At 35.9% G+C, this 60,948-nt stretch overlaps 6 protein-coding genes and 1 pseudogene across 9 annotated transcripts; 5 read left to right on the top strand and 2 right to left on the bottom strand.

The window, feature by feature from the left end:
* Nucleotides 1-400: 400 nt before the first annotated feature.
* Nucleotides 401-1,080, top strand: LOC148566447 (serine/arginine-rich splicing factor SC35-like). Its single transcript, XM_088483656.1, has 2 exons — nucleotides 401-421; nucleotides 568-1,080. The coding sequence occupies exons 1-2, from the start codon at nucleotides 401-403 to the stop codon at nucleotides 1,078-1,080; spliced, it is 534 nt and encodes a 177-aa protein (XP_088339782.1).
* Nucleotides 1,081-5,712: 4,632 nt separating this feature from the next.
* Nucleotides 5,713-6,666, top strand: LOC107635806 (uncharacterized). Its single transcript, XM_016339370.1, has 3 exons — nucleotides 5,713-6,065; nucleotides 6,154-6,295; nucleotides 6,400-6,666. The coding sequence occupies exons 1-3, from the start codon at nucleotides 5,713-5,715 to the stop codon at nucleotides 6,664-6,666; spliced, it is 762 nt and encodes a 253-aa protein (XP_016194856.1).
* A 1,004-nt stretch (nucleotides 6,667-7,670) lies between these two features.
* LOC110270819 (uncharacterized) lies at nucleotides 7,671-14,550 on the top strand (annotated as a pseudogene).
* LOC148566446 (uncharacterized) lies at nucleotides 13,680-15,735 on the top strand. The gene is made up of 2 exons (XM_088483026.1): nucleotides 13,680-15,052; nucleotides 15,144-15,735. The coding sequence occupies exons 1-2, from the start codon at nucleotides 14,697-14,699 to the stop codon at nucleotides 15,733-15,735; spliced, it is 948 nt and encodes a 315-aa protein (XP_088339152.1). The 5' UTR covers nucleotides 13,680-14,696.
* Nucleotides 15,736-25,737: 10,002 nt separating this feature from the next.
* On the bottom strand, nucleotides 25,738-25,976 carry LOC107637495 (uncharacterized). Its single transcript, XM_016340903.3, has one exon. It carries the CDS (start codon nucleotides 25,945-25,947, stop codon nucleotides 25,738-25,740), a length of 210 nt encoding a protein of 69 aa, XP_016196389.1. The 5' UTR covers nucleotides 25,948-25,976.
* An 11,197-nt stretch (nucleotides 25,977-37,173) lies between these two features.
* On the bottom strand, nucleotides 37,174-38,506 carry LOC148566445 (ATP-dependent DNA helicase pfh1-like). Its single transcript, XM_088483649.1, has 3 exons — nucleotides 38,189-38,506; nucleotides 37,901-38,080; nucleotides 37,174-37,842 (listed from the first exon to the last, which is right to left on the bottom strand). The coding sequence occupies exons 1-3, from the start codon at nucleotides 38,504-38,506 to the stop codon at nucleotides 37,174-37,176; spliced, it is 1,167 nt and encodes a 388-aa protein (XP_088339775.1).
* Nucleotides 38,507-40,414: 1,908 nt separating this feature from the next.
* LOC107638276 (calmodulin-binding transcription activator 4) lies at nucleotides 40,415-49,040 on the top strand. Of its 4 annotated transcripts, none has more exons than XM_016341470.3 (13): nucleotides 40,415-40,738; nucleotides 41,329-41,460; nucleotides 41,530-41,645; nucleotides 42,469-42,557; nucleotides 42,788-42,833; nucleotides 43,566-43,983; nucleotides 44,690-44,841; nucleotides 44,965-45,055; nucleotides 45,154-45,368; nucleotides 45,561-46,240; nucleotides 47,019-47,610; nucleotides 47,983-48,270; nucleotides 48,481-49,040. In XM_016341470.3, exons 1-13 carry the CDS (start codon nucleotides 40,729-40,731, stop codon nucleotides 48,595-48,597), a joined length of 2,946 nt encoding a protein of 981 aa, XP_016196956.1. In that variant the 5' UTR covers nucleotides 40,415-40,728; the 3' UTR covers nucleotides 48,598-49,040. The 4 variants fall into 4 exon arrangements, with proteins under 4 accessions (XP_016196956.1, XP_088339492.1, XP_088339494.1 ...); XM_088483366.1 differs by having other exon boundaries at nucleotides 41,317-41,460; XM_088483368.1 differs by having other exon boundaries at nucleotides 40,418-40,738; nucleotides 44,738-44,841.
* The last annotated feature ends 11,908 nt before the right edge of the window (nucleotides 49,041-60,948 follow it).

Here is a 60,948-nt window from a genome sequence, read left to right as displayed (position 1 = left end):
TCAAAAGGGTAAATAGAAAAAACTAATAAAATCATAATAAGTGTCTAAGAATAATATAGTCTTTTGCCTCATAAAGAGCAAAATAGGCATTAGTTAAAAATTTTAGAAATAAATTAGTAAATAAAGAGCAATAAGACTAACTTGGTAATTTTGGCACGAAATAGGGCTAAGAGCATTACTTAAACACTCAGGAGTATAATAGAAATTCTTGATAGAAAATAAGACGTAAAACGATTAATTAACTCACTAGCTAATGGATAAAATAGTCTTTTGGCAAAAATATGAGGATAGATTAGTAAAATAGTAATTTTAGAAATAAAAGCATCATTATAAAACCTAAGGAAGATAATTAAAGAAAAGTGGGTATATAAGGGGCAAAACGAAAATTTCATAAAGTACTATGGTCATAAACTTAATCTCAGTAAAATCTCAGCTTTCATGAGAGGGAGAGAGAGCGAGAGAGAGGGGGGGTGGAGAAACACCGGGCAGGGTAGGACTAGACCCCTACAACAGTAGGGTAAGGATCCAAGGGTTTGGAATCGAGAAGAGTATCTACGATTGGAACAGGATTCTTTCACCGTATTTGTGGATAGGTTACCAGGTGATATCTCGAAGAAAGAATTGTTTGAGTTGTTCTCGTGGACAGGGCGGATCGATGACATATACCTCTCACGGAAGTCGAGAAATGGTGTTGTTTATCTGTTTGCGTTCATTCGCTATACGACAAAAGGAGGGGCCTTGAAAGCAATCTCAGAGATGGATCACATGCGCTTAAGAGGGAAGGAGATCTATGTGGGGGAAGCCAATTATAGAAGGGATAGCCTCAAGCGACAAAAGGCGATGGAAGTCATTGTTCCATGGGGAATTACAGGTGTAGGGGAGGCTGAACGTAAGGAGGACAACGTTAACTTGCCAGAAAAGAGACATGTAGGGAAAGATGTGTGGGTTAATGTGAATGGTCCTGCTCAAACCAGAGATACGATTGAAGGTATGAGTTGTGTGGAACCTGCAAAGGATGACTACAGGATCAGTCGGATAAAGGAAGTCGCAGTTATAGTGGCACAGGATAATGTGGCCTAGTTAGAGAGAAGTATTATTGGAAGTTCTAATGCACCTATTGATTTCCACCTGTTAACTGAGACATCTCGCAGGGATTGGCCTCAGGTTGTTAAAGTCTGTGACATGGGCTTGTACAAAGCAGTGCTGACCTTTGACAGCGTGTGCAGTTTGGACGAATCGCTGGGTTCTATTATGAATGGTCTCTTGCGGTTCTTCTCTAGCGTTTGCCGATGGGAGGAACGCGTGCGATGTGATAAGCGACGAGTGTGGCTTGAGTGCTTTGGAATTTCACTGCAGGTATGGTCAGAAGATACGTTTAGTAAGCTTGGTAGCATGTGGGGTGACGTGGTTAGTTGTGACGATGTTGCAAAGTCTTGTATGTCGTTTCGCAGTGGACGTGTGCAGATCGATACGTATAGGTTTGAGCCTATTCATGAATACGTTCATGTCCTGGTAGGGAAGACAAGATTTGACGTCTTCGTCACTGAGGTGGCAGGGAGTGAATATAGCATAGGGGACTGTGTGAAAAAAAAGGCTTCGGAAGGAAATCGGGGCCTCCTGTCAAGTGCTTGTGCAACTGGGAATAATGCATGTAACCTAGGCGGTGGGCGAAGCCAGGAAAAGTGGCCGGGATTGGAGGCTGAGGCGGTTTATTTGGTACCGGCGAGTGGAGAGGAAGTTCAGCAAAAGGATAGAATTGTAATTCTTCCTGAAGAATTGAATGAATTGAGTAACGGCTTTTTGAATTCGAAATTGGAAAGGTTGGTTACTGAGGGAGTTAATGCCGGAAGGAATAATGCTGATATCCCGGGATCCCCTGCTAACTATTTGGAGACTAATTCTGAGAGAACAATATCCTGCGACTACATTAGGAAAGATATGGGAGTGGAGGAAGACGTCACTAGTGCAGCTAGAAGGGATTTGGGCCCTGAGAAGCCCAATAAGCTTCTCACTTGTTCTGGAGCCCCTATTCTACTACCGGTTGACAAGGATGTTCGGTTGGGCCTGCATTCACAAGGCCCACACGGTCTAACGCTCTCTGGGCCAGCGGTCATACGAGTCACAGGGAACCAGGCGCATACGGAGTGTAGGGTTCGGAATGGGACTTCTGTGGCTGAGGGTGCGAGTGACGGCGCAGGAGGGCAGGACCAGGGCGGCGCTGATGATGCGATCGTGGACCGGGCCAAGTTATGTGAAGGTAGCTGTAATGTGGGTACTGCAGCGAGTTTGCCTGCGATGGGGGGTGGCATCAGAGAGTCCGTGGCGGTGGTGACGGCTGAAGGTGGGAGAGCGAGCCAGGAAGCGGGGAACGAGGGCGGTCGGTTTCAAAGGCTGCTGCTTGCCGACAGAAGGATGGAGTCACTGGCGAAGCATGTCCTCGTTACTGACGGGGTGTTTGGGGCAATAGAGGTGGCCCGAGAATTAATCCATGGAGAGGCGGGAGAAACGCCGTTTCGCCTGAGGAGGTCAACTCGCGGCCGGGGGATGTGCAGGTGGCTGAACGGCGTGATGGAAACCATGGGATTGATCGGGTGGTCATGGGGAGGTGGTCTCGAGGGATGCTGCTTGTAATGCCATAAGCCTAGGTGAACCAAGTGCTGGTAATAAGAAGGGCAAGGTGAACAGGGTGGTGACAAGGGGTTTGAGAAATGGCGAACCAGTTTTACGAGCAGGGGTGGTTCAATCAGTTGAGACAGCATTTGAGAATGGCACCAAGGACACAGGGAAGGATACAGAGGCTGATGGCTGGGATGCTGGAAGTGTGGCGGGTTCTGAATCCTCGGAAAGTAAATGGGCGAAGGAAATGCAAGAAAATAAGGAAGCTTGGGAGCTTGCCGTGGAGTTTGGGGCAGTGCAGTATAATGAGGAGGACGACATTATGGCAATCCTTCAAGCGCAGAATGAGGCGATAGCTCGGAAGAAAAAGTTGGCTAAACAGAAGGAGAAGGCAAGAAGGAGTCGGCCGAAAAATCGAAAAAAGGTGTGTATTAATGCGTTAAAATGATTTTTAGTTCTTGGAATGTTAGGGGAGTGGCAGGAGTTGGTAAGGTGAGTATGGTGAAGAACTTTAGGAGAAAATTTAATCTGAATATGCTAGGCTTGTTAGAGACTAAGAAAACAGCTATGACTAAATTTGATGTAGTAGAAATGTGGGGACATGATGCAGTTAAATAGGAGGTTGTTGGTGCAGCAGGTGCGTTAGGAGGTCTACTGTTGATGTGGGATGAATTGGTATTTATGATGAACAACTGTTATAAAGGAGATAGGTTCCTGTGTGTGGAGGGTGTACTGGTAAAAAATGGCTTCCGTTGTGCTTTTTGTTTAGTGTATGCTGCACACACAAGGGAAGACAAGCTTGCTGTGTGGGAGGAGTTAAGCTTCTTATCTGGGTTATACCAAGTACCTTTTTGTTATATGGGAGACTTCAATGAGATCACTCAAGTGGAAGAATGGAGAGGAGCTTCTACCTTACCAGTGTCTGCAGTAGAATTTAAAGCATGGATGCAGGAGATGGAGCTAGTAGACCTTGCACTATCTGATCGTATGCTCACATGGTTCAGAGGCCAGTCGTGCAGTCGCATTGACAGGGTGCTGGTTAGCCTGGAGTGGGTAGAAGAGTTTCTTGATATAAGGCATAAAGGAGGACCTAGAGGTTTGTCAGACCATTGCCCACTGATTGTGGATGTCACGCGGGTGAAGGTGGGCCCGAGACCTTTTCGGAGCTTGGACTCCTGGTTTACTCATGAGGGGTTCCTGCGGATGGTAAGGGAGGAATGGAGGAGAATCGGTGATGTACAGTTCATAGACAAGCTGAAGGCTTTCACGGTTCCGCTTGGCAAATGGCATAGAGATAACTTTGGAAACATGGAAAGAAGGATTAGACGTTTTGAGGAGGAGATTAAGAACGTGGACGACTTGGTGAGCAATGGAGTGTATGACGGGACCATGGAAGCAAGGAGGAAGGCGCTTGTAAGCTCTTGTAAAATATGGTATATGCGGAAGGAATTACATTGGACGCAGTTGTCACGGTCCAGGCATGCAAAGGAGATGGACAGTAACACTAGGTACTTCCACAATCTAGCTTCAGCACGGAGGCGGAACAATCGGATTGATGCCTTAATGATTAATGGAAGGATAGTATGGAATCAAGCCAGGATCAAAGTTGCTATTCGCGGGTTCTACAAGAGCTTGTACCATCAGGAGACGTCGCCTATTATAGGATTCCGTGATGGGCTGGTAAAACAGCTAAGTGAGGCAGAGGCAACAGAGCTAGAGTCGTTGCCCTCGGTTGAAGAAATAAAGGATGCAGTATGGGACAGTGGGTCAACGAAGGCACCGGACAGTGATGGGTACAATATGAATTTCATCAAGAAGTGTTGGGGAGAAGTAGGAAGAGTTTACTGAAGCTGTGATGGGATTTTTTCAATCAGCTGCTCTACCGAGGGATTCAAATGTTACTTGGGTGACGTCGGCACCGAAGTTTGTGGGCGCGAAAGAAATAAAAGATCTCCGGCCGATTGGTATGGTCGGTTGTGTATACAGGGTCATCTCTAAGGTGTTGGTTCGAAGGATGCGAAAGGTGATGCCTGGCTTAGTAGAGGAGACTCAGAGTGCCTTTGTGAAGGGCAGAAAAATTCATGATGGGGCACTAATTGCTTGCGAAACTGTACATTGGCTGAAGGCAAGAAAAAAGAGCTCAGCAATTATTAAACTGGATTTTCAGAAGGCTTATGATAGAGTGAAGTGGAGTTTTGTGGATATTGTGTTGCATAAGATGGGGTTTGGACTCAGGTGGAGAGAATGGATCAAGGAATGTGTATGTTCTGCATCAATGTCGGTTCTTATAAACGGGTCCCCCTCTAAACCGTTCAAAATGGAAAGGGGTCTTCGACAAGACGACCCTCTGTCTCCCTTTCTGTTTGTACTGGTTGTTGACGTTCTTCATAGAATGATTGGTGAGGTGGTGAGGAATGGTCGTATAGCGCCTCTTTTGGTCGGCCGGGATGACATTAAGCTGTTCCACTTGCAGTTTGTCGATGATACTATCATGTTCTGTCCTCCTGAGGAGGCCACTATCAGAAACTACAAACGATTATTGCGTTGCTTCGAGGTGATGTCTGGGTTGAGTATTAACTTTAAAAAATCGAGCTTTATTCCAGTCATGAGCAAGGTTGGACAAGGAGGATGTGTAGTTTGCTGGACTGTAAGGAGACGTTGCTACCAGTCAGGTACCTGGGCATCTCTCTGGGAGCAAACCCGAGGCTTGTGAAGACATGGAAACCAGTTATTGATAAGGTGGAAGAAAAGCTTAGTCTGTGGAAAGCAAAGACACTCAATAAAGCGGGTAAGCTGGTTCTCATTAAGTCTGTTCTCAATAGTCTACCAATCTACTATCTCAGCTTATACAAGATGCCTAAGACAGTGGCAGAGAAGTTGATTTCACTACAAAGATGGTTCTTGTGGAGTAAAGAGGATGGGAGGCATGGGATGCCGCTTGTGAAATGAGATTTAGTGATGGCTCCAAAAAAGGAAGGTGGGCTGGGGGTCGGGAATGTGGTGGCTCGCAATGCAGCATTATTGTTCAAGTGGTGGTGGAGATTTTCAAAGGAGGACTGTCCCTTATAGAAGGAAGTAGTGTGCTCGTGTAATCACATGAATCCATCTGAGATGCTTAGTGTTCAGAGTGTGCCTACACGAGGGGGTCCATGGAAGGACATTTGCAGTTTACAAATCTCGGAGCCACAGGTGAGGGAGAAGATGATTACCGGCTTGTCTATGGAGCTGGAAAATGGCAGAACAATCCGGTTCTGGGAGGATAGATGGTTACCTAGTGGAGCGTTGAAGGATGAGTTCCCAAGACTGTTCTCAGTTTCAAACCTTACTGGATCTGTTATAGGGGATTGTGGGTTCTGGGATGGGATGGAGTGGGTTTGGACTTTTCAATGGAGGAGAGAGTTATTACAATGGGAGTTGGAGCTTGTAAACCAACTTCATGAGAGGATACGGTCAGTGAGGCCTATACATGAGAGAGAGGATAGTGTGGTGTGGAAGTTTGATAGGTCAGGTATTTTTTCGACTAACTCCTTTGTGCAGGTGCTGCAAGCGGAAACTCTTCCGGAGGAAATCCAGAGCTATAGCTTCACTAGCACTATTTGGAGAGGGTTCGTCCCACCAAGGATTGAGTTATTTGCTTGGTTTATGTTGGTTGGCAGGGCGACGACTAAGGACCGCCTGTGTAGATTAGGGGTCCTTGACCGGAATAATGATATGTGTGTTTTATGTTACAAATCTGTAGAGTCTGCATTTCATTTATTTCTTGGTTGTGAGTTCACTTGGCAGGTGTGGTGTGCTTGGCTATTTGTTCTTGGAAGGGTTTGGACAGTGCCAGGTTCTCTAAAGCAACACTTTGAAAGTTGGACAAACGCTTCAGGGAGAAAGATGGATCGAAAGCGGTGGTTTATTGGGTTCTTTGCAGTTATTTGGGCAATTTGGCAAGAAAGGAATGCCAGAATCTTCAAAGATCAGGCATCAGATGTAGTGGACATTATAAGCAGGTCTTTTAGCCTCTCTGATGAATGGATTGGGGATGCACCTTGTAGTTGTTGATGGTAATGTCGAAGATGACTCGGGGTCACTAGGTTCTTTGAGGTCTTTGACGTGTTGTGTATCTGGTTTTTATTTTCCAATGCTCCACCTGACGGTGTTGAGCTCTTTGTACTTCAAAAAAACTATGGATAAAGTGATAATTTGTGACAAAAAATTTAAGAGACTCAGAGAAAATAGATCGGGCACAAGAGTCATTAAAGGCTAAGGGTAGAGAAGTTTCTTAGAAAAAATTTCATAAGATGTGTTTCGAAGAGAAAATATAGATCCTAAGGTGCTAGTGGCTGTCTAGTAGAGCAAATTTTCATTCCGCTTAGCCAGTGACTATATGAACATTGTGACATCCACCATATGGATCATTACTTGCTATGAGCACATCTTTGAGTCATTTCTTTTAGTGTCGCGATTCTATACGGTTTATTGAAATTCATGAGGCACCTGTCCATGACTGTACACAGTGGACTAACCATATTCGAACTTAGGGTTGGGTAACATCGGGTTGCGAGTAGTCAACCGACGCATGAGCTTATGGCATACATAAGACCAGTCATGCATCATACTTGGCTGATACATTTCTCTGTATTTGTGACTACATACTTGTACTTGTGATTGTTATTTTGCTATATAATTGTGCTTGTACTTGTTTGCGCGACTTATTGACGTAACTACGGGAATTCCTAAACTTAGGCTGCAAAACTCCTTAGTTTTCCTGCTTAGTATCCTGTTGGAAACTTTAGGTTCTCACCTCCTAATTTTTCACGTTTTGTAGATGGGAACAGGCGTAATCTTCTTTGAGTACCCAGCGTTCGGACAGTATGTGGATCTAGTGACGGGAGACACAATAATCTAGGGTGGTCCACATACCCTTACCTACTACCTCTCGAACCGACCCTTCGCAAATTGTATTCTTAGCTTAGAGTTTGGCCCGAACATACATTACGATTTTCCGCTATCCGAGCTTCATCCAAGCGGAAACCCATTATCATTTTCCTTTGTATCCTCCGCACATGGCAGAACACAAGCCAAAGTCTCTGATGCTTCATCAGCCAGAGTACTGGCAAGCAATTCCTGATGTACCGATGCCTGCAGCCCCACCAACCTCTTCTGTAGCAGAGCTGTTCAAAAACCCTTGGGGGGATGCCTCCGAGATAACAGTCCCCAATTATCACAGGTGTGTCTGATTGACTTCTTGCACCACTGGACGAGTTCTTCCAATTATCATCTATCAATAGTTTAGTAGTCTTTTGTCTTCACCTTGTATAGATTTTTAACGGACTAATATCTTTCGTACATACACAGTTATCATATATATATAAGTCTGTATATAAGTCTGGTATACATAAACAAGCAGTCAACGTATTATGTCAAACTCTATTATGATGCTTGAAATTTGAGCCTACGGGCAGTACATGATATTTCTTGCATTTAGATATGTATGCTGTGTATTTTTAATTACTTAAACTTATCTCTTATATCTGGCTAACACACGATCTCAATAAGTGATACAGGCTTATATGTATATACTTAACATATGTAGTCTAGATATTATAAGATAAGTTGAATAATAGCGCCTAGCATTGGTTACGACGTGCCAGGAGTTGGGTCGTTACAATTATAAATATGTTGAGTTTTTTTAGTACCTTATGGTTATGTTTATCAACGAGTTAGTTAATGTTACTTCTAGGTATATTAAACTTGTCATATATTCAATGGACAAGTATTGGATGCAAACTAAGAATAGAGCTATTTTGTAATATAGGATACGTGTTAAAGAGCTATTTTGTTCATGTTTTAAATGAAATAATTGCCTTAGAAAATCTCATGAGTAAGTAGAATTTGATTTTCTAAGTCATGGTATAGTGAGAAATTATACAATTTGATACTAGTATGGAGATCGCTTCAATATGAGTCTCCTTGTTCAAGTTCATTTGATAGTGAGAATGATTATATGGATAAAAAAAGGATTTTGTTATGGTGTAAATTGATGAAAATTTCTACACATATAGAAACTTATTGATAAGGGGCAAAAAAAATGACCCGTGATCAGATACAAAAGACAACTTCTACACATACACAGAAAACACTTGTTTTAAGGGAGACAACTTTTGCAGGTTCTCCAGTTGCTTAATTATGGTTAGAATCTCGCTAGGGAGCCAATAGGGTATCTATACAACGTGTACAATGGGCTATTTATTTGGCTCAATATGAATTAAAAATCAAAATTATCCATATTTATCCTAATTCCAAAAGTGCTGTTTATTTTTGTGATAACCACCACCACTTAATCCCTAATCATAATTTTTTCCAATCCCCATTTTTTCACTTACCGTAATCTTACCCACAAAACCCTTCACATTCAAAGCTGAACATTGAACCGTCTCCCGCCGCGTGGTCTGGAACCTGGCATCAGCGCCGAGCCTCTCTCGCGCCTAGCCTCCCTCGCGTGTCTCCCGCAGCTCGCCCTCCGTCACCGGACACCCGTGGCTCACCCTGCAACAAGACCGTACCGGAACACCCCGGGTCACCCACCCTCAGTGCCGTACCAGAACACCGCGGCTCACCCTTCCTCAGCGTCGTTCCAAACCACCGAGTCTCACCCACCTTCGGCGCGACTAGACCCCCCGTTTCACCCTCCAGCGCGCACCTCTTCCGACGCCGGCAGCACTCAGTGTGGTTGCCCCCGTGTTTTCCGTCGCAGGTGTCGTTGTTAAACAACCGGAGGTGAGTGAGAAGAATTTTTTTTTTGTTATTATAATTGTTTCTATTATTACTGGAATTACATGCGATGAATCTTGTTTTGTTGTTTGATTTTTCAAAGTGAAGAAATCAATTGTTACAATTTCAATTTGCCGGAACGTGCATAACAAGCTATTGTTCTAGATGTCTGATATTAAAATAATTTTAGCGCAGAAAGGTTTGCAAAAGTTTGGTTTAAATAGCGTAGTAGTTTTCGCTCGCTGTGTGGACCTTTGCATGTAATGACACGTAGATTAGTTGACTGTTGTTGTCCTTTAGTTAAAACTATTTAAATGGTTATTTTAGCATGTTTCCAGATAGTTGTTTTTCATTTTGTGGGCTGTGATTTGGTTTTAAAAAGATTTTAACTAGTTTGAATCTGGGGCTCTTTTGACGCGTCGTTTTTTTTTAACCAACTAAGGTCGGTATTATTCATATATTCTTGTAATGTACTATTTTGTTTATTCTTTACTGTTATGTTATGTATTCTGTGTTCTGTTATGCTGTGTTTCTGTGTTCAATTAAAATTTTTTTGAGAACTTAGTTTTGTTATGATTGATAAATTTTGTCAATTATTCATTTCTTGAAATTGGTATACCATTGTAGATTTTAAATAGTGTTCTTTATGTTTATGTACATAAGGAGTATATAAAGCCTACACCTTAGTTATAAGTTATGTATTCTTTATGTACTCTTGAAACAAAATTATTTTTAGTTGAGCCTACATCATTATTAATAAAAAATCATCTAAATAACAAACACATCTGTATAAGATAATGCTCTCAGGCATGACCCTTCTTGATTTTCAAATCTGCGAAGCAATGACACTGCTCTTCCTCCTCTCTTGCACGTACATATATTGTTGTACAATCATAAAATAGCTGGACTTGAACGTGGCCTTCTACACCTACACCTCCAGACCAATAACAGCTACTGCACCGCAACAGCTCCTACACCTCCTCTGCTAGCTCTTGCGCCAACTCCTCTAGCATCCACAAGACTACAATAACTTCCATTATATGCTTATAAGTAGTGAGTGACGCTAGAGAGGATTTAGGATATGAATGGCAGTAAATTTTACAGCATAACGAACATGAGACAAAAAAAAATTGAGTGTATGAATAGTAAATTAACAAACAAACTTTATACTTTACAGTACAAACATTTGAATATAATGTATGTTCACTTATAATTAATTTTATAATAAGAGTACATAAGAAGTACATAAAGTAATTAATCTAAAAAATATTTATTAGGTGATTATATTTTATATGTACTCCAACTACAAAATTAATTATAATTGAATCTATATTATTACTAATAAAAAATGATTTAAATAACAAGAAAATTTAGTGACCGAGAGAAAAAGAAAGAGAATTTTTGAAATGCATCAACCCATTTTCTTGACTTATATATATAGAATGCGAAAGTGCGGACCAATTTTTTTAAATTTTTTATTCATAGGTAAATAAAATGAAAAAGATGACCCTCTATATATATATATATATATAGTGATTTCTAACTAATTCTCTTATAAATAAAGGTAAGTTAACACCTATGATATATTTGTTGATTATTGACAAAAATCTATTGTATTATCATGGTTAACACTAGTTGAATTGCTATTCAAAATTAATTAAGTAGTTGTTTAATGTGTGACTTATTAGTTTATTCCATGTCAAATGGGTATAAATCTAAGATTCGTCAATGGTAGTGGGGTTGGTTCCAGCAATAACTAAACAAAAATAAACATGAATGCATGCAAAGGAACGAGAAAAACAAATTGAGCCTACCATAGATTTATTTAAAATAGATTTGAGAAATTATTGTGTAGTGTTGTGATATATGACAAAAAAAAAAAACGATTAAATGTTATTGGAATTTGGTAAAAGAGTTGCTTGGTTTTTACTTCAATAGAACATATAATAAGTTGCAATTAGATTTTAGATAAATTATCTATACTCTAATCTTCTCGTTCTGTTTTTTATTTTTTTTATACGTTCTTTTTAGTTTTTGAACTTTTTTTTGCCTTGGAATCAATTAATACATTAAGTGGTTTGGAAAAAAAATTAAGACTTTTTAAAAATCTCTTGTAATTTATAAAAATAGTTTTATTAGGATGGAATGATTTGATTTTTAAAATTAAAGTGAATAGATGGTTAGTATTTATTATGGTAACAGTTAAATTCCTCTAATAACCGTTAAACAAATTATAAAGAATAACTTATCTTTTATTTATAAAAGAATTAATTAAAAATTATATATATATATATATATATATATATATATATATACGTGGAAGCTTCGTGCAACTTGGGTCTATTTTTAATAAGTATATTCATTTTAAATTTTGTTATGTACACAAATTAATAATTCTAAATATGATCCTATATGGATTTAACAGTAATTATGAAATTTTTAAATATGGCTAGAATGTTTTTAAAATTTATTTGATATAATCTAATTTTTCTTCCTTGTAATTCTAATCTGAAACATATCAAGAGTGTGTCCCTAATCCCTCGTACCAACAGAGTGTGTCCTCCTATGAAGTACGGACACTTTGTTTAATTGTCGTGTCGGCGTATCGGACACATTTCAGACACGACGCACGGAGACACTCGTCCGACATGCGTGTCTCCCGTGTCCTGTCCAAAAAAACAAAAAAATCAGCCGGACACGGCCCGACACGGTCCAATGACATTTTGAAAAGCTCTTCTCATCAGTTTCACTTCACCCTTCACTTTAACAAAAGTTAAAAACCTTTCACCTCCACCCCCAAATCCGTCTCTGGCTCCGTGGCTCCACACCCACTCACCATCTCCTCACCTCAGTCTACCGCCACCTCCAGCCATCGCCGCCACCTCCGGTCGTCACCGCCGTGGATGTTCATCATCTCTCTCCATACCCACTCACTCTTAATCTCAGCATCTCCTCTTCACTGTCGCCACTTCTTCTGCGGTGCATGTCATCGCTGTTCGCTGCTGATCACTGCTTCTCCAGCCACCACTTGTTGTCGTCATTGCTCCAGTTCTCTCTGCTGTGTTCACCACCTCCCCGGTCGCCACTTCTACCGTGACCGTTGCCCTGCTCTCGTGCTCTTCCGCTGTGCTCTTCTGCATCCTCCATTTCAAGTAAGGGAGAATATTTATTTTTCTATCAATCAATTTTCTGGTTCTGTATTTCTATTTTTTTTCTGGCCTCAGTGCTTCTCTTTGGTTCTGATTTGTTTTGTTAGTTTTGTGTTTTCATTTGATTTTGGATTTCTATTTTGTTCTGTGCATCTTCTTGGTTTGGTTTTATTTTATTTTGTTTTGTGCTTCTGGAATTAGGTATTATTAGATACTTCTTTCATAATTTTTTACTGCTGCTATGAGAAGATTAGAAACTAGAAAATAGAAAGACACAGAACTGATAGAAGAAAGACAAGAGAAAAAAAACTGGATTGATGGTAAGGTTACTCTTGAGTCTTGATGGTTTAGAACTTAGAAGTGGAGCTAGTCTCACTTCCTGATGGGTTAGGAGTTAGGATCTGAAGATCATAGAAGTGACGTGGCTGGTTTAATTTCTTCAATAGTGAGAAGTGGAGCAAGAGTTACGGTGGTGGTGGCTCTAGTTCAGAGGCTAAGGGACCGATGGGGCCAGTATTCAGCACTTATGTATATGAAGAGGAATAAGGCAGTGACTTGTTAGATTCCTAGAAATAAATTTATTTTATTTTGAGTTTTAGTGTAAAAATGTCTAGACTCTAGATAGCAATTTGTCTATAATTTGTTCTATATGCATTTATGTATATGCTGTTATTATATATATCATGGTTCTAATGCTAATCCTGATTCATAACTTTAGGTTATCTTTCTCTTCTTAGTAATCATGTTCATATTGAAGGATTATTTGTTAAGGTTTTGTTGTGGTCCTTGGCAATTCGCACCTCTTATAATATGTTTTTATCTGTTTCTTTTTTAGTAAACATTAAACAATATAGCTGGGAATGAACTCAGCTTACTTACACAAATGTTTAGTATTATATAATAATTTTTCTTGGTTTTGTTTTCTCTTTATGCTTTTTTTGGTTCTGTTTTGCTCAAGAAATTGAATTGTAAAAAAATAATTTTGGTTCTTAAATTATTGTAGGATTGTGAGAGATGAGTTCAGAGAGTGTTCAAAATAATTTTGAAGAAAGTGTTGATAAGCCTTTATGAAAATTTGTAACAAAGAAAGATAAAATTGAAGGGGGCGAAAATCTTGAATTTCAATGTAAATTTTGCAAGGTTTTATTCAGTGGTTCTTATACTAGAGTAAGAGCACATTTATTGAAGATTTCAGGAAAAGGAATTAGATTTTGTGCAAAAGTTACATCAACAAAGCTTGAAGAACTTAAAAAACTTGATAGTGAAAGTACATTGTTGCATGAAAGTAAAAAGGCTAAGTCAATTCCTCTTCCACCCTTATCTAATGCAAGTGAACTTGATTCAAGAAAAAGAAGAGCGACTGGACCTTTAGAGAAAGCTTTTAATGTGAATGCAAGGGAAACTCTAGATTTATATATTGCTAGAATATTTTTTTCATCTGGATTACCTTTTCATCTAGCAAAAAATCCGTATTTTGTCAAAGTTTTTTCTTATGCTGCCAATAATTATATTGATGGTTATATTCCTCCTGGATATAATAAATTGAGGACAACTTTGCTTGAGAAAGAGAAGCAACATGTGGAGAGAATGTTAGAACCTACTAAGAATTCATGGAGTGGAAAGGGAGTGAGCATTGTAAGTGATGGATGGAGTGATCCCCAAAGGAGGCCTATTCTTAATTTTATGGCTGTAACTAAAAGTGGGCCTATGTTTCTGAAAGCTGTAGATTGTTCAGATGAGATCAAAGACAAGGATTATGTTGCAAAGCAAATAAGAGACGTGATAAGAGAAGTCGGTCTCTCAAATGTAGTGCAGATTGTGACTAATAATGCGCCGGTTTGTAAAGCGGCTAGTTTATTGATTGAAGCTGAATTTCCATCTGTTTTTTGGACTCCTTGTGTTGTTCATACTCTCAACCTTGCTTTAAAGGACATTTGTGCAGCTAAGAATACAGAGAAGAATAATTTTGTCTATCAAGAATGCTCATGGATTACTCAAATTGCTGACGATGCTTCTTTTATAAAAAATTTTATTGTTAATCATCATATGAGGTTATCTATTTTCAATGAATTTAATACATTGAAGTTGCTTAATGTTGCTCCTACTCGATTTGCTTCTACTATTGTGATGCTCAAAAGATTTAGGTTGTTAAAGCAAGGCCTCAAATAGATGGTTATAAGTGAGAAGTGGTCTTCATACAAGGAAGATAATATTGGCAGAGCTGAGGTTGTTACAGAAAAGATTTTGAGTAAAAATTGGTGGCAAAAAATTGATTATATTCTTGCTTTCACAAATCCTATTTATGATGTTTTAAGAAGTACAGACACAGATGCACCTACTCTTCATTTGGTCCATGAGATGTGGGATTCAATGATCAAGAAAGTAAAAAGTGCTATATATCTCTATGAAAGAAAAGATGAACAAGAGTCATCGTCCTTCTACGATGTTGTGCACTCAATATTAGTTCAAAGATGGACAAAAAGTAGCACACCTCTTCATTGTTTAGCACATTCATTGAATCCAAGGTAACTTTTTACATTTATTGTTTATAACTTTTATTTATAAGTAAAGATAATTGAATCATTATTAATTTATGATTAAACACTAATTATATAGGTATTATAGCCACCAATGGTTGAGAGAAGATCTTACACGAGTTTCTCCTCATCAAGATATTGAGATCACTAATGAGAGAGTTAAATGCTTGAAGAGGTATTTTCCTAATGAAGAAGAGAGGAGAAAGGTAAACATTGAATTTGCAAGCTTTTCTGATGGTAGAGGTGTCTTTGATGATTATGACTCTTTGAATGATAGAGGCATAGTTGATGCAAAGTCTTGGTGGCTAATTCATGGTAGTAAAGCAAAATTTCTTCAACCAATTGCTCTTAGGCTACTAGGGCAACCATCTTCATCTTCTTGTTGTGAAAGGAATTGGAGCACATATTCTTTTATCCATTCCCTAAAAAGAAACAAGTTGAAGCCTAAACGTGCAGAAAATTTAGTATTTGTCCACACTAATCTTCGTCTTCTTTCAAGAAAAACTCCACAATATAATAAAGGAGAAACTATGATGTGGGATATTGCTGGAGATGCTTTTTCACCAATTGATGAAGAAAATGGTGTTCCTGAAGTTGCTCACCTTTCTCTTGATGAACCGGAGTTGGAAAGAGTGACTTTTTCTAATGATGAAGATATCAACCATATATGATGGAGAAATAATGACTTTAGATAACTTTTTTTTTTGTGTACATGTGATGTACAAAATTCTTACTATCTCTATTAAGACATAGGAGTTTAGAATTTTATCTTTTGAATACCTATACACTTTAGGAAAAATGCATATCATATGATTGTTTTTAAAAATATCTCTATTAAGACATATCTCTATTTAAATATATTATATTATTAGTATATGCGTGTCCCCGTGTCCGACAACTTTTTAAAATTCGCGTGTCGCCGTGTCGCGTGTCGTGTCGTGTCCCGTGTCCGTGTCCGTGTCTGTGCTTCATAGGTGTCCCCTAATTTCTCATACCAAACATAGCAGCCATGAGCCACCACCGTAGAGAAAGGTGGGTTGTTGCCGTCTGAAGGAGTGCCTTCTCCCTCCAGCAACTAGCAGAGGAAGGACGTTGTCTTCACTCTACGACTAAGAGATAACCCAAAATCTATTTGAGTACCTTAGCAATTCTTCAGGCAAAGTGTCTTTCCCCTATTGTCGTACTCTACCTCAAGGAGTTGTACCTACTTTTCTATCGGTCTAAAATTCTTCTTAATTATTGTGCTCAATCTTATAAGTTGTGACTTTTGCTTTAGAACTATTTGATTTCTAACCATTTTCATTATTTAAATAAAAAAATTTCAACTCTTTTGGATGTTTTCCCAAATAGGGATATTGGATTGAGTAAGGATGTTAGAAAATAGATTGAGTTCTTACAGAAGTAATTAAAGAAGGCTAGGTTGTTTATAGACAAAAATCATGATGTGCTTAGGATAAGACTCTTTGCTTTTTTTATTCTATGAATTTGAGAGTGAGAAGATTTGTAATTTGTTGAATTGAGGAATTTGTATGTTAATAAGCTTAGGATTTTGGATGCTACGAGTTGTAGAAGTGAAATTGAGGATTTGAAAGAACAGATTGTTAATTATGAAGTAAAAAAAATTAGGGTTCTACAGAGAATGAAGTAGAAATGGGAAGCGAGGGGAGAAGGACGACGCGGAACAAGATAGGATTCCAGGGATCAAATACGGTCCAAAATCAAATGTTGTCATGCACTTAATTATTAGAGCGTCTAACGTGACAAGATTTTTCCACTTTAACACTCTGCTTGTTGATTCATCACCGAAAGGGTCGAGAGGCCAAATTGGTGCCCGAACCTGAATATAAGGGACTACTATGAAAAATTTTAAATTTTAAAGACCAAAATAAATAATTACGTGAATCTGAGAGACTAAAATAATAATTTATTCATTGGTTATCAAATCAATTTTACTTAAATAAAAAGAAAAATTCATTTAAATTATCAATTATCACAATTGAAAAAAAATTAAAACTAATTAAAATGCGAGTGAATATATAATATTTTATAGCCAATAAATTAGATTCTTTCAATAGGCTAGATTATTTATTGAACAAAGAGTAAAACTTCACTACTTGTAGCAATTTTCATAGTAAAAAAAAAAAAAGAACAAATATGAGCTTAGGACAAATAAAAATTTTGGGCTTAAATTTGTTTTCTCTCTATAAAAAAAGTAAACATCTAATTCAGTTTCTGTTTATTTTTATTAATAACAACACAATTTTTGTAAAAAAAAAAACACTTGAATCCTAATCTTACTATTTTGAGATAATATGATTCTTTTTATTTAAAAATTTATTAAATATTAATGAAAATTAGTGTATATAAAAAGTTTTATTTATTATTTGTAGTGTTTTAAACTCTTCAAAAAATATTTCAATAGTAAAATCAACTATCGCTACTATTACTATCACATTCTTCATCCCTATTATTATAACTTCTATCTCTACTATTTTTATTGTGTTGTGATACATCATTATCATCATTATCTCTTCTATCATCATTAACGCCAATACAAATACTATCAACATCACCATTCTCTTTTATTTTTTATTCGATGTTATTTTTTTTTTTTAAAGTCTTTGTACTGTAATTACTTTTTTTTATGTGACATCACTTTTTGTCATGATCTTTCTCCACTTAATCATCAGTGATATTTTTTTAAAAATAAATTTATTAATAGTTTGTGAAAATTTAAAACTCTATATATTACAAATACAATTTTTATAAAATTAATTTTTATTATTATTTGACAAATTTTTTTTAAAAAAAATGGTATTATTTTTAAATAAAAAAAAATTAAAATTAAAGTTTTTTTTAGTGAAAATGGTCTTATTTTCCAAAAAAAAATAGACAAAAATCGAATCGAATTTTTACCCTATAAATATTAAATAACCCTTTTTATTAATGACAAAATCTTTCAAGTACAGTTTCCATTATTGTTCCCACTAAAATCTCCAAAGTGAGAACTTCCAATGGTTTGGTCAACATATTTTAGGAGGCAGTCAACCATGGTGTTTGGTCCAGCCTATTGAATACTGATCACTAAAGCTGTACAATCATAAATGCAATCTTGAATGAACTTAAATATGTTTGGAAGTTGGAACAAAAAATAATGCTTCACCCTTTTGTCGTATGTAACCATAAACAATTTATAAAATCAGCATAGTTAGGGTTTGTGTAAAGGCTATTTCTCTTTTTTTTATTTATAAAATATATATTTTTCTTCTTCGTAATATTATAATAATATTAAAAAATATTTTAATTGAATAGACTAAAATATATGGTATATTAATTTTGTAGTAGAGTAGAGTATACATTTTGAAAATAGAAGGAGAAAAGTATCATTTTGTCAATAAATCTTAATCTCTTAATCATCTAATATCATAATAAATTAAATGAAATAATTAATGAAATAATTATTCTCTTAAATAATAAATTAAATGAAATAATCTATTTCTCTTAATCTCTCAAAAGAAAAATAAAAACTAAACTACTAAAAAAAAATATTTTATAGTTAAAGGTCAATTCTAAGCGTTCTTCTTTATTATTGATTGTATGTAGACATATTATTGTTTTAAAAAGATAACAAATGAAAACAATGCAAGTATACATACACATATATATATATAAAATAAGGAGTATAAGAAATAAACATAACGAAAGAGCTAAAAACGTAGAATTATACACCAACAAAACATATTTATATAGCTCTTCAAAAATTAAGAGCAAACCATTCTTCATAACCAAATTATTTTAAACATTTAAACTTCCTCCAAATTATTTTAATCAAATCAAGGAGTTCATTCATTTTATTTTTATATGTTTTAATGGCAATGGTTATCAATGCCTAGATAATCGCAATAATTTTTCATCTTACCACTACATTTATCAAAATAATTAATAAGATTTTCAAATAAATAAAATTTTTTTCACATGATATTTTCAAATAAAATATGATATTTTCATACAAGCAATTAGACATAGAAACCACAATTATTTAAGTGATATAAAGTTGGCAACAAACTTGTGCTGGCAGATCTAGAAAATAAAGAATGAATTAATCTTCAATAAAGAATGGAAGACATCTGGAATATGTGTTGAAGTGGTTCACCGATTCATGCAGAAAAGATGAAGAAGATGAACTGAGCATGAAATTCTTCGCCAGAGAGAGAACGGAACTTCTACTGAGAAATTAGGAAAATTACTTATTCAATTACATCGTAGTTCTTGTTGAATCTTTTTTAAATTTGCTCTTGTGTGTAATCCCTAGTGGACCGTTCATATCATTTCATTACATTAATGAAATATTTTCTCTAAAAACAAAATATTTTGACCTTGGAGGATATGATTCACTGTATTCGATATAATTCGGTTGTAACTACCGATATATATATATATATATATATATTCATGTTTGATCATGATAACGTTAAATTTTTATTTTTATATCATTAATACAATTGTAACTAATTAAAAAATAACCGATGAGAAGACAAAAAAAGTACGTGTAAATTTTCAATTATATTTTAATCTTCATGAGAGTACATACTAATTTGAGCTAATTTGAGTGTTGGAGTGTTTTTGTCAAATATCTCTTTTATTGTGTTCTTTAAAGTATCCAAACAATACATAAAATTTGACAAATAAAAAGTTTACTTTATAGTTTATAGAACAAGCTATACCTCGAAACCCATTGCACAAAAACAATATTCATTCCTTATAATAGAAATCCTATTTATTACAAAATTCATGTTATAGTCTTAAGAAGAGATAACATCCACCATAGCTATGATTTAATTTTCTCGTCTTTAAGTCTCTTGTTATAACTATTTATTTTCACTTCTTTGAGCTTTATTTCGTTGACTAACATGTTTGGTCAGTTTAGAAGTCACACATGATGATCATCAAGGAACTTCACAAATCAAAAGAGTGAAAAAAAAAAAAAACACACACACACACACAAGAATAAGAACAATTCTAAATGAAACAATAATGTGAAAGGGTAAAAAGTAGGGTTTCAACATTATTTGGTCATCAATTGGTTCGTTAGAAAATAAATTGTGTTGATATTGGATTTGTTACCAAAGTGTTGAGATATTTAAATGAACAATGAAAAAAAAGAAAGAAAGAAAGAAAATCACCTACTATACCACATCTGACAAATAGCAGCGGTTATATAGTCGATTAGCAACAGTTTTCAACCGTTGCCAGACAGATAACAACGATTGATAACCCGCTAGAAGATAGCGTGCGGCTAAATTTTTAGCAGCGGTTTCAAACATGAGAGAAAGAGAATGTGTGTGTGTGTTTGAATTGATGAATTATATGAGAAGTTGAGTTTGTATAAATTAAACAACTCTTACTTGATCAACATTTTGCGGTGGACATGCAAAGCAATAAAAAGAAAAAAAAGAATAAAGGGAAAAAATGGCAAAGAAAATGATTGCATGAAGTATGATGGATAGTAAACTAGTTTGCATGTTGAAAAGTTGGAAGAGTTTGGCATTCCCTGCTGGTAATTGAAAAATCAAGCCCGGACTTAGTAACACAAAAAGTACCACACCTACCACTACTGGACTCCACCAACATCCCATTACCATCAATCATTCCTTATTCTTTCAACACCCACACTTATATAAAGGCTAAAAATGACAAAATTCGTTGCTCCTCTTGAAAGATTTTTAAATCAAATTTATCCTTTTAAAATAGTTATATTAGTTCTTTCGTCATTTTTATTGGTTATAACATTAAAATTTGTTGATGTAATATATTAAGTGATACCGCACTAATCACACTATACACTATATGTGACAATTCTAATTAGTTTTTTATTGACTAATCATTAATTCTACAAGTATTTAAATCATACTCAATATCCATTCAACTAGCATCATAGGATATTAGGTGTCCAGAATCAAAGTATAATAACTACATTGTTAATTACTATGATAGTCACAGGTCAAAGAAAACTCTATTACTATGTTCATCTTGAGAATATTCTATTGACAAATATACGGTAATTATAACCATTAGGAATTCTCAGAGTGAGTTAGTTCAATGGTCATATATATCTATATGCACCATCTATATATATAATTTAATAAATGAGATCTATTAATCTTCTTCCAATGAAGACCATTATATATATATTGATCTTTCTGGATTATTAATGTCCTTTTTAATAATCCTATGACCAAGAATAATTTAGATTAAATTATAAAAAATTTATCTCTCAATATTATGATCACTATCACAATGATAAATATCTAAATTTAATCAAGGACCTTATTATATTAACATTTTAATATAATAACAATAACAAATTATTTGACACGTAATTGATTAGATTATGGTCATACTACTTATTTTCAACAGTGCTAATATGATAAATTTATGAAATTAGATCAAATCAATCTCAAATTAAGGAGCGCCTTAAGACATTAAAATTTATTAATTTATTTGGAGTTGATTGATCTAATTTCTTAAATTTATCGTGTTATTATTCAATTAAGACTGACAGGTGTGTACTGTATATTACTACTTAATATGTTATATCAATAAATTCTGATGTCATCATCAATAAAAATGATAAAAAGATTAATGTGACTAATTTAAAATTTTTAAAAAATAAATTTAATTAAAAAATTAAAGACTAATTTAACAAATGAATAATTTTTGAAAGAGGAATTTGATTATTTAATGGTTATATAAAGGTGAGAAGCTTAGGATGGAAAGAGAGAGGGGACTCGCAAATAGGTTTCGAACATTTACCGGCCACCTAAGTAAATCATTATCCATGAGTATTCCATTCATCGATAAATTTTTTGCAAATAATGGTTTGCATTCATAAAATCAATAAAAAGCGATGCAAGGATGAAAATTAAGCTTATTTAATAGGTATTAATCCCACGGATAAATTTTATAAAACGTCACAAAATATCCAGCATTATATATATTCTTAAAAAGTGGTTTAAATATTAGATTTTGATGTGATTTTTTTAAGTATAATTAATAAATAAAATATTTTTATCTTTAAAATTTAACAAATTTATATTAAATAGATTCTTTTTCAATTTGTTTTTGTCAATGATAAAGAATATTTTAAAAAGATAAAAAAAAATTTAGAGATTTTACAATTTGGTTAAATCTGATTTTTTGTATGTACTTTTTGAATAAATATTTAAATATTTTTATAAAATATTAGATTAAATATATATATAAATAATTTGTGAAATATAAAAATTATTTGTTACTTATAAAAGATAATATTTTTAAATTATTTTTATTGTATTTTAAAAATATTTTTATCATATTTTATAATATTTTAAAAATATTTTTATCGTTACGAAAAGTGAAGTATTTTTGTCGACATATTCAAAAATTGTGGACGATTTTACCCTTTGTTTTTATTTGTGGCCATGTCACATTTGTTGGTGATATACTAAAATAACCATTATGCAACTTATTATTTTAAAACTATGAAATGACCTTTCACTAAAACTAATTTTACTTATGAGATTAGATTTGTTTCATCTTGTTGAATTAATAATTAGTTAATTACTGAAACATAGTTGACAATGAATAAATGTTAGGTTAATATTGATGAGCATTATTTGAGTTCCACAATGAGTCGTTTATTAATTTTCCACACAATGGTTATTCTATATTTATATTTCATGCCTTTCAGATGTTGATAAAAGATGAATAATAATAAATTATTATTATCATATAGGGTTAGTGATAAATTAAATTCCTCAACAATGTATATTGATTAAATAAAATGATTTGTGAGTACTATGCCCTTTAAATTATTTAAATGCATCGTCATTGTTAATCTTTTTGGTGGAAATTCAGGTGCAGTTGATTTTACGTGAAGTTGATAATTGAGAATCGTTAGATAATTTAACTAATTTGACTAAATTTTTATCTAACGGCTCTCAACTATCAACTTCACAAATTATCTAACGACTCTCAATTATCAACTTCACGTGAAGTCGACTGCACCTGAGTTTTTACCAATCTTTTTTAATGTAATATATGATCACTCTTCGCAAATTTTTAAATTGAGACAAATTAGCTTCTAAACTCATAAAAAGGGACATTTTAGTTCTTATTTTAAACTGCCAAAATTTACAATAACAAATATTACAAATTAAAGGAATAATCACATGAAACAAGTTTAATTTGGAAACCAATTTTAAAGTTTTACTAAAAGAAAAATAATAAGTGGCTAAATAAAACCCAACACTAATGGGTTACTCATAATTTTTTATCTATTCTTCTTCCCTTCCTAATTTTATTTCATTACATTTTAATGCTGATAAGACTGTGTGTCAGGCCCTAAAATTATTGAAAAATTTTTAAGTGTACTGTCATATTGGTGTTTCAGTTATTTTTAACCGTTGATCTTAATTATAAAAAATATATATAATATATATAATTAAGATCAACGGTTAAAAATCATTGATACACCAGTATGACGGTACACTTGAAAATCTTCCAAAATTATTTATATGTAATTTTAGATTTTCGTGACAGTAATGTCTCATTGCTTATTCAAAGGGTAAACTCCACAAACCGCTTCCCATTTTTGAAAACACTCATAAAAAAAAACTATTTTTGTTAACGATAAAAAAATTCTTAAAATGCAATAAAAATAATTAAGGTCAACTATCTATTCTCAAAACATCTTTTAGAAATTAAATTTTAATGCGATTTGTTGTAAACATAAAAATAATTATTCTTAAAAAAGTGTTAATATGTCTTTATTAGCTTGCCTCAATATTTAAAAAAATAAATAAATAAGAGTTTTGTTGACAAATTTATTTTTGTTTATTTTTGTTATTTCTTTAGCTTGACATCAAATACATTTATTTTTGTTTTTAATTATTTTTTTAGTCTTTGTAATTTTATCAAATTTATAATTAGATCTCTATATTTTTATATTTTTTTAATTAAGTCCTTACATTGTTTCTAATTTTGTAATTAAGTTCTTTTTATGTTAAAAATATTAAAATTAATAAAATATTCTTTCTAAAAAACATGTGGTCAAAAATCTAATTAGGTTCTTAATTGTAGGTACCTTCAATTTGTAAAGAAATATTCCGTTAATTATAATATCGATCTTTTACATTAACAAAGACCTAACTAAAAAAATTAAAAATCATGTAAGACTCAATTAAAAAAATATATAAAAATCTAATTGTAAATTTAGTAAAACTAACCAACAGAATGGTATAGTATTTTTATTCAAATGTACAATTAATCAGTTATGCATGATTCAATAATAATTACTAATTGAAACTATATATATCAATCAGTAGGGGGGGAAAATTAAAGCGTGGTAGGAATTCACACTTAAACAGTTAAACCCTTTGCCCAATTAACTGAATGTTTAGTTGTTTTTTTTTTTAGACTTTAATCGGTTCAAATCGGATTAGTCTAATTTCTATTAATCAGATTCTAATATCAATAATTTAATTATGAGATAAGAAAAAAAAAAAAAAAAGGCATAAACGGAGCCTAATAATAAGCGTAAGAAAATAATTACAAGAAATGGAAGATCTATATCTCAAGAATGAACGTATGTTACAACAATGTTGAAATTAATCTGGACATTGAAAAAACAAAAATATCAATAATTCATCCGGTTACTTTATAACTTAGTCTTTATTATACATTATGAGTCATAATTCGACTTTATTTGCCTTTATTCTAAGTTTGTAACGGACGATCTTAATAACCATTATTCTGACTTAATGAACAACAGTCATAACATCAACTCTATTCATCAACCATATACTTATAAAGGCACCAATTTTTATATCTCAAAGGAGACCATATGATAAATTTTATTTCATGTAACATTCTATAATCATAGAATTCTTATACCTTTTAAACACTTACTGACTTGAGCGTCGAAATGTCTTTTACAGGTACCCATTATGTTCTTTAATATCCGAGTTATTCTCATTACATTAAAAAAAAGCGTATTATAACAGCGCAAAAGACGAACTATACCTCGAAAGTCCATCCACACAATAATAATAATAATAATAATAATAATAATAATAATAATAATAATAATAATAATAATAATAATTAATTACTACTAAATTAATACATTCACTCTCCAAATAAGAAAACCAAATACATGGTAATTCACTAGACTAAACTCAAATTAAACCCCGGAAAAAAACAAGAACAAACACTTAATAATATTAAAAAGAAAGCAACATTAAACCAATAACCACAATTATATGGTCGGAAATAAAATGAGGTTTAATTACTCTCTTGATTCCTATAGTTTCATGAAATTTTTAATTAGGTCCCTATATTTTTTTTTAATTGGATCCCTGCACCAAATTTTTTTTTCAATTAAATCCTTCTTAGTAGTAATTGGCTTAATTTTATAGGGATCCAACTAAAAAAAAGAATTGGTACAGGGACCTAAATAAAAGGAAAAAAAGTGTAGGGACCAATTAAAAAAAAAAATTGGTGTAAGGACTCAATTAAAAAAAAAAATGTATAGGAACCTAATTGAAAATTTTCTGAAACTATAGGACCAGTAGAGTAATTAAACCATAAAATGAATTCCTCCCAAATAATGAAATAAAAATAGCCAATAATTTTCAGCCGGTGTAGAGATGAACTCTAATGGCAATGAGGAAAACACAAACGAGACCAAAGAAGAGAAGAGAGTGAATGAGAATGGAAGCAGCACTTGTTTGAAAGTTACCAAATTCAACACACCTTGATCTCCCAGGCACCTGAAACAACAACCCTGGTGTTAATAACACAAACAGCACCACCGACACTAGCACTGGTCCCCAGTTCAACATTCTTAATTAATTATCTTAGCTTCCTCAAATTCAATTCCTATGTTTCGTGTTTTGATTAGCACACCCCAATCACACTATTTATATAGAGATCTTTAATTAATTTTTGGTTCTCAATTATCTTAGCTTAATTTAATTAGGATCGGACATACATATAGAACTTTACACTATTATTATTATTATTAATATATGAATTGATAAATTGCATGTTTAATATATATGAAAATAAATAAAGAATGAATATATATTATAACACTCGACGTGTTGCACGAATATAACACTAATTTCTGTTAAAAAAAATTAATATCAACTGAATAAATAAAGAGAAATAATTTTATTCGAATAACTTGCAATAATTTGTTCTAAATAAAATAGTATTTTGGGCAAGTTGGATGAGACTTAGAAGATTAAGCTACTGTGGATTCACTGGTGCATGCACGTGTGTGTGTATGCTTGATTTAGATTTGGATTAAGAATAACTTGCTTGAGTGTATTAACCATGTTCTTGAGCTTTCACCACCACTTATATATGTCACTTTGAAGCAAGGAATTTATAGTCATCACTACTTATTGCTATTTTGGTTAGCTAAAGTATATCCTAAAAATATTAGTTAAAAAGATAAAAGTAAAAAATTTCGTTAGAGAAAGTATAGGGAGATAATAAATTTAATTAGTGAATAATGTGAACAATAGAATGAAAAAAAAGATTAAAATCATATGATAATTAATTTTTAATAATTCTTTATTTTGAATTAAAAAAATTAGATAAGGACAGTTACTTATTTCTCTCTCTCCACATGTGAAGTTAGTGTTTTGGAGCCTTCTTCTCTCTCATTCTCTTTCCATCTCGCTGATCCATCGCTGCTAGGTACACCAGTCGACGCCGCCTTGCCCACCACGAACGTCCGAGCACCCCTTCGCGCACGTTGCATCATTCACGCAGCCCCCTACACGCCGGCCGTGTAGCTCTCCTGGCGGATTTCATCGTCCCAGCATCTTCATCCGCGATATACAGGAGACAGATGGTTATTTTAGTGAGTAATTTGATGATTATTTTTTGTTCGTAAAAGTCGAATGTTCATCTCTATACGTAGTCGGATGGTTATTATTATTGGTTACGTATATGGTTGTTTTTTTGTCACGAGTGCGACGGACTGGGAAGCTAGGGCAGTGATGGCAGGACGCGACCCACAGACTGCACATCGGCATGAGAGAGAGCGGCGAGCTAGGCACTAGGGACGCGCGACCAAAACGAGGAAGGCCTGCCTCGACGCGGGCTGCCGGCGGATGACTCAAAGACCCGCGGCGGGAAGGAGACATCCGTCCAACCTGTTGGCTGCCGGCGACCGAGACAGACACACGCGAGAGAGGCTGGTGGACTGGGGCCGAAGCTGAACGCCGCTGAGGGTTGGATGGTCAGTGAAGAATGTCGGAGGGTAGTTACTGTCTGGAGAAGAAAAATGATTTGGGAGTGAAAACAATTTGTAATTAGAGTTTGGATTGTTGTTTTTGTAAAATAATTGGATGGGAGTTTTTGAATTTAGGATAATTTGTGGAGTGGTGTTCACTTTTTCATTTCTATTGAGCTTAATAATCAGTTCATTATTCACATTGTCAAAATTTTTCATTGTCTTTTTAGTAAAATTCATTTTGTTATCATCGTTGTTATTATTATTATTATGGTTATTAGGAACTTGTGACATGCATGACAATGCAACTATTGGAGAGAGTATAATTGGGAGAAAATGGAGTATTTTAATTTTTTCGTTTTTCTTTTTATGATTCTAAAATTATTTCTCGTATTAGTTAAATCTCATGGAATGAATATAGTATGTAACTATCAAATAGATATTAGTGAACAAATATATAAACAAAAGTCTAAATATGAAAAGTAAAATTAAAAAAAGAAAAAAGCACTAAATTTGTCACATATTGCAAATTTTGATAAACATCAAAATAGGATATTGAGAAGAACAGCTGTAAGGAAAAAGGTTAGGCTGTATTAATAAGGAGTTATTTACATAAAAATATCTAAAATATTTTTTTAAAAAATTTTTAATAATTAAAATTAAACATGTATAATCGATTTAATGAATTATATATATTAAATTTTATTTAATAAAAAATATCTTAAAAAATATTTTAGATGTTTTTATCTAAATAATTCTCATATTAATAAATATAACTTGCTTATTTTCACTAACATAGGACTATAAATACTAGATATTCTTTTTGTATCAATAATACAGATGTATCACACTTTTAATATTGAGATAACACACTATTCATCTTATTCAGTTCACAAATTAAACCTAGTGTAAATGTTTTGGGTTCAAATTAAACTTCAATGCCTCAATTAATTCAACCATATTATTAGAAGTAAATCGGGTAATGATATTTGAATCTAAACTTTGAGACCAAAGTTTGGTTAGTAAAATTTTTATTTTTTATAATAATATTCTATTTATATGTTATAATAATATTTTGTAAATTTTATTATTTTTTATTAAAATTTTCATATAAATTATTAATATAGAGAGAAATAGAAAATAGGATTTCCATGAAAAATGAAACCCAAAAAAATGAAAATGGAAAACAATATTTCCTCACAACAAGAATTAAAAGTGAAGATGGAGAGCAAATCTGAGAGCGAAGACAAAAGCAAAGAGACATCTTCTGATCTCCTGTCCCACTCGATTGCCATCTCTAAATTTAGGGGTAACTCTGTATATAAGATATGATAAAAACTCAACTAGCAGAGTATTGTAACATATTTATTAGTGCTAAAATTGTTATAATAATAAACAAAAAAAATCTCTTATTGATTTATGATTTAATTTGTAGCAAAATATTTTTTTAGTATTTATAGTAAAATTTTTTTTTTTAGTTTTTTTATAGTATTTTTAGTTCGATAGACTAAAGACTAATTCATTATGGATCAGATTTCTATTTAAGAATTTGTTGTTACTTAATAAATTACTACATATACAAAACGAGATTTAAATCTTCGATATTTACTTAAATATACTAGTAAGCTAACTATTAGGCCAACCCAACTTATAACAAAATAAAAAAATAGTATATAAAAATAAACTTAATTCATGCAATTTGAACAAAATCACATGGGATGGGACCTACTCTATCATTTTTCCGAAACAGAACAAGATATATATATAACAGATTAACAGATAGATAAAGACATTAAAAATTTGAGAAAAAGTCAGAGACACATGAAATGAAAAAGAGAGAACAACAAAACAGACAGAGACATTAATTAACAAACCTTTCAAAAACCATGAAAATGTATAACAAAAGGAAGTGTTACACGAACTCTATGGAAAAAGAAAAACTCTATACTCTTTCATGGGATGGCCCAGCTTAGTTCTATTCTATTACAGTATTATCATGAATTGTGCAATCAACCATCACCTAAGCTCACCACTCATTGTATTTTATTTTATTTTATTAATTAAAGGCTTAGTGAATTGGTTTCTGAACCCACTAACAAATTAAAATAGCTTTCCACTAGACATGTGGCAATTTTAAATTTAGAACAAATGAATTAGTCATTAATAAGTGTGCCAATATGCACTCTATCTGCATATACCTAATCCGATCTCGCTGGATCGGGTAGAATTGTCAATCCAATCTGCAGTAGATAAGATTTTCGTGTGGATTGGATAGGATGTAAATTGAGTCTCAACCCTACCCGACCAACCCACATCCTATATATGTATATGTTATATATTTATATAAAAATATATTTTAAGTGGATGTTGAACTAAAGACTTCTAACTAAATACAAAAAATTTTTAACCACTAAAAAAATATAATTAATTAATAATTTATTAGTAATTTTTTTACACAAAATTCAATTCTATTTTAAATTATCATCAAGTTATATAATAATATTATATCTTTTTTGTAACCCACAGATAGGATCGAAAATACCCGTAGATTAAGAACAGTTAAAGTTAGGATTAAAATATTCTCGATCCAAAGATACGATAAGATTGAGTTTATATAAAAATTTCAATTCATAAATAAAATTAAAGTTGATTCTAAATTCTATCTTACCCTACTCATTATAACCCTTAATGGCCCCAAAAGTCTTAAACTATTTCCAAATGTTCTGGTTTGAAGACCTTCTCTTTTCTAACTCCTCTATCTATCCCACTTGAACTGGAATACAAGGTTTTGGTATTAATATCTAATACCATCTAGTTGTGCATTAATTTGTAGACTATTGTTGGGATACTGATTAAAAATTTACAAATGAAAATTATTTAAGCTTTTAATTTGGTCAACACAATTAAATCCACAAATAACGTAATTCTTTTAGTAATTATATTAAAAATTAACTATTAAATTAGTTATTTATATAAAATATATTGTAAATATAAAATATATATTAATAATTATTTAAATAATATATATATATATACATGATAATTTAATCAATGATTTTTTTTGTGTGTACAGAACTTTTTTTTGTTATTTTAACCAATGGTTATTTACTTATTTACATAATACAAGTAATAAATACTCAGAACTTATTTCAAAAAGTATAAATTAGACTTGTTGGTGTCATTACAAGATATTCTAATAATCAATAAAATTGTAATTGTAGTGATTATAATGGTAGTTATAATAATTTAAGAAAATAAAGTTAATTGTGACCAAAAGATGAAAATAAAATAAAATAAAATATTAAAAATAAAAATACAATATTTAAAACATTAAAGATAAAATTAAGACAGCCTAAAACAATATTTTTCTCTTATTATTAACATTAAACGTTTGTAAAGATAATTGATAAGATATAAACTTATTCCAGTTGTGAGCTTTAATTTATAAAATGTTACACTAACAAAAGAAATAATCTAATAATGAAGTAAAAATTAGTTATAATTACATTTTTTTTAAAACATCTAAAAGTTTAGATAAATTTAATACAGTCAAAATCTTACTCAAATTAAAACATATTTTCAAGTTATTTAAAAACTTATAAAAATAAGTATAGATTTTTTTTTGAAACAAAAAGAGCTCAACACATAAACGTGGAGCATTTGATACATAAATAAATAAAAAATAAATAATAAACAACAATAAAATAACACCTATTGTTACCACCTATATTTCTCATCAAATACGCATCTCATGTCATCTTCGACATTGCTATCAACAACAAAAGGGATCCTCACAACTCCACTCCTTATAATTAAGCATAGTCATGTTGATAACGTCGCCAGCATATTTTTCTATATTCTGAAATAATCTCCAATTTCTTTTCAACCAGACATTCCAAATAACTGCAAAGAAGCTTATGAACCACTTCTTGCTTTCCTCCTTCCTAGTTGTGATACCTGTCCAACTTTCAAAATGTTCCTTTAAAGTACCCGGAGCAGACCAGTTTATGCTAAAATCAGATAACCAAGCGCATCACACCTGCTATGTAAATTCACAACCGAGAAACAAGTGACAGACATTTTCAACATCTTTATTACATAAAACACACACATTATCACCCTGGTTAACAATTTCAAGTCGACATAGTCTGTCTTTAGTATTAACTCTGCCTATTAAAGCAAACCATATAAATAGCTCAACCCTTGGAGGGACTAAACCTTTTCAAATAGTCTTGGTGAAACTATAGCTTATTACATCCTCTGAAAGCGTCTCCGCCTGTAATACCTGCACAAAAAAATTAATAGAAAACACACATTGACTGTCAAACTTTCAGACAACTCTATCCTCTCTGTTAGAATCTAATTTTATCGGCCTCAAGGTTTCATGTAATTGATTCACAAGTTCCAACTCCCATTAGAATAACTCACGCCTCCATTGGAAGTTCCAAAATAATTTAGATTATCTATCAAAATGAATATTAAGTCAGAAGAAAAATTAAATTTAAATAGTTAGAGCAACTATTTTTGACTCTATTGATGAAGATGAAATCTAATCTCTTATTTTCAAACTTAAACCACCCTTAAAAGAAAACAGTTGCACACATTTTACACAAGTTGGATCTTTGTTCTTTAGTGTTGACTTATTACATTGTATGCACAAAACACGCACGGATGTCACTACACTTGCGACAATGAATAAATAAATAAATAAATGGTAAAGTATATTTTTTGTCCTTAAAATTTGATAAAAGTTTTAAAAATATTTTTAAGTTTTATTTTGTTTCAATTTTGTCATAAAATTTTTTTATTTGCATCAAATATACTCTTAATGGCTAACTTTTCAAAAAATTTAAGACAAATTCAAAAACAATTTCATAAGAACAACCCTCAACACAAGCAAATTAAGCATAATTTTTATGTATTATTGTTAGATTGATCTTAATTTTTTTGAAAATTTAGCTGGTAAGAGTATATTTGATACAAATCGAAAACTTTTGGAACAAAATTAAAACAAAATAAAATTTCAGGATATTTTTAAAGCTTTTATCAAATTTCAGAAATAAAAAATATACTTTACCCATAAATAAATAATAGATGAAGAAGAGTTCAAGCTCACAACCATCAAAACTATAACATATTCATAAAATTCATGTTTATATGGTAATTAATCTCAATTCTCATAGTGGAAAACACCGGAGGAAGAATAATTAAATTCGCAGTTTTTTACATAAATAAATAAAAAGTTATATATAGATTAGATCATGGTAAATCGGATTCATGTATATGTTTTTTACTTTCACAGTTTTGGATCACATCGATTTATCCTTAATATATATATAAGGGATAAATTCCCAAAATTTGATTCTAAATCGGATGATGGTATATTTTTAGGATATTCATCACAAGTCTCTTGTGTGTGAAAGAAATCATCCACGTAAAGTTAAAAGAGCTGAGCAACCACCTTAAAAAATATCTGAAAGAAATTAAAGATGATTTGAATAATCTCCAGATTTTAAACACTTGTATAACTCCCCCAAAATTTCAAAAACCTACACCTGGGAATAAGTCTTCACCTTTGAATCTATCAGAATCAGTGCCTCAAATATATCAGAGGAAGAAAAGAATAAAGAAAAATTTGAGATGTAGAATTACAAGAACATAGTTTTTTGACTTCAAAGACAAAAAACATCCAAATTATGAGAATGATTAGAAAAGTTTGATTCTTTGATCTTTCTCAATCAAATAGGGCTGAATTATAACTCTTTTTGATATATATGTTGAGGACCAAAACTCTAAATCATTATTTATATTTGAGTGTGGCACTGATCAGTAAATTCTAAAACTCAAATAAAAATAATATCTTTGGTTTTATTCTCATTTAATTCCAAATCAAAAATAATAATGACTTATTCTATTAGCATTTATAACAATAAATGAGATCATCTATATAAGTTATATAATATGAAATAGCTAATGTGATTATAATCAATTATATGTATTACCCATAAATAGATTAGAAAATTATAATTTTTTAGCAATCTCCTACTTTGGCTATATATATATATATATATATATATATATATATATATATATATATATATATATATATATATATATATATATATATATATCTTTGATTACTTTAACAATTTGGTTCATCTTATATATCAGTTATAAAATTACCGTAGTTTTTATCACATCAGTGTCACGACAAAACCACGATGATGACTATACTAATATAAATAAATCAAATTTAGATGAGAAAATTCAGAAATTACATGCGAAAATGATCTCATGCATGCCTATTTTTAACTAGTCCAACTTTAATAAACTTTTTGAGATCGTGAGTCAGAGTGAAAACAAAACTAAATACTTTATTTTTATAAAAATATCTATATTCATAAATTTGTCTAAATCGTATGAGCATCTAAATGCACAGTGTCACTGCAACAACATATCATAAAATGATATGACACCTAAATGAATAGTATCCAGACGAAAGACTTTGGGTATTTGTTTCTTATAAACTAAATATACATGTATCTATGGAATTTGTGCTAATTTGCTCATTAGACACTTAAACATTCTGAACTCTCGTATTTAATAACAATTTAAAATATTATATTACTAACACATTATCACAAAATAACTCAAGTGATCTTTCAAATATATTTTCATAAATTGTGACACGTGTTTGTAGCCACCTAATTGGATGCTTCAAAATGTGCTTTATATTCAAGTACTTTAGTGGAAAAAGTAATAAATATTTTCTCAACTTTTTCAAAAAACTCGTCCAAGCATGTGAATATACCTGCAATAGAACAAAATTGCCTTGACATCTAACAAAGTCAGAATCGGAATACTAAATGATCTCTAACTTTAATTTTTGACTTCATATGTGTAAACATATAATGTTTTGCTATAAAAAAAAAATTATTTTTCTACTATTTAGTGATCCATTCTTAACTTACAAATATCTGCCAAAGATATTAATAAAGTACACAATTACTATAAGTGTATAAATTCGTTATCTCTCACACTACTGCAGAAGCATAATAAACCTTATGCACTTTTGAGTTTTATAACTTTCTTGAGATACCTAATGAAACTATACTTGTCTTCTAAGAATAGTTAAAATATACTTACTTCCACTAAACTGAAATAAGTCATCAATTACATTTATCTCAAAGAATCATGAGAGAATAATTTGATAAAATATAAGTTACTAATGATAGAAAATCTTCTTTTTTTTTTTAATTAAAAAAAAATCTATTTAACAAATAGACTAATATTAGTAGATAGAATCTTAAAGCAAAATAATATATTCACACAAGTTACATATCATATGAATAAAATTCATATAATGGTGGGTCCATCACAAATACCTAACACAACATTAATATTTAGTTTTTGGATAGAAATGTTTATTTATAAGTGGTATTTTTAATACAGTAATCAAACATTGATATAAATCCTGTCAAACAATAAATCTATCTTTGGATAAACTTATTATTCACATGAAATCAAATAAGTATCACATGTCTATTATCACAAATGCACATATAATTTAACCAGAATTTTCTTTGGACCGATCTGTACTCGCATAAACTACATACACATAAATTCATTTAGTGCAGTTTACCAAATATTCTCAATAAAATTTTGTCGAACAATAAGCCTATCTTTGTATCGACTCATTATTCACATGAAAACTTGAGAATTATACTTATTTGTTACCGCATATATATTTTCTATCGATTGATCAAATACCAACTTTTTTTTGGGCCGATTAGTGGTTGCATAATTAAATAGAAAATAAACATAAAGTTCAATTTTATAATTTGACCAAATAATAATTTTTCTTTGGGCCGATTATTGTTCGCATAAATAATAAGCATTGATTTATTCTTAACTAGCTATCCAAATATATAAATATCATTGATATGCATATGTAATTTTGTCAAATATAGACCTTCTTTTTGACCGACTAATATTCACATGAATTATAGATCACCATATTCTAATGTTCTAAAATAAATAAATTTTTACAAAAAAGACTACTTTGGTAGCATAATATTCCATTAATTTATTTCAAAACTAAATCAATTAGTCTTTTATATGATAAAAAAAATTTATTCGATGGATAAATAAATCATATACACATTATTGATAGCCTGTCATGTTGTATCTCATTATGCCGATGGAATTAAATGCATTATTATAGACTAATAAATTTTACTTGAAAGATAATGAAAAAAAGAAGAATTTTAATTAATTAAATCTAAATAAATCCATAAATACAAAGATATCAATCGTTTGAGAATGAATGGTTCGTAAACCTAAAATCCATAACATCAAATATTAATTAAGATAAATCGAATATATCTCTCAATAATTCAGTTGTAGATGGCTCTAATACCATTTGTTAGAATTTTCTTAGAATTCTTTAATTTTAAAACTATCTATGTTAAATCATTAAAAAAAAATACTTAAATGTAGAAGTGTACTTAAATTTCTGAGTATAATTAGAAGAATTTGGTTTTTTTATTTTTCTCAACCAAAGCCTTCTTTTATCCCTAATAGAACTAAATTGTAACTCCTCTCATAAGAAAAGAATTACAAAAGCGGTTTTGATATGTTGGAGACAAAAATTCTGAATCACCATTTATATTTGAGTGTGACATCTGCTAAACTCTAAAAACCAAATAAAAATAATATTTTTGGTTTTATTCTGGTTTAATTCCAAATCAGAAGTAATAATAACTTATTCTATGAGATAATTTATATAAATAATATAATATGATATAGCTAATATGATTATAATCAATTATATGTATTGTCCATAAATAGATTAATAAATTATAATTTTTTAACAGACATATTTTAAAAGCAACTCAGAATTTTCTATGCACACATTTGTTGAACAGATGAAAGGTGTGTTCGAGAAGAGTATGATGGGAGAAGTAAAGTTCTTTGTTGAAAAGTAAAGTAAGAAGGGAATCTACATCCATTAATTAGTCCTAGAATTACTAGAGCTTCTGAAGAAGTTTAATATGAAAAATGCTAAACCCATAACAACTCTCATGCACTCATTGCAAATCTTAGATGTTGATGAGAATGGTAAAAGTACTTCTAGAATACCTGTAAATTTGGTATCAAGATCAATAATGTGGGTATCTGATCAATATTTTAATCCAATCAAATTTATTTTTCATTTTTTTTAATATTTTTGTTAATTTTTTATAATTATATATTTTATTATTATATTTTTCATCTCAAATTTTTTGAATGAAAAAAAAAATGAGAATAAATTAGATTTTCATAATTTGTTCTAATTTATCACCAAACAGAATACAAGAACACAATTTTGTGTCTCTATCCATCAATGTCTTGCCCTTCTCAGTATCTTGTCCTATCTTATTCTTGAAAACAAACGCAGCCATATATATTCTCTAAAATAGAACATGTAAACTCACTCAAAGATTATACCTGCCAAATAAATATTATTATGGGATTACTGCATTCAAAATATGCATTATGATCGTCATGTTTGTTGGTTATATTCACTACCCATTTTGTATAAAACTAGTGTATAAACCCGTGCTCAGCGCACGGGAAAATTTATAAAAATAAGAAAAAAATTTATATGCTTCGATATTTAAAACAAAAATACAAAATAATTATTATTTTAAGATATTTATAAAATTATTATCAAAATCAAAGTTTAACTTAAAAAAAGAAGTAATAATTATTTTATATATTTTAAAGTAAAATAATTATACACTGATACAGAATTTAAAATAAAATTAAAATATTTACATTAGAATACTATTTTTTCAAAGACTTCTCTATAAACAACATTGATAGTTGAATTTGCAGACATTCCTACGTGATTCATAAGTAAAACTTTTAAACCTCTCTTATTCTTAACTCTTGAAAGTGCCACATATAGTTGGCCATGTGTAAAAACTGGTCTGGGAAAGTACAATCCAACATGAGATAAAGTTTGTCCCTGAGACTTATTAATTGTCATGGCAAACGATACTATTATGGGAAACTGTCTTCGTTGGAATCTAACTGGGACGGTTTCATTTGTTGGTACCATATTCATTCTTGGAATCAAAGCAATATGACCAACATTGTTACCCGTTAAGACTTCGCATTCTATGACATGATTTCCAAGCTTCCTAACTTGTAGCCTTGTACCATTACAAAGACCACTGGATTGGTCAATATTCCTCAGTAACATCACCGGAACACCAACCTTGAGTATTAATTTATGTGGAGGCAAACCAGAGCAATTTATGCTATTCAGTAATTCAGGACCATAGAGATCTAGTTGACTCTTCATATTCCCTTCATCCATACATATGGAATCCGAACTAAGATATAATTTTTCTCCTCCAGGAATGATAGCCAGCAGATGGTTGTTGACCTCTTCAACGATGTCTAGTGTGGGAGCCAATATAGTTCTTGCTTTGAAAAAATTCTTTGAGGACATGTTTTCCAGAATATTTGGATAAGAAATGAACTAACTCATCAAATGCCTGGTCCGAAGAAGGAATAACAATATCTCCTGGAAGACATATCTCAGATTCACCATCCATATTGTCACCTATTAGACCATCACCAACTTTCAATAACCACTCACCAAATTGCTCTGTCTCGTCTTGATCTGAAGCAGTCGTCCCTACAGAGAGTCTCATGTTTTTTGTTAGTTTGAGCACCTGGCAAAACTTTCAAAGGTAAGACGAATTCACTGTTGAATGAACGATATCTTGTTTCGATCCTCATAGAATGACAGGAAGAATTTGTCTAAAGTCTCCACCTAGTACAACAACTTTTCCTCCAAAGGGCAAATCTTTGTTATATGTTGGAGAACACCTCATGATGTCACCCAAGCATTTGTCAAGCGCTTCATAGCAGTACCTACTAACCATTGGGGCCTCATCCCAAATTATAAGTTTGGCTTTCAACAGTAACATTGCTTGAGGGGAACCAGGTTTGATGTTACATACAGAATCCTCAGTTATATTCAACGGTATTTTGAACCTTGAGTGTGCCGTTCTTCCATTGGGAAGAAGTAAAGATGCAATACCACTCGAAGCAATGTTTAACACTATATCACCCCTTGAGCGAATCTCAGCAGACATAAGGTTCCAGAGAAATGTTTTTCCAGTACCTCCATGACCATACACAAAGAAAAAACCCCTTCATCACAATACACAGCTGTAACAATTTTATCGAATGCATATCTCTGCTCAGGTGTTGCGATGGCTAACATATCTGCGGCATTTTTCTTTAAATCATCCCTGTTAAAGAGGAGAGTTTTGGGATTACTGCATTCAAAATATGCATTATGATCGTCATGTTTGTTGGTTATATTCACTACCCATTTTGTATAAAATTTGAGTGCGAGAGAGTATATATATTCAATTTCGTTACGTTATCAACAACATTTCTGCTAACTTCTGCCAACTCTTATTTATAATTGTATTTAATGGAAATGTCTTTGTGAATGTGTCTAATAAAAATATCTTTTTTATGACTGTGTTTAATAGAAATATCTTTATAAATATATTTTCTAGATGTGTCTCTTTATATATGTATTTAAAATATAATAATTAATTATTATTGGCAATAAGTTAACAGATAATATGTTAATACCCTATACTTTTCCGTATTTAAATAATTAGAACGAATGCTTCGACTTCTTTCTGATAATTATATATTAGTCATTTCTTTTATCATATTAATCCATATTTTTCGCATGTTTTATTGCGACATCTAAAAACTATAATTTCTACCTGTTTTCATAAACTTGAATGCAAAATCTTTCAATTAAGGAGGGGGGGCCATGGACATATATTCTCTGGTGATGAGTTCACACGAAATTTCCTGGCGACTCAATCATACTATCTCAATCGGTATTAAATTCTTTGAATATTATTGCATTTAATTTTAAATAATTGTTTTATTTTAATTATAATTAAAAAGTCAAAGTTAGAATAATACATCAAATAGTTTTAAAAAAATTACTTTATGAAGACAAGAAACTAATCATTACATATATATATGTGTTTATATATTTTTTATGTCGAATAATTAATTAAAAAAATAAAAATATTTTAGAATAGAGTAATCACAGTTTTCCACAATAAAAATAATTAAAAATTTTATGAATACAAAAAATAACTACTAGCTCATAATTATATATATTTTGTACTTTTAACCATATTTAAGTCATAAATAAAGTTTGCTTATATGATTTATAAATTTGATTTTATTATTTATGAAATTTGATTATAGATACTAATATGTGATATTTTTGTTTCATATAAGTCTATATTTTTTCTTTATAAAGAGATAGGTTAAATTTGAAAGAGGAGAGTTTTGGGATACACCAAAATGGTTATATCCTATTCAAGCTAAATTGCTTTTCTCCTTTTTTGGCCCATTGACATTGACCCTGTAATAATGAAATCTTAACCGAATTCACAAGGCCGTGAAATTAGGTATTTTTTAAAAATTATTTATTATTTCGTCTTTAGAAAAGAAAAAGATTAAAAATTAAGTAACTTTTTATAAAGAACAAGTAACTTTTTACAAAAATAAATGATCATTAATGTTCATAAAAAATGAAAATATTTAGATATGTATCCACATTAAATAGAAACTAAATTTGTATCTACGTAAGATGTTTTTGATGTGATAGAAATATCTTACGTGACATTTCAATCCTCTAAAGATAGAATTTTTTGTTTCTGCGTAAGATATTTTTGATGTGACAGAAGTATCTTACGTGACATTTCAACCCTCTAAAGATAGAATATTTTTGTTCCACAAAAGACATTTTGCGTGGATATAAGTTTAGTTTCGATTTAATGTAGGTACATATGTCAATGTTTTTATCTTTTATTGATATAAATAGTCATTTATTTTTTTTATAAAAATAAATATTTAAATTAATTAAATAATATTATTTAAATTAAAAAGTTTAAAATCTAAAAATTTAAAGGACAAATAGCATTTTAAATAAAAAAAAGAAAAAAGAATGAAGCGGCGTGATGCGTGTCACTGTAACAGTTTTGCTGCAAGAATGAGTGAGTGAGAGTGCGCCAGCTCAAGTGTGAGGGAGTCTTGACTCGAGTCTTAAAGTGTTCTTTCTTCTTCCTTCAAATTCAACACTCAGAATCGAACCAACGCGTTTAGAATTCCAGCACGCCAAAATTTACCCCCTGTTTTAAACAAGCTTCTGGTTTCTTATGCTCACAAGTTAAGAATAAACAAGTGATTCGTTCTTCTTTTGATTTTTGAATTGGGAATGCGATTTCTCAGATTCTAATACCTGTTTCCCCATTCGCGATAAGTTACTATGCCACCTGGTAAGCCATTCTTTTCATTTTCATTTTCATTTTCAGTTTCAGTTTCACTTGCTCCCTTGGCGCGTGTGCAAATTAGTGTGTTGACTCGCAAGTGCTGACTTTTCGGGACTACGTAGGTTTGGGAGTCTCAAGCCAAGAACTCATAGGATTATTATTATTATTATTAGAATTATTTTAGGTAATTTGAGAAAATGTTGTGGAATAATTGGTTGGTGTAGTACAATGATTAGATAGATAGATAGATAGGTTTTGAATTTTTACACTACAAGCCCCTTATTTAAGAGTTGAGATTTTGGAGGGAAGGGGAGGGGAAAGAAGTGTTTTGTAGTGTAAAAATTCAAAATTTAACACTACAAGCTCGTTTCCCTTTGGATTCCTCAAACAACCCCTTAAGAACTTAGCATATCTTACTCTTAGAATGGATGTTGATCCTTGAATCAAATGGAATAATTGGCACTAATAGTACAGTGAGAGGACAGTTGAGTTCCTATTGAATATTCATAGTTATGTTTGATAGTCTTGTCAAATTATTCTTCTGTGGAAAGGAAGAAAGGAAGGAGTAAGTTGGAATTTTTTAGATGTGATGGCAGGTTTTGAGTACAACATCGATGATCTGTACCAGGAAGCTAAGAGAAGATGGCTGAAGCCGGTGGAAGTGCTATACATTTTGCGGAATCATGACCAGTGCAAGTTCACCAATATTCCCCCTCAAAAGCCAACAGGTAATCTCCATGTTCTTGTTCATGAAACACAAAAATCACATCAATGTTGCTAATTGATTTTCTTAACAGGTGGATCCTTGTTTCTATTTAATAGAAGAATCATGCGTTTCTTCCGTAAAGACGGTTATAATTGGCGGAAGAAAAGGGATGGAAAAACTGTGGGAGAAGCACATGAACGGCTTAAGGTAAACTAGAAGTGTATGATCATTTGAATTTCAAAAAGGGGCTTAATCAAAATATTAAAGTAAAAAAAAAGAAAGGAATTTCTTGGTTGTTTATTGATATTTATGTGTCTTATCGTACTGCCCCAACATGTAATGATACAATTTGTAATGTTGGAAATAAATTTAGACTGAGGTCTTTCTTTCCTTTAGTTGCACGTTCTGCATGACCAAAGACTAAGATATGACATTTGTCCCATAATCACAGCTTGAAATTTCACACCTTTTCAAATTTGAGCTTAGTGGTACTTAATTTTGACATTTTTGTTGTATTGCCTTGGTCTGCATGATCTTCTGATTTTGTCCATTTTGTTGCTTAATACAAGACGCTCAAATTTTTTTGGTAGTTCTAAATGATGAAAATTGCAGTACATAAACATGTATAAGGGACTGAATTTGACAGCACTACTAAATTATTAAAGGGAAATATAAACGTCAAAAGATGTCTCAAGCATGGTCAACCAATGTATCATTTGAAAATAATTAAAGATTCTCATGATTTTTGTTTTCAATTCCATTTCTGGATCATATCTGCACCATTAATTGCTTCCGTAATTCTTTTGAATGACATAATTCTTTTTGAAAGGATATTTGTTCAAGCACTTTTATGTGCATGAGGATGTAATAGAGGAATGAGATGCATAGGTTCACTGTTATTGAGCATTATTCATTTTCATTGTAATTCATTTATGGTTGCTATGTATCATTCTTTGTGGCATCATTTGTTTGGTGTTGGAATTCTATGTTGATTTCCTTAACCCGAGTGATTACTATTCTGCGTGACTAGATTGGAAACGTTGAAATACTAAATTGTTACTATGCACATGGAGAGGAGAACCGTAGTTTCCAGAGGAGGAGCTACTGGATACTGGATCCGTAAGTGAATTATAGTTCAGCTTACTAAATATCCTTTAAACTATTAAGTTTACAACAGGTTGTATATTTTAAAACTGACAAAAAAAAAGGTGTAAGTTTAGGGAAACGCTCATGCTGAAGAAAATACATGATAAAATTATGTTGACTGATCTAAGGATCTATTTGTTTTTTTTGTTTTTGCTTTTGCTACAAGTGTTCATATTTTCTCATACACTGTTGTTCCTTGACAGGGCATATGAGCATATTGTTCTTGTGCATTACAGAGAAACAAAGGAGGTGAGTGTCCAGCACGAAATCAGAGAAACGTAACAAAGCAGCCAGCTTGTTAGAACATGCAAAGCACTTTCTCCGTTTTCAATGCTAACTTTGAACTCTTAAATTTAAAAATTTATTATGTTTTATGAAATTTTAATTTTGTGTGGTATTTCTATGCAGTATCCTTCCATTTTGTATTTTTTCATTATTACTTGTATTCAAACACACAAAGCTAGGGTGTGATGAATCTGACCTAGTTTTGTCTCTTCTTTAAAATCTGTTTATAGCCAATTTCCAAAATATTTTTTTCTTCCTGCTGGGCTACATTGCTTTCTAACTACAACTTTTCTTACAATGCCTAGATACATGCCAATTAATAATTTTATGATTAGATTCACTCTGGATAGCCATGCTCAAGTTACTAGAATCACTCATGAAGCTTTGTTGTTGAACTGTCTCATATAATGACAACTGATGTAACTGAAGATTGTTGGTTATTTTTATTATTTCTAATTTATCGTTTTTGGAACAATTCATTTATAATTTTCCTAAGTAGTTCCCCAAATGAAGGTATATTTTCAATTCATTTATGATTGCTAATTGCCATAAGTGATACCTCACTTGAATGTTAACTTAAATATTATGAATCCGAATTGGGAGACATAAATGGTAAGTATCGCATTCATCATGGCATAGTAGAAGATCTGTGCTGCGGAACTTCGAGTTTGACATTACTGACTATACTCGTTGCAGGGGAACTCAGGTTCTGGACCTATCCCACCATTGTCTGAAGGCTGCTCTCCTGAATTTAGTCAGAATCGAAGCTCACGTACTACGCTTGACCCAGGGACAATATCCGTGCTTGGTGATTCATGTGAACCTTCTCAGAATTTCTCCAGTACTGAGTCTATGGAAGTTACCTCTAATATCATCAGAAACAATGGAATGGATCAGTTAGATGAAACAGATGCAGTCTTGCGCCAATTGAAGCAACAGTTAAGTTTGGAAAAGGAGAACTGTGAAGAAATTTCTCCCACATACACTGAGCCTGAGATTTTACATGATTTGAACCCTCAGCATGATGAAAGAGTGATGTACAAGCATAAATCTGCAGCTTTCACTGTGCCAAATGATTATGGACAAGCCGCTTATGAATGCAATGGAAGACAAGGTAACGTAAACAAACTTGAGCCTCTGAGAATTCACACCTTTTAAATCAATGATTTATTTAAGTTATCTCTTTGTTGTGCTTTTTACTTGATATTGTGTTTTGACATAGTCGTTATAGGTGTTATCTGTCTTCCACTGGAAGCATTGTCCCTTCACAGCGCTAAATTTGCTAAGGTCTTTGTGTTAAATTTGTAGCATATCTGCATCGAGTTATCCATGCCAGTAATCTTCTTGGTACCCCAATTAAGTTTTATTTATCTGGAATCACTCTAGTAGGAACTCAAGAAATTATCGTGTGGAACTCCTTATATTTTGTTATATATGAAAAAGTAGTTTCTCTTCCTTTTGTGGTTAAGAAAAAAAGTGAAGAAAGGAAGTGTTGCATTAGATATTTTGTCTGCCTCTGAAAAATGCATATTGGGTGTTTGGTTAAGCACATGTAATGTGTTGTCCAAATAACAAAAATAAAATGTGTTTGGTCTTGATACATTGGTTGTAGCCAAAGGATTATCCAAGAAATTATTGTGGTTAATAGGATCAGCTTCAGAATTGTACCGATGAAAGTTAGTCAAAATATTCCTAACCTATATATCTGATCTTGATTCATCTGTTATCTTTTTTATTTTATTTTATTTTCTTTTTTTATTACTTATGTGTAATTAAACGTCAAAAAGAAAGGCTCGTAAAAGGTGTATATTTTTCTGTAGGTGACAATGGTAAAAATTATAATCAAATATTAAACTGCGATTGCCCAGATGCAAATGAAAATGCCTTATCTTGGACAGAGGTGCTTGAGTCGTGTAAGCCTGCAAGCTTGACCAATTTACCAGAGCAACATGCATATGAGGCATATGGAAATGTTAGTAGTACTATGACATATTTCACTTGTTAATATTTTGTGTCAATTCACTATTTTCATTAAATGTTATGCATATTTTTATTTTTACAACTAGCTCAACTAAAATTTCAACACATCAAACAGGATAGCTCCCTACATTCTTCACGAATTGTACTGATTGACAGTCAAGAAAACAGTCAGTGGATAAACTCCAACAGTATTAATGCTGAAAACTGTATGATTTACTTTATCTTCAATGACTTAAAAATGTTCTTTTCTGCATATGATGAAAGTTAGAACATTTGAACTCTGATACACTTCTCATGTCACCAGCTGTCTTCTCTTGTCCTCAAGATGGTGGAACCAAATTTCCTCTGTATTCACCGGTTGAAGCTGAAGAACTTAGTTCTGACTATGCGACATTGTTTCATCAAATCCAAATTCCACCACCTCTGGATGCAGATTCATGCCTGACTATTTCACAGAAACAAAAATTCACAATTAGGAGAATCTTCCCAGAGTGGTGTTATGCCACAGAGACTTCAAAGGTTTGTGCTTTCAATTCTTATTATTAATATTCCATATGTAACGATTTGTGAATGCATGATTGAATGTTATCTTCTGAATGGCGGAAGTTTTATGCCTTTTGATCTATATTCCCTTATCTTAGGATGATATGATAGTGGTACTAACAGTTTTGTCCAAAATTTGAATACTAAACATCCAATTTCTGTGCATAGGTGGTCATTATTGGGTCATTTCTCTGTCTTCCCTCAAATTCTACCTGGGCTTGTATGTTTGGTGATATTGAAGTGCCTGCTGAGATAATTCAGGATGGTGTTATTTGTTGTGAAGCTCCCCTCCACCTTCCTGGAAAGGTTACTCTCTGCGTTACTTCTGGAAATCGGGAGTCCTGCAGTGAATTTCGAGAGTTTGAGTTTCGCAATAAGACTAAAAGTTGCACTCGTTGTAACTCAATGGAAACAGAAACTGCTAGAAGCCAAGATGAGCTGTTATTACTTGTTACATTTGCACAGATGCTCCTTTCTCCTCCAACTATAAAGAATGACAACATGGAACCTGTATATCATCTTCCAGTGGAACAGAAAGCAGATGATGATTCATGGAGCCATGTGATAGAGGCTCTTCTAGTAGGCAGTGGAACTTCATCAGGTACTATTGATTGGCTTCTTGAAGAGCTGCTGAAGGAAAGGCTACAGCTGTGGCTTTCTGGCAAATCCCGGGAAATAGATGAAGCAACCGGCTGCCCTTTGTCAAAGAAAGAGCAGGGGATTATACACATGGTTGCTGGATTGGGTTATGAGTGGGCCTTGATCCCTATTCTCAGTTGTGGTGTGAATATAAATTTTCGTGACATCAGGGGGTGGACTGCCCTTCATTGGGCTGCACGGTTTGGAAGGTACTAGAACAGTCCATAGTGCTTGCTATTATTATTGTTATTATTAGAGTTTAGATGTTGATTTGGTATGCAAAAGTTTTAGATCATCTGTGTTTGACAAAAATGCTTATAGGCATCTGTGGCTTGCTTTGGGAAAGACAATACAAATATAAGGAGAGGTCACATGAAAGGAGAAACAGAGGAATTTCTCTTTTCTATTAAAATGCCATAAATCACTGAATAAATGCCAAACGATACGATCCATTTTTGGGGTCATGTCTAAAATCAGGTTAAGGTTTACTGAGACAATAGTATACATAAACAAATAAAACACGTACAATACTGAACTATATCAATATCTTTTTTTTTTGAAAAAAATTGAAGTGAAAAGACTCACCCTATAGCTATCTGGCTGTATGTAATATCTAGTCAGATGGTAAGCGTAAAATAATCACATGTAGTAGGATGGATTCGCATTTCATAAATTATTAGGTGAGCTTCAATCATAGTAAAACCTTATCAGTGAAAGCAAATGCTTGATTGAAGTCAGATATATTGAGTAAACAATGTCATTGTGATCTGTTAAACACCAAACTTTGTGGAAAGGACATTCAAAATTAAGGTTTCGTTTGCCTTTCTCTACTTTTTATTGCAGCTGATGTTGATACTTTCTCAGATACCCATTGCAGTATGTTCATATCTAGATTAAACAATGAGAGTCTTGCTTTAGAAGCCTTGACAAATTATCTGTTCCATTCCAAGTGATCTTTATGTTGTGTTTCTGAAACATTTATGATAGGGAAAAAATGGTTGCTTCACTTATTGCTGCTGGTGCATATGCTGGAGCAGTAACTGATCCAACATCTGCAGACCCAGATGGGAAAACTGCTGCCGCTATTGCTGCCAGCAATGGCCATAAGGGACTGGCCGGTTATCTTTCAGAAGTAGCTCTGACTAGCCATCTTTCATCTCTCACCTTGAAAGAGTGTGAGATTGCTAAAGATACTGCTGAGATTGAAGCAGAGTTAACCATCAATCGTGTCTCAAAAGAAAATATTGGATTCACAGCTGATGGGGTTTCACTGGCTGCTGTCAGAAATGCTGCTCTGGCTGCTGCTCGGATACAGGCTGCATTTCGTGCTCATTCTTTCAAAAAACGGAGGGAGAGGGAAGCTGTTGCAGCAGCCGCTGCCGCTGCTGCTAGTCTAGATGGGTATGATATCGATGCTGATGGCATTGGTAACATTCTAGAGCTTTCTCCCAGGTTAAGTCATAGCTTTGGGAGGCTTCGTGATTACAATGCAGCTGCTTTATCAATTCAGAAGAAATATCGAGGTTGGAAAGGTCGCAAAGATTTCTTAGCACTGCGCCAAAAAGTAGTGAAAATACAGGTAATGCGTGTTACAGTGACTCTTTTCGCAGACAAATTGAGCTGAGAACTCTGTACCTGGACATTAACATAACATTTGGTGGCTACTCCATGAAGACATCTTCATGTGAATATGGTATTGTAAACCTTTAGATGGTTTGACATGTTTGACTAAATATGTTGTCTGAACTCTAAACTATCTAACAGTTCGTAATACCATATTCGCATGAAGATATCTTCAGGATGTAACCAACTTGTTTAGATACTTTGAAAAGTTGGGGCAAATTGTTCATTAAACAAATAAAAAAATATATAGGTAGGCTAGACATGCACCTACATTAATCAGACTGCAAGATGAATTTATTGTTAACCTCTTCCGTATTTATTTGGGCAGGCTCATGTGAGGGGTTACCAGGTTCGGAAGCAATACAAGATAATAGTATGGGCAGTTGGAGTCTTGGAGAAGGTAGTGCTACGATGGCGGAGAAAAGGAGCTGGTCTACGAGGTTACCGACAAGACTCGATTGATGAAAATGACGATGATGATTTTCTCAAGGTGTTCAGGAAGCAGAAAGTGCATGTAGCAATTGAAAAAGCTTTTTCACGGGTGCTGTCCATGGTCCATTCTAATGGTGCCCGTCAACAATATCGCCGCATGCTTGAGATGTATCGTGAAGCTAAGGTAACTTGGCTAAGATCAGAAAAGTGAATAATTAGAGACTTGGATCCAAATTGGCCCACAGGATAAAACCTGCGTCCTTTGAGGCCATTTCTTTCCAATATGTCTGTTATCTTCCTAGTTATGCCAATAAGATAAACATGAACTCACTAAGCATGCAGAGTTAGCATGCTTCTGTTGTGGGAAATGCATAACATATTTCTTCTTGTACAGGCTGAACTTGGTAGCATGAATGATGAAGCGCCATTAACGACGTCTGTAGGGGACACATCAAATATAGATGATGATGATGAACTCTTTCAAATTCCCGGGGGCTGGGAGACACTCTAGCAGCCCTCCTAATTCTTGTTCTCTTTTGGTGGTTCAGTTTCTGGCTTCACCGTTTGTATGGTGTCTTGTGTATTTAATGGTGTAGAACAAGCGTGAGATCTTAGCCTGTAAATAAATCTAGGTTGTACAGTGGTAAAGTTGATAATGTTTGGAACTTTATAGGTATAAAATGGTCTTGAATTAAGGTGGAATAGGGTTCTAATTTCTGTTGAGAAGTGTTACTTGGCAACTTAGATATGCTTTGATTTGTAGGCAAGAAAGTCCTCCAATGTTGGATCATGGAATGGTTTGCTTTGAAGGACTCAAGGACATGCATCCTTGTTGACTTCTCCTATGATTTTAAAGTTAAAAAGAGCATTGGAGGTCTTGTATTATTCTATTCGAGAGTAACAGTGGTTATGATTTATGAATACATGGTTTCTGTTGGTCTTGTAATTGTTAAACCATGTGTGGGGAGACCAAAAATCATCGCAACATCTTTGAACATCTTTCAAGCTGATGGTGCATACATAAAGTGGAAGATGAAACATCTGTCAACCAATGCGGTTATATAGTGGTGTCGTTGGATTTTTCCAATTTTAGAGATGTTATAAAATCTGATCTGCATAAAAATTCTTCAACACTGGCATCAAAGATATTGGCGAGTCTTGCGGCCTAAAAAAGACGGAAAAATAGAAGCACAAGAATATAATAATAATAAACTTACTATGATAATATAATGATAATTCAACCTTTTCGTGTGATGACTGCTGTTTTCTTCAAATAATTAAATTTCTTCAAATTAGGGAAAAGAAGATGATACCACTCAATGTCTACATGCATAGCCTTTAGGGGTGAGCACGGGTCGGTTTGGTTCAGGTTTATGGTGTAAAATTAAAACCGAACCGATTAAAATGTAATTGGTTCAGATTTGCATTTTTTTGTACATGTATTCGAACCAAACCAAACCGACTAAGAACGCATTCGTTCGGTTCGGGTAATTGGGTATCCGATGACTTTGAAATTCATAAAAAAAAAAAATCAAGTTTTTATCTTAAAAATTCAACCAGTACAATAAACATGTAATATCAATAGAAATAATCCAAACATGTTAAACACCAAATACATTAAAAACTAAACTCATTAAAATCCAAACATATTAATAATGAATAATCATTGTCTAATGAAAAAGTCATATATTTTATTTTTTTTATTTAATTAATATATGATCGGGTTCGCGGATTGGTTTGGATTTCGCACCCCCAAAACCGATACCCGAACCAATCACTAACAAAAGCCATCGGTTTGGTTCGGGTTGGACCCGATTACCCGTTGATTTTAGAACCAATTTAATTGGTTCGGTTCGAGTTCGGACGGGTAATCGGGTACCCACTACCCGTGCTCACCCCTAATAGCGTTGGAGAGTTAGAGAGGCATTTTTATAGTAAGAAGAATAGCTGTTCATCCGCCTCAATGTCTGTACCAAGAGTAGCTGTTCGGTAGGTCGGCTACCGGACGGTTCGGGTCAGGATTCGGAGTGATGGAGGGGCTCGTCTGGTCACTGTCGTCCGGTCCAAGAGGTGCGAGGTCCCGAGTACTTTGTGTGGTGAAAAGGGGGTGCCACCTGCAAAGACACTCCGACGCTCTTGTCAGACAATGTGCAGGCGGAAAGAGGGGTGATGTGAAAAATGTGACGTACCTCGGGGGAAGAGCCAATCTTCCCCTTATATACATGTCAGCAGTGGGCTCCCCTGGAGGGCAGGCCCATATTCTCAAGGACGCTGTCCCATAGCTGTGGATGAGCCGTACGGGACGCGTGTCCGGGTCGGTTGGAGGGTGTGCAACCGGGTCGGGTGGAGCTCGGGTCGGGTTGACCCACGAAAGTCCTGAGCCGGGCCGTAACAGTGCCCCCGACGCGCCAGTGAGGGTCGTGAGGGCGATCGGTGGCGCGTGATGTCCTTGTTTGTGCGTTGTCGTTGAGTCGGCTAACCGTAAGAGAGGCGCGTCTTTCGTGCGCGTGCCCCTTGGTCTGCTGAGGCGTTCATTCGTCGCTTCGTTTTTCGCGCTGAGCATTAAATGCTCATAATGGTTTTGAAAAAACCCCGCGCGTAAAGACCGTTTTGCCCCTGCTTTCTTTCGCGCTTCTCGTGGGAGTTTTTAAACAGTTTTCTTTCTCTTTTCCTTCTACCCTTGCCATTTTCACTTTCCTCTCTCCCTGATATCCAAAATTTCCTGTTCGAGCCCTCTCGTACCTTCTTTTTCCTCCCAAGTTTCTGCAATCGATTCAGGTAATTTCTGCTCCCTCTTCTCTTGTGTTTATGCCATTTTTACCGCTGCGCAGTTGTTGTTTGTGATGGTTGTATGCTTGGTTTACTTTTAGCCGAATGGCCTTCCACTGGTGGGGTAGATGAATTAAGGGAGGGGTACCATTCCTGGGTAGGTTTTAGGTGATTTGCGTGATAGGCGTAGTTTTTAACTGTTCTTGGCCATGATCTGAGTTTGAAAAGGCGTAGTTTCTGGGTTTCTATGGACTCCCGACCTCATAGTCTAACGGAGTGGTACCCCGATGTAGGTATGCCTCGCATCGTTTCCCGGTCTTCAGGAACTGGCGCGGCCTACGACCCGTACGCCTGGGTGACCGATGATATAAGGAGCTCACCCAACCAAATGGACTTGGAGGAGTTGACCGAGTTCCGGCAAGCCGGCTACTTGTGTGGGGGGACTGACGAGGAGGCCAACTACGAGGCCATTGTCCCTGCCCCCCATGAGCGTATTTATGAGCTCAACTTTCACTCCCCTCGTGTCCCCGATTGGATCTGGTTTTACAAGTCCATGTTCACACAAGTTGGCGTTCGGATACCGTTCTCCGACTTTCAAATGGCGCTGCTGAACCGGATATCCGTCCCCCCGTCTCAGCTTCATCCGAACAGCTGGGCTTCGATCCGCTGCTTCGAAATGGTTTGCGAGCACCTGGAGCTGCCGGTGTCGGTGGACGTTTTCCTCTTTTATTTCAACCTTACCAACCCTTCCAAACAGGGGAAGGCGAGAAAAGGGTTTGTTTCTTTCCGTTCCGCCCAGGGTAGGAGAATTTTTGGCCTTTTTGAGGACTCCTACCATGGTTTTAAAGATAAGTACTTCAAAGTTCGTCCCGTCAAAGGTCGTCACCCCTTTTGGTTGTCGTTAGAGGGGGAGCGCCTTATCCAGACTTATTGGAGTTTTGGTGCGGGGTCGAATCCTTTCATCAAGGTGACGTACAAGAGGTTGTCGGCTGTAGATAAGCAAATAGCTGACGTACTTTTTGCCATTTTTGAAAAGAACCCTGTGAACCCTCATCTTCTTATGGGTGAACGGGAGGCCGCCAGGAGCTATATTCGTGAGTTGTCTTCTTTGTTTGCCTATGTTTTTTTATTGTTGTTTTTCTTTTCCCGATCTAACGACTAACGTGCCTGTTGTTTGTTGCAGTGGAAATGTCTGCCACCGTGACCGGTCTTGAGAATCTGATGAAGACCTTTTTTGAAGCCAGTGACGACGAGAATGCCGAAGAGAAGGATGTCGGTAAGTCGGAGGGTCCTTCAGGGGAGAAGGAGAATCAGGCTGTGCCTTCTCCCCAGGATGCCGACGTGTCGGGGAAACAGGTTGCAGGGGGCCAGGCTTCCCCTACCCGTGAGGAAGGGCCCGCTGAAGGGCACGCGACTCTCACCCCCCAGCCGGATAGTGACGTGGAGCTTATCCATACTCCCAAGAAGCGAAAGATGTCTTCCAGCCCGGAAGGGGCCCTTACCATAATGGAAAGGAACTTTGATGCTACCAAATTTATTGACTCCCAGTTGATACCCGGGACAGAGGAGCATTTTCACGAGATCGAACTGTCCGGGTAGGCGAGGTGGATGTATCGCACCTTGCTTCGTGGGGCCGTGATAGCTCGGAAGGCTGAATTCGAGTTATCGGGGATGGAGGCGCTCCGGAGGAAGCTTGAGTCCTCTGTTAAGGCGAACAATGACTTCAAGGCTCAAGTTGAACTCCTCCAGGGTCAGCTGTCCGAGATGGGGGGAAAGCTTAGCGCTGCTGAGGAGAAATCGTCGTTTGTTGCGGAGAGGTTGAAGGCGTCTAATGAGACCGTGGCCCGGCTTCTTGAGCGTGAGATGACATTGGAGGGTCAGCTGAATGCCGCTCAGGGTCGGGTTGTCGCCTTGGAAAAAGAGCGGGAGCAGGCCGTCTCGGAGGCGAAAACCGCAAAAGCTGAAGCCGCTGAGCTTAGGAAGAAGCTTAAGGTGACCAAGGAGCAAGGGAAGAACGCCATCTCGATGACCGAAGATGCCCTGAAGGCTCAGCTGGGGATCGCAGCTCCTGATTTCGACACGTCGTCAATTGGCGTTTTCAAGACTATCCAGGACGGAAAGATTGTTGACATGCCGAGGAAGTGAGGCCTTGTAACTTAGGATATTTTGTAACGCGTTTGCTGAACAAATTATTGCTCATTTTTTGTTTTGACTCTTTATAAGTTATACTTATTCGGTCGTTTGGCCAGGTTGCCGTTTGCTATATTTGTTGTCGTTGTTTCTCTCGGGGTTGGGCTCGCGCCCGTCTCCCCGTTTTATGTTTGTTATGGCTTGGATAGCCGTGGTCGAGTTGTCGTTGTAGTTGGCTTTGGCCATAAGGAAAATGGCCCCCGGGGTGATCAGTCCCGGTCTGCCGTTTTAGGGGGCGCCCGTGCGCGGCGCACGTAGGGAAGTAGTGGACAAGCACGAAAATTTTTGACAAGTATGAGTTAGTCGTTAGCTAAACAAATTAATCAATACGGCGAGTAAAAATAAAAAGACAGATCATCATGCGAACAAGGCGAATATTTACAATTTGTTTGGGTTCCCGGGTCGGTGAGTCGTCTGGTCATGAATAGAACCTTCTTAGGCTACCCGTATTCCATGTTCTGGGTATTTCCTTGCCGTCGAGTCTCTCGAGCTTGTAAGCACCTTTGCCGAGTACCTCCTTTACCCTGTAGGGACCTTCCCAATTTACCGCCAGCTTGCCTTCCCCTGGGGTCGGGACGCCGATGTCGTTGCGTCGCAGGACGAGGTCCCTTTCCTCAAAATCTCGCTTGAGGACTTTTGCGTTGTAACGCAGGGCTATCCTTTGTTTCAGTGCCGTTTCTGATAGGTGAGCCATCTCCCTGGTTTCTTCAACCAGGTCCTTTTCGACCGCTTCGCTCATGCCCGAGAGTAGTAGTCGGGGGCTCGGTTCCCCGATTTCAACTGGTATTACCGCATCGACCCCGTATGTTAGGCGAAAGGGAGTTTCCCCCGTAGCGCTTTGCTCTGTTGTCCGGTAAGACCACAGGACGGAGGCGAGTTCGTCAGCCCATGTTCCCTTCTTATTGTCTAAGCGCTTCTTTAGACCAAGAAGGATGACCTTGTTTGCGGCTTCTACCTGCCCGTTTGTTTGGGGATGTTCTACCGAGGAGAACTTCTGCTTTATCCCTAGGCCAGAGAGGAACTCCATGAACTTCTTGTCCGTGAACTGGGTCCCGTTGTCTGAGATAACGACTTCCGGGATACCGAAACGGGTTATCACCTGCTTCCACATGAACTTCCGACAGTTGGAGGACGATATCGTAGCCAGCGGTTCAGCCTCCACCCATTTGGTGTAGTAGTCGATGGCGACAATGAGGTATTTGACTTGTCCTGGGCCGACCGGGAAAGGCCCCAGGAGGTTGACTCCCCATTGTGCGAAAGGTCGAGTAGTCGTAAGAGAATTTAGCTCGGAGGCCGGTGCCTTGTGGAAGTTGGCGTTTTGTTGACACTTTATGCATTTTTTGACAAATTCCTTTGAGTCTTTCATCATTGTTGGCCAATAGTATCCTGCTCGGATGAGCTTCCTTGCTAGGGCTTTGCCCCCGATGTGGTGTCCACAACACCCCTCATGGACTTCTCTAAGCACGTAGTCCGTCTGGTCGGGGTGCAAACACTTCAACAGGGGCTGGCTGAGTCCCTTTTTGAATAGTTGTCCCTGTATAATTGCGTATCTGGCCGCCTCCCTTCTTAAGGCTTTGGCTGCTTTCTCATCTTCGGGCAACTTGCCGAGTTCCAGGAAGTTGGTGATGGGGTCTAGCCATGAGGGGCTTGACTTCGTCAAATGGAGGGCGACCGTTGGTTCCTTCACCATGCCTTGGATGAGGGACCGGTTACCCGATCCTGGCTTTGTGCTCGCCAGCTTAGACAGGAGGTCCGTCCGTGTGTTCCTTTCTCTTGGGACGTGTTGGACGATGACCTCCTGGAACTGACTCGTTATTTCTCTAAACTTTTCCAAGTATTTTTGCAGGAGGGGGTCCCGGGCTTGGTAGCTTCCGTTTACCTGCGAGGTGACAACTTGTGAGTCGCTGCATACTTCGACCTTTGTCGCTCCGACTTCCCGAGCTAATGTTAGTCCGCCCAAGAGAGCTTCATATTCTGCTTGGTTGTTCGACACTGGAAACTCGAACTTAGTCGATTGTTCATAGATGACCCCTGCTGGGCTTTCTAAGATGACCCCTGCTCCCCCGGACGTTTGGTTGGAGGCCCCGTCAACGTGGAGCCTCCACCGTGTGCCCGTTTCCTCGGGAGGGTCCCCCGTCACTTCAACCAGAAAGTCTGCCATTGCCTGAGCTTTGATCGCGTGTCGGGGTTCATACTGTAGGTCGTATTGGGAGAGCTCGATGGCCCAGGTCATCATCCTACCGGCCAAGTCAGGCTTTTGCAGTACTTGGCGAATCGCCTAGTCCGTCCTTACGACTATACGATGGCTCTAGAAGTATTGTCTTAACCTTCGGGAGGAGACTAGGAGCGCCAGCGCCAGTTTTTCCAGCTTGCTGTATTTCAGTTCTGGTCCTTGGAGGACCCTGCTAACGAAATAAACGGGTTGTTGGGTCTTTTCCTCTTCTCTGACGAGCACTGTGGCCATTGCTTCCTCGGTTACCGATAAGTAGAGATAGAGCGGTTCTCCAGCCCTGGGTTTTCCGAGAACTGGTGGTGCTGCTAAGATATGCTTGAAGTGGTTGAATGCCTCTTCGCATGCTGGGGTCCATTCGAACGTCATTCCTTTTTTCATTAGATTGAAGAAAGGCAGGGCTCTTGCTGCTGACGCGCTGAGGAATCGGGACAAAGCCGTTAACCTCCCGGCAAGTCGTTGGACGTCTTTGATACAGCCCGGGCTCTTCATCTGGAGAACTGCCTGACACTTCTCGGGGTTGGCTTCCACCCCTCTTTGAGTAATCATGAATCCCAAGAACTTACCGGACTCCATGGCAAACGCGCACTTGAGCGGATTAAGCCTCATGCCGTGTTGCCGGAGGGACGAAAAAACACCATCAAGGTCGCTAAGGAGGTCGTTGGGTCGTGTAGTCTTCGCGAGTATGTCATCCACGTAGACTTCTACTGTTTTGCCTATGAGTTCACTGAATATCTTATTCATCAGCCTTTGGTACGTGGCCCCAGCGTTTTTCAAACCAAAAGGCATCACCTTATAACAATAGATTCCTCCTGGTGTTACGAACGCCGTTTTTTCTTCGTCAGGTCGGTGCATCGGTATCTGATTGTATCCTGAGTAGGCATCCATGAAGCTCAGATACCGGTACCCCGCCGCTGCGTCAACGAGTGCGTCAATGTTAGCTAGAGGGTAGCAATCCTTGGGACACGCCTTGTTGAGGTCAGAGTAGTCTACGCACATTCTCCACCTCCCATTATGCTTTTTGACCAGGACCACGTTTGTCAACCAAGTCGAGTAGTCCAGTTCTCGGATGAATCCTGCTTCTAGGAGGCTGGCCATTTGCCTGGCTACCTCTTCTGCTCTTTCTTGCGACATTTTTCTCCTCCTCTGGGTCACTGGCTTGGTTCCCGCCTTGACGGCCAGATGATGCGATATGAGCTGGGGATCTATCCCGGGCATATCGGCAGGCGTCCAGGCAAAGAGGTCGGCATTAGCCCTGATCATTTCCATCAATGGCTCCTTCATTTCGTGGGGGAGGTTCCTGTTTATGAATGTGAATTTATCGTCCTCCTCGCCGACCCTGAACTTTTCCAAGTCCCCTTCTGGCTCTGGTCTAGGTTTGTCGTCTATTCTGGCGTCTAGGTCAGCAAGGAAGACCCTAGACGCTTCTTTGGATTTTTTCCTGAGAGAGAGGCTGGCGTGGTCGCAAGCGACTGCCGTTTCCAAGTCGCCTTTGATGGATCCTACGGATCCGTCATCAGTGACAAACTTCATCACCAGCAGCTTTGTGTTAATGGCCGCCCCCAGGTCGTTGATGGTTTTTCTCTCCAAGATGATGTTATAAGCCGTGGAGTCTCGTAATATTACGAAGTCTGCCATGACTGTTCGTCGTTTTTGCCCTTGTCCCACGGAGGTCGGGAGCGAGATGATTCCATCCGGTTTGATGAAGTGGTCCCCCAACCTTACCACACCGTGCTGGTGGGTCGTCAGGTCGGTGTCCCTTAATCCCAGGGCATCGAAAACGTTTCGAAACATGATGTTTGAGTCTGCCCCCGTATCTACCAGGATTCGTTTGACGAGGCCCGTTCCGACCCTGGCCGTGATGACCATGGGCGGACTTTCCGGTGCCTCGTCAAACCATTGGTCCTCTGGGCCGAAGGAGATGGGCGGGATACCTCGGAAACTTCTACCTGTCGAGATGGAAACTGCTAGGACCTTGGCGTCTTTTTTCTGTGCTGACTTTGACCTTGGGGCGGTATTCCTGGCCGTTACCACGTTTACCATCGTAAGGCCGTGGTCGTCACCCTCTGGTTCCTGCCGTCGCCTTGTTGACCGGGATCTATCTTCGCTATCGTGGTCCCGGTTACGTCTCCTTGGTTCCCGTATAAGGTGGGAGAAGTCGGCGAGTTTCCCATCCCTGATAGCTTGCTCCAGGGCGTCTTTCAGGTCGAAACAGTCTTGGGTCTTGTGTCCATAACCCTTGTGGTACTCGCAGTAGAGGTTCTTGTTTCCTCCTGTCCTGTCCTTCAGAGGTCGGGGCTTTGATAGTATCCCCTTCTCCACTATCTATTGGTAAACTTCGGTGATTGGTGCTGTGAGGGGGTATAATTGGTGAACTTCCCAACTCGGGGAAACGGTTTGGGTGTTTTACTCGGACCGCCGTCCCTGGCGTGTTCCTTTGGTCTTTCTCTGCCTTCATAGTATCGGGCTTGGTTGTAGGCGGGCTGCCGCTTATTGGCAGCCACGACCCGGCTGACTTCTTCGTCATTGATGTATTCTTTGGCCACGCACTGGATCTCTTGCATTGTCCAAACGGGCTTTGTGGTAAGGTGTTTCCTGAAGTCCTCATTCGAGAGCCCGTTCGTCAAGCATAGACTTGCCACCGAGTCCGTTAGACCGTCAATTTCCAGGCACTCGTCGTTGAAACGGTCCAGGTATTTCCTGGTCGGCTCTCCGGGTCTCTGTGTCACCCCTAGCAAATTGATTGGGTGTTTGGCTTTGACAATCCTGGTCGTGAATTGAGCCAAGAAGGCGCGGCTGATGTCGGAGAATTGAGTCACCGAGCCCTGCGGGAGGTTGTTGAACCACCGTATCGCCGGGCCCGCCAAGGTGACCGGGAAGGCGCGACATCTGACCTCGTCCCCTACCCCTTCCAGGTTCATTCTGGCCTCAAAGGCCGTCAAGTGTTCCAGGGGATCTTGTGTTCCATCATACTTCATGTCCGTTGGCTTGTCGAAGTGTTTCGGCAGCCGGACCTCGAGTACGGAACGGTGGAAAGGGGTCGCTCCTATTATCACTGGTCCCCGGGTAGTTCTCCCCGGCTCGTCATTCTCCCGGCGGGCGTCCTCTTCGCCTCTGTTCGACGCACGCCGTCTCTCGTGTCGAGCGTAAATGATGGGGTCCCGACTTCTTCTTCTGGCTCGTCCTCGTCCCCCCGTGCTCTCCGACTCGTATTGGGGGCTGGGTGAGCGCCTCGAGTGGCTCCTTGAACGGGAGCGGGTGGGGCTCCGCTCCGGGGTGCGTTGGTCGCGTTCTCTCTCGGCTAGCCGGCGCTCTAAGTCTTGCATCCTATGGCGCAACTCTTGCATTATCCTGGCGTGGTTGTCGCCAGTACCTCCGAAGGGGCGTCTTTCGTGAGTCTGCGTCGTGTCCCTCGGAGGCGACCTCTGCTGTTGTCGGGTTTCTGTCGAAACGGCGCCTCCCCCAAGCACGGGAGGCGCGGCCTCGCTACCTGTCCCAGTCTGGACTAGTACGAAGTCCATGGACGAGTCCCCACAGATGGCGCCAATGTTCGGTAGGTCGGCTACCGGACGGTTCGGGTCAGGATTCGGAGTGATGGAGGGGCTCGTCTGGTCACTGTCGTCCGGTCCAAGAGGTGCGAGGTCCCGAGTACTTTGTGTGGTGAAAAGGGGGGTGCCACCTGCAAAGACACTCCGACGCTCTTGTCAGACAATGTGCAGGCGGAAAGAGGGGTGATGTGAAAAATGTGACGTACCTCGGGGGAAGAGCCAATCTTCCCCTTATATACATGTCAGCAGTGGGCTCCCCTGGAGGGCAGGCCCATATTCTCAAGGACGCTGTCCCATAGCTGCGGATGAGCCGTACGGGACGCGTGTCCGGATCGGTTGGAGGGTGTGCAACCGGGCCGGGTGGAGCTCGAGTTGGGTTGACCCGCGAAAGTCCTGAGCCGGGCCGTAACAGTAGCTAACCAATCCAATAGTATCCCAAGGTGCAGCTATTGATGCATAATCTTTAATAAATCTTCTATAATAACCCGTTAACCCCAAAAAACCTCTCATTCCCATACTGCCTGCACTTTCTCCCGTTCCATGTCTGCCCAAGGAATCAATTTATGATTTGCCAAACAGACACTTGGATATCTTTGCATACAAGCACTCTTTCTGTAAGGTTTGTAACACAACCTCTAAGTGGTGTAAATGCATGTCCCAAGAAGGGCTATACACTAACATATCATCAAAAAATACCAGCACAAATCTTCACAAATGTGCCCAAAACACATCATTAGGTGTTGAAACGTAGTCGGCGATTTTGACGTTATATCTAAAAATATTAAATTAGTGTATTTTGTAATATGATAAGGAAAGATATAGAAACATTAACAAAAAATACAATTTATTTTTTCTTTTTATTATTCTTATTTTTTAAAAGTTGAATAATTTTATATTTATTTAATTTAATATTATTTTATATTTTGTTAGTTCTTTAATTGAATATTTTATTACTAGTAAAAATATTTAAATTTTTTTTTGTTGTTCACGGTATTCTTAGTCCGACAGGCTAAGAACTAATCTTAAACATACGAGTGAACTGATCACTTAACCAACTTAAGTTGGTTAAAAATATTTAAATATTTAATAAATATGTATTGTGATTTTTAATATTTATCATTCGGACTATATTTTTAAAAAAATTACATGTCCCCCCCTCCAAAATTCACATGTCACTCCTAGTTCTGTGGTGGGAAGCTTTCAAAGTTTTCTTTGCATTGGAAATGTGAGACTTTAACATCCAAAAAGTTAGATAACAAAGACTTTTTTATTTAAATAAGTTAATAAGAGATGCAAATTACTTGAATCCCCTAAATGAATTTCGAAAATGTGATTCTCCTAAATCATATAATATATAAATTGTCCTAAACTTTTGTGTTTTATATAATATATGAATCATACTACTCTGGGACGATTTATGCATGAAATGCATTGCTCAAAAACACATAAATCGTCTCAAGCTTTTGTGTGTTCTAAAATGTATATAAATCGTCCCACCCTAGGTTAACACTTTTCAACCCTAAAACCCACAACCCTAGGACAATTTATGTTCTAATACCTAACCCTCTTCCCCTTAGCACGATTTACGTGCAAACCGATACCCCCAACACCTTAGTACGATTTACGTGTTTACCTAACCCCAACAACCCAGCACGATTTACGTGCATAAATATAATGCTCAATAGCCTAAGACGAATCGTGTAAAAGCCAACCCTACTTACCTTCTCACGAGTGGTGCTTCATTTGTGAGCCTCCATTGACGGCGAAGAGCTTGATGGAGAGGAGGAGACCGATGGGAAGAAAGTGACCAACGGGTTGGGTGGAGGGAAGTTGGTGTTGGTGGAGGGTGGGTACCGGGCACAGAAAAGAAGGTGGCGGATGGCGAAGGAGGCAGCTGATAAGTGTGGCAGTTGACGGTTGGGTAGGCGGCGAAGGGGGTGGTGGAAGGTGGGCCCAACTAGTTTGGTGCAAGATGACGAGGAACGAAGGCAACATGTACCGATTGAACGGTATTGCGCACGTTGCGGGATTTACCGACGAAGAGGTTAGTGGTTAAATTGGTTTATAATTGATATAGTTGATGACTGTGATATGTTGAGTTATTTTAATGTGATTTTGTTAATCT

Source organism: Arachis ipaensis, chromosome B4, assembly GCF_059453495.1.
Source record: "Arachis ipaensis isolate K30076 ecotype BB chromosome B4, ASM5945349v1, whole genome shotgun sequence".
Lineage (NCBI taxonomy): Eukaryota > Viridiplantae > Streptophyta > Magnoliopsida > Fabales > Fabaceae > Arachis > Arachis ipaensis.
Note: the sequence above shows the minus strand (reverse complement) of the source record. Positions and strands in the feature narration are given on the sequence as shown.

Bases quoted from the DNA above. Each gene is read 5' to 3' on its own strand.
- LOC148566447 (XM_088483656.1), top strand. From the start codon at position 401: ATGGTCATAAACTTAATCTCA. The intron at 422-567 runs GTAAAATCTCAG...CGATTGGAACAG, and splicing joins TGGTCATAAACTTAATCTCA to GATTCTTTCACCGTATTTGT.
- LOC107638276 (XM_088483366.1), top strand. The intron at 42,834-43,565 runs GTGAGTGTCCAG...TACTCGTTGCAG, and splicing joins ATTACAGAGAAACAAAGGAG to GGGAACTCAGGTTCTGGACC. The intron at 48,271-48,480 runs GTAACTTGGCTA...CTTCTTGTACAG, and splicing joins AGATGTATCGTGAAGCTAAG to GCTGAACTTGGTAGCATGAA.
- LOC107637495 (XM_016340903.3), bottom strand. From the start codon at position 25,947: ATGTTGAACTGGGGACCAGTGCTAGTGTCGGTGGTGCTGTTTGTGTTA.
- LOC107635806 (XM_016339370.1), top strand. From the start codon at position 5,713: ATGAATCCATCTGAGATGCTTAGTGTTCAGAGTGTGCCTACACGAGGG. The intron at 6,066-6,153 runs GTCAGTGAGGCC...TCCTTTGTGCAG, and splicing joins CAACTTCATGAGAGGATACG to GTGCTGCAAGCGGAAACTCT. The intron at 6,296-6,399 runs GTAGATTAGGGG...TTCACTTGGCAG, and splicing joins GACGACTAAGGACCGCCTGT to GTGTGGTGTGCTTGGCTATT.
- LOC148566446 (XM_088483026.1), top strand. From the start codon at position 14,697: ATGGTTATAAGTGAGAAGTGGTCTTCATACAAGGAAGATAATATTGGC. The intron at 15,053-15,143 runs GTAACTTTTTAC...CTAATTATATAG, and splicing joins GCACATTCATTGAATCCAAG to GTATTATAGCCACCAATGGT.
- LOC148566445 (XM_088483649.1), bottom strand. From the start codon at position 38,506: ATGTCTGCTGAGATTCGCTCAAGGGGTGATATAGTGTTAAACATTGCT. The intron at 38,081-38,188 runs GTACTAGGTGGA...AAGTTTTGCCAG, and splicing joins CCTTTGGAGGAAAAGTTGTT to GTGCTCAAACTAACAAAAAA. The intron at 37,843-37,900 runs GCATTTGATGAG...ATGTCCTCAAAG, and splicing joins TTATTCCTTCTTCGGACCAG to AATTTTTTCAAAGCAAGAAC.